Source organism: Glandiceps talaboti, chromosome 17, assembly GCF_964340395.1.
Source record: "Glandiceps talaboti chromosome 17, keGlaTala1.1, whole genome shotgun sequence".
NCBI lineage: Eukaryota > Metazoa > Hemichordata > Enteropneusta > Spengelidae > Glandiceps > Glandiceps talaboti.
In genome coordinates this window covers 14,729,447-14,801,535 of record NC_135565.1, presented here as the reverse complement: position 1 = coordinate 14,801,535, position 72,089 = coordinate 14,729,447, and the positions used below count along the sequence as shown (strand labels likewise).

The window sequence follows — 72,089 nt, the reverse complement described above, 5'->3', positions numbered from 1 at the left end:
AGTACGAGCATCAGTGATTTGGCCCTGTATATAGCGTGAACATTTCGACAAATCCCCGTACTCCTGCTGGCTATCACCGGTAGTTTTCCTTTGACTAATTTATACCACAGAGTCACGTGAACATGGACTAAAGATACACCTTTAAGTGAGGTAGCTGTGACTGTGTACTTCAGCTGAACGAAACTACGAACCAGCCTACACAACCTTAACTTTCACCATATTACTCGTTTTCACACTTCTCCTTTTGACGAAGTGTTATACTTGATTAGCCGCTGTAATCTGTTCACAGAGAAGGCCAATTTTCAGTGTGCGCAGTAACTAAGCTTTATTCCAACTCCCAAATTGATTCGGCTATTCCTGTTCATAAATACCAAGTTTGAAGTATGAAGGTCAAACCATCCTATCAGCTATTATTACTCGGACAGGGTACAGATTCAATAGAAGATGAACTCTTCAGCTGGGAAGAGGATACCAGGAAGAATCGCAGGAATGGAAAGAAGAAATTTAATATCTTCAAATATCTCATTCTATCAGTACTTGGTCCTCTCATCACCTTATATAAGGAATCTGCCTTTAGTTCTAAGCATATTTATGGGTAACGTTGCATGAGATAGGGGCTTTTGATTTAGAACAATTTTACTGTATTTGTATACATACAACTGTGATTGTAGTAGTTACAGTTTCCTACCTGGATTTCAGGATTTCATTACTCTCATTGCTGCATCGCCCGCTCCTGATTGTACAAAGACTGCTACCTTTCACAAAATCACATTTCAAGTTTACAGCCAGTGTAGTATGTTAGTGCTGGACTAGAGGAACATACAATCGCAATGATTTCATCACGATGTTGTATTGAGACTACGACATTTCATTATTAGATGTCAACCTTTCAATATTTGTTCAACCATAACTATTGTCTTTTGTAATCAATAGCAATATATATACCCTAAAAGGGATACTAATTAGTTTTTTCATAGGCAATGGAGAAATTACTATAATCTTATAGGGATAAGTTACAAGTCATAATACCTTTGTTGGGTCTATTAATATCATTATTATATTACCTAGCAACACATCGTTGAAAATCGAAATGGTGTATTCGACACATCTCAAAGATTCTCTTTCTCTCTCTCTCTCTCTCTCTCTCTCTCTCTCTCTCTCTCTCTCTCTCTCTCTCTCTCTCTCTCTCTCTCTCTCTCTCTCTCTCTCTCTCTCTCTCTCTCTCTCTCACTCTGTACTATGACAGTATTTACACTTTGAATTTGTTTATTTTACTTTGTTTCATAGTTGATTATAATAAATGTTTAGTATTCAGATTAATTATTCACTGTGAAAGTACTACAGTTTGTGAGTTTGTTAACTGTGCGTGCTTACCCACAAGATACTATGATGTGGCCTTGCCTTGTCAATTCACACATACTAATTAGTCTCAGTTACCCGGACTCTTGTCGTTGAGGGCTTCCCCCCCCCCCCAACCAAAGTAAAAGAATTTAATTTTATATCCTATATTGAATTATTCATCTCGCCCCCTTATTATATCTTTTTCGGATTTCACCAGAATTGTTGTGTCATGCACCAGTGAAACCAATTGTTTTTTTTTATACGAGTCGCTTAATAGTGGAACCGTCATTGAAAACGCTCAAGCGTTCATTAATAAGTCGCCCAAACTCCACAAGGCTGTTGTGTCAGTAAACCATAGACAATGTACAAGAAACTGGGTAAACAGATCACTGCACTATTGGAGATTTGATACTTTAACATTTGACATCTCCACTGTCTATGTTTTGACTAAGTATACAATGTTATCTATAGTATTACAATGTTGCAATGTTTGTCTCAAAAATTACTAGACTCGATAAGTTGGCGCCCTGATACTAAAGCGGCGAATTCAAAGTACTGTTGTGAACCTGACTGGGTGGGGTTTGGATAACTATAAGTATGCGAGAAGTGGCCTAAATGTCCAGTAGCTAACCCGGGTACACAATTTCGTCACAAACGTATAAACGGCTGTACGCATAACCAGTGTTCTTACCGTGTTCAGTCTCTGGGTAGACTAGATCTACCGATCTGCAATAATTTGACGTCCAGTAAAATATTACCCGTTACCAAATAGTACACCAGAACCAATTACCAGTACCAATATTCCAGTAGTTCTACTACCAGTAGTACAGTACCACTCTGGATACCAAGATAGTCTTCTGGTTCGTCCATCGGAGTTATCAATGATACAACTATAGGATAAGTCCTCCGACAGTATAAATACGTGTTCATTGTCCGCAAGCAAGAGAAAGTGTAGTCTTACTGCTAGACGTTCGGGCGCTTTCTTTCGATACTATAAGCGAACGAAATTCGCAGTGAGGGCTTGCCCGAACAGTCTAGCAAATGTCATTTTCAGACCGGACATTCCATTGAGATTAGTGGGTTGGGCCATGTATGCATATATATGCTTTAGTATATTCAATCTCTGCATGCAGGTGTTGACAAACACATTTACGTCCTTACTATGTCTTTATCAGTTTATGGTAATTGTGTTTGATGAGTGTGTAGACGTTGTCATTCACACATTTTAGTTAACGCATTGGTGGTTATTTTTACAAGCCCCTCCTTAAGATGAATATGCATGAAAATTTAGCTATTGTCCTCTGTTTGTGCTTGTTGCTAATACGGTTCTCTGATTGGCAGTTATTTATATCCTGATGACATTTGCTAGACCTTGGATGTTCCATCCTTGATAGCGATGTTCGGTCGTCTGTCGTATTCTATCGGAAGAACATCCGAGGTCTAGCAGATAGACTAGAGAAAGTGGAGTCCAGACAGCACATGGTTTGGTTTTGGTCCACGCTGGGGCCAGATTCCCTTATAAGAATACCTTCCCAAAACGAGTGTCCCAATCAAATACCAATCGTCATAGGTCATCTAACTACGTAATAGGTCATCGACTGGCCCGTTTCACAACAGTAGGATAAAAATAATTTTACGGGGGGGGGGGGGTGCCATTTTAGTTCTCGTCCTACAAAATCGATTTTACTTTTAATGGATGTTTTGTACCCCTAAAAACAAATATCTGTTTAAGGGGAGAACCATTTGATTTCTGGGGGGTATGGAGGTGGTAGGTATGGGAGCAAATTTTTTTTCCAGTCAGAGTGACAGCAATTTTTTTTTCTACTGTCAGTCCTGCATCATTTTTTTTTTCAAATGGGATAGCAGTGCAATTTTTTTTTAATTAGTCATTAAGTTTGTAATGCGTTGTTCATACTTATACCACACCACAGTGGTTCACAACTGTACCTCTAAATAACTTACTGGTGAGTTTTCTGGTAAGGTCCCAGATAGAGCTACAGTTTTCGAATCGAGGTCGAACAAGTGTTTTGTATGCTATTACGTAATACTTCGTGTGTTGAGGAAAATTCCAAAGATTCCCCTTCTAGTAGGCCTGGTTGTTTTGTTTACGGTTGACAGTTTTAGTGAATATGTCTGACCCATGAAAGGTTGCTTTACAATTCTATTCCTATTGGTAAGGATGGTGATCTACTTCATGAATAATGGTATTGTTCATGTGATGTTGGTATGGAGTGGATTTTTCTTGTCTATTAATAATAATAATAATAATAAATTCTTATCAGCGCATTACGCAACAGCCTCAATGCGCTTTACAATACTGAGAAAAAAAAAGCAAAAAAAAAGCACGAACTTGAAATTCACTAAAAAACAAAACTTATTGATTACTGCATATAAAAGTATAGTATGTTCTAAAAGTTTGTAAACAAGTATGTCTTTAGTTGGGACTTGAATGTTTCGATCGATACCGCTCTCCTAATGTGAATTGGGAGAGAGTTCCATAACTTAGGACCGGCAACAGAGAAGGCGCGATCTCCGTACGTGGTAGTTGCAACACGTGGAATGGCAAGTGTAAGATGAGTACTAGAACGTAGGGCACGCGTTGGCTTGTGTATGGGTATTAGTTCAATGATGTAGGATGGTGAGAGTTTGTTGACAGCCTTGTAGGTGACGAGCAAGATTTTGTATGCAATACGTTGACGTACAGGTAACCAATGAAGATTATGTAATACTGGTGAGACATGATCATATTTGCGTAGTTTGGCAACAAGTCTAGCAGCTGTGTTCTGCACACGTTGAAGTTTGTTGATCTCTTTGTCTGGTAATCCATAGAGGATGGAATTGCAATAATCCAGCCTAGAGGTAACAAATGCATGGATTAGTCTTTCGGTACTGGTATTGTCGAGGTACTTTCTAATTTGGCCGATCTTTCGAATGGCTAGGGATGCTGCTCTGCAGATGTTATTTACATGACAAGTCATTCTAAGTTCCGAGTCAAGTATAACCCCAAGGTGACGTGTTGTGGATGATGTGTTGACAGTGCTGTCCCCAATTGTGATACATGGTACAGGATTGGTTTTACTGAATCGAGATGAGAAGTGGATTATCTCTGTTTTACTGTCATTAAGCTTTAATTTATTCCATGCATACCAAGTTCGTATATCAGCAATGCATGCTTCAATACGCGAGACTGTGTTCATGTGTTGTGATCGTTTCATCATCTGGTAAAGTTGAGAGTCATCAGCATACATCATACTGTTTAGATTATGTCGTGAAATCAGATCCCCTAAGGGTGCGACATACATGGTAAAGAGTATGGGACCTAGAACTGATCCCTGTGGGACTCCAAAGTTTAGGCTGTTTATTGCGTGCATAATGAAAACACTGTCACATGTTACACATGTCAGCCGGGATTTGTCCCAATTGCAAAGACAATTTAAATTCTTTTTTGGTGTTTTCTTGCCAGCCGGAGTGTTGGTTTCTTTGTATACGACTGCGAGTAACCTTACTTGTGAAGTGACATATACAAGGTCATTTATGTATGTGAGAAATAATAGGGGCCGAGTACGGTCCCCCAGGGGAACACCAGAGATCAAAGACGAATTGGATAATGACTGTCCGTCGATGACGACTCTTTGCTCGCGTGAGGTTAGAAAGTGTTCAATGTATCCTTACATAACTTGATTTTAGCAAGTAGAAGTTGGTGGGGAACCATGAAGAAGGCACAGATCTATTTGTCTAGGTCGATCTAATTGTTTGGTTAGGTCTTCGGTTAGTCCTGCCAGTTGGGTTTCGCACGACTGTTCCCATCAGGCATTTCCTTTTTCTTCGTTCATCCAAGAAAAATACGAGTCACCTACTTCGCCTTGTCGGTTTTTTGCTTGTTATCATAAATAATGTAAACTTATTTATATTCTTTCCTTTCAGATAACTTATCAAAGGCATTGTAGATTTGGATATACTACACAAGCAACCCTCTCAACTTTTGGCAGACTACAAATCATCGGTTGGGTAGATATCCTGTCTACTGGATAGGAGTACTAGCATCAGTGATTTGGCCTGTATATAGCGTGAACATTTCGACAAATCCCCGTACTCCTGCTGGCTATCACCGGTAGTTTTCCTTTGACTAATTTATACCACAGAGTCACGTGAACATGGACTAAAGATACACCTTTAAGTGAGGTAGCTGTGAGTGTGTACTTCAGCTGAACGAAACTACGAACCAGCCTACACAACCTTAACTTTCACCATACTACTCGTTTTCACACTTCTCCTTTAGACGAAGTCAGTGTTATACTTGATTACCCGTTGTAATCTGTTCACAGAGAAGGCCAATTTTCAGTGTGCGCAGTAACTAAGCTTTATTCCAACTCCCAAATTGATTCGGCTATTCCTGTTCATAAATACCAAGTTTGAAGTATGAAGGTCAAACCATCCTATCAGCTGTTATTACTCGGACAGGGTACAGATTCAATAGAAGATGAACTCTTCAGCTGGGAAGAGGATACCAGGAAGAATCGCAGGAATGGAAAGAAGAAATTTAATATCTTCAAATATCTAATTCTCGCAGTACTTGGTCCTCTCATCACCTTATATAAGGAATCTGCCTTTAGTTCTAAGCATATTTATGGGTAACGTTGCATGAGATAGGGGCTTTTGTATACATACAACTGTGATTGTAGTAGTTACAGTTTCCTACCTGGATTTCAGGATTTCCTTACTCTCATTGCTGCATCGCCCGCTCCTGATTGCACAAAGGCTGTGACCTTTCATGGTATGACAATTTTTTTTCTCAAGTCATTTCAGGATCAATTTTTTTTTTCTGGTTCACCTGGAAACAATTTTTTTTTCTCAAAATCCTCCATACTCCCCCCCCCCCAGAAATCAAATGGTTCTCCCCTAAAATGTCAAATTGAGAAATGGAAGAATTTGTTAAAAGCATGACATAAAGTGTCAGCAAAAGAAGTTTTTTTACTCACAACATACTACAACAAGTAACACTGAAGTAAAGCACTTTCTCTATGTGCTACACTCCTTCACAGCATTCATATCAGTGTAAAGTATACTGTTTCAATATTAGTTTATTTACAAGCCTAGCATGTGGCCTTTCTAATGTGGTCAATTAGCAAATGAAACAGTATACTTTTACACTTGATATGGATGCTTTAAACAATTGTGGTATATACAGAAAATGCTTTACTTTGGTGTTATGGGTTGTAAATATTCATAGCACTACATACTGATTTCAAATTGTGTGGTTTGAAGCAATTTTCAATTTTGGTCAATTCAGTTAGAAGGGAGGGGGGAGTCTGAGGCCTAAGTATAAGAATTTAGTTTTATATCCTACGATGAACTCTTGATCTCACCTCCTAACTTAGCGGCGTTTTGAAGGGCACAACAGCGGTTGTTTCATATATACTGAGTGATGTTGCTATTGGTAATGAAATATACAGAGAGCTTGAGTCAAATTATGATCCTGACTGGAATCTTCATAACCAATCCAAATTTTATCAAATTAGTTAATCTTAAGTTCAAACAATCTTTACTGCCAATCCTATCTCTTCATACATAATTGACCAATCATATGAAGGTCAATACCAAATTCGCACCAATATGTATGAAATGTAGGAAAACCTATATAAACCTTTATTTCTGTGTGATCTGCAGGAGTTCTGTTAGATGTCAATAAAGTGCGAGTAGCTGTTCTTATAGTACTTGGTTGTGTATGGACATCATTCCTTTCCAGAACCTGTTTCTAAACAATCGACTTATTCCACAGTTGCTTGGGCTACACTTTCTATAAATGTACAACCCCAATCTTGCTTTTTATGATACATTATATTTTGTATGTCATCTTGGTGTCAAGTTTGATATAAAAGGCAATTGCTAATCAATGTTAGAAGTATGGCTAGAAACAGTACATGCATACTAGACAGAATCACAACTGTAAGCCACCTCCAGACTGTATTCCCTGGGGCAGAAAAAAACAGAGCAAACATACTATACAAAGAAATACAAAATTGCCATGACATTGGTTGCTGTATGTACATATTTTATTACAAGTTGCGACACGTATACATCAAGACATTTCTATGAATGGACAAAATGTTAATTCAAGTTTATTCTTGGCATCGTCATTTCACCAGTGCCTACAACAGCACAACAAAGATGAGATAAAATGGATATTCATTCCATACTGTACTGAGAGATGCCATGATCCTAATCAACTCATTCAATTGTACCATAATTGCGCAAATTTTGAATTCTAAAAAATCTTTAGACTTAGAGCTAACCAATATTTCATGAGTAAAAGTATTCGTCAAATGGAATATCAAGTCAGAAAAGCTTATGTACATCTTGTTTTTAAATTCAGGCTATTTCTATTCTATTCAAATAAAGAATTAAAAAGTTTGCAATTCAAAGTTGTAATGTGAAACTGTCAGGTGGTAGGGAAGAGCGCCACCTGTAGACCAACCTTAAATGTTCTTTTGTTTTTTATACATGATTGACAGATGTCACGCCCATTATAATAGGCAAAGTCTTTTAACTTAGTAAATACAGCTGCCTTAATACTGTTTATAAACAAAAATAAATATTGTATATTTCTCTTGTAAAATGATGGTACTTTTAAGCAGTAAATCAAAACATTGTCCTGTGGAAATGGTCAGTAAGAACGTGACCTGTGAGTGATACTATCACCGATCTGTTTTGGAAGTCTTGATGTGTGCGGTACTTCTCTTAGCATTACTGCTACTGCTACTGCTACTGACACTTGGCCTACCTAGTTTAGCCTTAATTTCAAATTTTCTCTTTTCCTGATATTTTTTAACGTAACCCTCTACAAGTCCCTTAATTTTGACTGGATTGATGACTCCACTTCTACTGTGACAGATCTGTAAGAGAAAAAACAATTCACTCAATGATCATACAAATACTGATACAGTTGATTTCTGGACATTTCGCCCCCTGTCTGTTTTGGCCCCAGCTGTTTAAGCACCACGTTGGACGTTTCGGCAGCACCACCAAGGACTTTTCGACACCATCACTAAGACAATCATACATATTTGATACCGATGAAATGTCCATGATATTGATGCCAAAAATGGCTTGGCTATCCTTACTTAAACTGGTATCGAAATGGCTTGGGTATTGGGGCAAAAACATCTTTGCTACCAGTACCAGTGCCGGAAGACTGGAGTCGAAAGAGTCAGGTGCTGAAACGACCAATTACCAGGGCTGTATAGCTGTAAATGCTATATATAAATTACATTCGATTAAAATAGACTCGGTTCCGGTTAGATTCCACAAGGTAGATCAATGCTAAATTCTCTAGTCTTGCATTTCGTATGTCTTGGTACCTTAACAAAACAAGTCTCTCTCTTTCACAGAGCAATTAATGTAATACTACACATGTACTTTCTGAAAGTCTAAATAGAGGAGGTAGAAAAAGTTCAACAAAGAGCAGCCAGGTTTGTTATAAATGACTGCAGTTGGAAGTCCAGCATCCACTTAGTATGAGCCATCAACTGAAATAGAAATCACTTGAAGAACATACAGCTATAACCAGATTAACATGCATGCAAAAAACTTCAAATCAAACAGATGCAGTCAAGAAATGTGTCCTTCCATCACCAGGCACATGCCTGTCTAGACAACTCCTGATACCAAATGTTATCAATGCATTCCGTCAATAGTAAATTCATACTAGCATTCTTTTGCGCCAAGAACAATCTCTGAATGGAACTTTGTACCCTTGAACATTAGGAAACGTATCATCTCCTACAACTTTTAAACAGTGCTTACACACTCTGGATATCATGTAAATTGTTCAACAAGCTCATTATTACTAAGTTGCTACCAGCGTCAGTATTTGCATATCTGTGTATGTGATAACCTGTTTTTGGACGTTTTACACAGTATTCTACAGATACAGATGTGGCAATGACAGCTGAGCCACTTTTTATAAGATGTCTAACGTATCTATTTTCAGTGCTGTGTATATATCACAGTACACAAGGTAAACTATAACTCACCTTGTTGACTGCTTTCCTGAGGATTTCTTTGTACTCATCTTTGTCTATCAGTTTCTTCTGATAAAATGGTTTAATTGCTAATTTCACTTCCTCCACAACTCTCTCTTGGTGATGAAGTTTCTGTAAGTACTGTCAAAATTCACACACACGGGGAGTTAAAGTCATGCATTCAATGTGTTGAAATGGAGTGACTGCATAAAGAATACCATCAGAATCCATACATGTACATGTATGATGTTAGTCATGCGTTCAAAGACCAAGAATGTTTCACAGTGGACTGAAAGTGTAAATAAACATTTATACACTCTTCAGATAGATATCTGCCAAATGTTTATTGCATAAACCCAATTACAAACTGTTGTCATATGGCAGGTGTGCATTCTCACGTGTTGCATCTTGTTTATGGAATGCACAGACATTGGAAATACGACAAATACCAACAGCTAATGTGTTCAAAACGAAATTAAAGACATACCTAGTTTCCAAAGCATTCTAACTGTATAGTGCCTCTGAACTCTACACCGTAGTGGAAACTGGTGCTTTATAAATTTACTGATTGATTGACCGGCTCCATTGGAGTAAAAAACTGTTAGGGAAATACTAGGCATAAGGGGAGACAAGTCAAAATTCCCACATAACTTGACTATGGGTTATGACGCTATTGACAGATACATGTAAAACACCAACAATTTTAGCGTGAGAGGGAATTGAATTGTAGCCGAGAGATTTCGAGGTAACAAAGTCTATATAACTGCCTATCCAGTGTCTTGCTTTGTAATTAGGTAACCATAGAGGAAAATTTACCAACTTGCATAGATTTCCATACATATCATCATCATCATCATGGCGGGGGATAAGATAAAAACTTTGATGAAAACTCAGATAGAGCTTATCCTTTCACTGCAATAGGGAACTTGCAATCCAGACTGAGCATGCTCAGATGCAAAGGACTATGGGATTATCTGTGGTTATCGTAATACCTAATCTGCAGCTACCGATAAAATAAACCTCCCATAATGATTAGGGTGATTATGAATTGCTTATTTGTGGTTAAAAACATTATTGTTTACAAAACTATTTGATTCGTATTTATTATCACATTTCCCATGATGCAACATTCAACATGGCAGGTTTGCAAGTTCCCTATTAACAAGAACACCGCTATGGTGATTAAACTTCTAAACAGTTGATTATTCAGTTGCAAGATGCATTGTATGAAATACCGCTGCTTATATTCGTACATTTAGATGTATTTTGTCCCTATTACATTTCAAATAACGTTTTCATTGTGAAATGACAGAAAGACATGTTCACCTCTTCATCAGTGATTTTTTTTATAGAACAAAGACTAAATGCTATCAATGAGAAAGAATTTAATTAACCCAGGGTTTGGTCAGGTGACAAACATCCCCGAGTAGCACGGGCAAACCCCCTGGACATGCAGAATATATTGCGATCTATGGGGAGATACACAATGCATCATTGAAATGGAAACATGTCTATGAATGTTTTTAAATTTTGTTCAGTGTTGAAAGTAGCTAAAATTTACCCGTGTTTCCCACATTTTTTACTTGGGTGTACCCACCAATATTATGGTACATGGAAATCTATGCAAAGAATCTGTACATGTACAGGCTGTCATCTTTGTTAATAATTATATTAAAGTGATTAGACATTTTATCAACTTGGCATTGACAACAAACACACTGCCTACTCTTAAGTCCTTCATGTCTTCTTCAGCTGACCTGTTACAAATATAAGGGACAATATTCCATTATGAACTAGAATTACAAACTGTAATATTGTGACTACTTACTCTATCTCGACTGCCTTTATTATATAGTTCTACAGCTGACGACTCCACATCTTCTTCAATAACAGGATTAATTTCTAACTTTCCAGTATCACTGCTCGGCGACATATCAATCTCCATGTCAACCGTTTCCATGGTTTCATCTGGTGGTGTTGCAGGTTTAGCAACTTTGGTTTCATCTTTTCTTTGATGGTTATTTTCCCTGACTCTGTTTTGCATAGACGCAGTCTTATTTTGTGAATTACTACTTGGAATATCCGGTGAAGGATTGACTCCATAGGAACTAGTACTACCTCCACTAGTGTTTCCCACATTACTCTGTTGAGTCTGATTAAACTGACCACCTGGTGGTTGCTGTGGAAACTGGTTACCAAACTGACCCTGCTGAGCTGCTAGCGCTGGTAATAAGTTCATTAACCTGACTTGACTAATCAATGGATTATTGACATTGGCAGGAAAGTTCATGATAGGTGGCATGCCAGGCTGCGGGATTGGCATTCCAGTAGGCCTGACTATATGTTGTACATTTAAAGGCACTGACACAGTAGTTGGCAGATTGGACAGTCCAGGCCTAACAACATTCATTCCTAATGTTTGTAAGTGTTGTTGTGTTGGTGGGGGTGGGGGCACAAGACCTAACGGTGGTCCGGTCCTGTTACCAAAATTTGGAGGATTTGCAGGTGGTGAAATGACAACCTCCTTGTGTGTTGGTAAATCAGGCATCTTAAATGTACTTTCATTGTTCTGATCCTGTCCGGAAGGTGGACTGGGTGTCCCAGTTGGTTCATATGGATCATATTCCTTTTTGTCTTGATTACACACACTGGGAACAGACTCATCGAGAATTGTTTTTCCTTTTTCAGATTCAGGTGAAACCACTCCACTTGTGAGATCGGCAATATTACTATTATTCACATCCGGCAGTGATGTAGCACTATTACTAATATTTTCAGAATCAAAGTCATTAGCAGTCACATGATTAGACAGCCAATCATCCACTATAGACAGTCTATCAGCCTCTTCACTTGTATGTTCATCGAGTTCAGAACTTGTAGTTCTTCTTCTCTTCTTTGTTGTACTCTTATCTCCAGAGTCTGACAGTGACCGTTTCAATTTCAACCCTTGCCTAGCCATAATTTCTTCCTCAGAAAGTTTATTTGTCTGTTTTATTTCTTTATCTAGAACACCGAGATTCAAACTTTCTTGTTGAATTGTTTCCTTGGCAATCGCATATTCCTCCTTCTCAAGTTCAGCCTTGACATACTCTTTCACAATTTCCAATTTTTCAATTTTCTCTTTACTACTTTTTGAATTCTTCTTCTTTTTGGGTTCTTTTGTTGTCGTTGAAGGTTTTTGAGTTTTAGTTATTTCACTTTTGTCATCTTTATTCCTCTTACTTTCTTCTGAACTTTCCCTTCCCTTCACCCTTTCTTTTTCCATTTTTTCTTTGCTAATTGTTTTACGTTTTTCCTCAGTTTTCCGTGAATCTTTACGCTTAGTGTCCTCCTTGACTTTATCAGAGTCTTTCCTTTTAAACAAATCAACTGGTTCCCTCTTTTCTCTTGATGTGATATCTTTAGTCTTGTACCTGCTTTCCCTAGTGTCTGTTCGCACTGCAGGTGACTCTACCCTCCTCAATCTATCCTGTACTGAATCAAATCTTAGCCTCTCTGTCTCTTTGGGTAGGATAATTTCTCTCCTACCCTCCCCCCAAGCAAGTGTTCTATCAACTCTCCACATATCACCATGTCTCACCTTGTACCTATCCCATTCCCTTTCCCTATACTTGCCCCCATCCCAATATCGAGATACATCAACAGCTTTGTCATCACTCCGCCGCCTTTCTTCACGACGACGTCTCTCCAAAGATGAGCTTCTTAGTGGTGATCTAAGACTAGGTGAGTTAGACTTAGACAAAGACATCCTATCTCTATCTCTTGTTTTATCTCGACTATGTCTATCTCCTCTCTGTCTATCTCCCCTGCGATCATCTCTCCACCTATCTGTTACCTTGTTAGAGTCATCAGCTCTCCTACGTTTCTCATCTTTTTTCTCTCGCCTGTCTGTGTTTCGTACACTTATTAAAATATCTCTTTCTGTTCTCTCCACTTTCCTGTACACATCCTCCCCATGTTCATTTTTCCATGAGACTCTTTCACCTCTATCCCTGGAAGAGTCCCTGTGTTTTTTCCCTTTTCCTCTATCTCGGCTACTTGACCGGTTTCTCCTTTCCTTTTTGTCTGTTTTCACATTTCTCTTCTCCACTGTCTTACCCCTGTCTGATTTCTCATATTTGTCTTTCTTTGTGTCTCTACTCTCCCGATCTTTCCTACTTTTAGTTTTTGAAGAAACCTTAGATGTGTGTTTGTCTTTCCCCCTCTCTTCACTCCTCTCTCTCTTCAGTTTAGGAATCCTTGGTAACTCAGATATTGGAACTCTTGGTGAACTTGACTCCCAGGATGCATAACTTGGAGAATTTCTTCCATGTGATAGTTCACTTACAATTTTCCTCCCACTATCTCTGTTAAGTTTGATGACCCTACTTCTGTTTCGTCTTGATCGTTCTTTCTCATGTCGCCGTCTTTCTGCTTTCCTTTCGATGATCTCGCCCTCTTCTGTTTCTCTTTCTTCACTATGACCTCTACTTCTATCTTGTCTCTTGGATGTCACTCTGGAATTTTCTTTATCAGTCCTGTCCTCTACATCTTCTACCATCTCGCCCTCTTCTCTTTCATCTAACTCCTCTTCAATTGCATCTTCCTCCTCACCCTCATTGAGATCTCCCTCATTGAGATCTCCTTCATGTTCATCTCCCTCCTCTCTCTCCTCCCCCTCCTCTCTGCTTTCCTCCAGTTCTTCTGTTGCTTTGATCTCAGATTCATCTTCATGATCATCAACATTACCATCATCGTCATCCCCATCAGCACCATCATCAATATCATCATCACCATCATCGTCTTTTATCTCTGACTGCACATTCTCATCAGCTTGATAATCTTCATCTCTTCCATCATCAACAATTTCATCTCCACTAAGTCTCTCCTCTTCATCCTCATCATTTGCTGAATGTTCATCTTGTACACTCTCTTCTCCATCACTGACATTTGTAATACCTTCATCATCATTAAGTCCTTCATGCCCATCTGAAGCTTGACCACTGGCCTCACTAATTGAGTCAATCACATCATTTCTATCATCATCATCACCATGACTTTCATTATCACTTGCATCAACTTCAACATCATTTTCACCTTCTTTGTTTTCTTCATCTTCTCCTACATCATCTACTTTTTCATCATTGCTGTCATCAGGAGCATTTGCCTCTTCCTCCTCACTTTGTTGTTCATCATCTTCATCACCAATCTCCTCAATGTTGTTCTCCACCTCCTCATCGTCATTGCCAAATATTTCCTTTTCGACTTCCTCTATCTCATTACCATCATCATTATCTTCAGCATCACTTCCATGAGATTCGTTCTCCTCCACATCATCATCATCATCTTCCATCTCCACATCTTCCATCTCTGCAGCTTGCTCAGGACTCATTTTCTCATCATTCTTGTCAACGTCACTCAAATCTTTATTTTCATTTTGATTCTGATCTTCGTCACTGTCAATCTTATTCTCCTCTGCATCATCTTCACTTACAACATTCTCATCATTTTCAACAGCTTCATTCTCCTTTTCACTCATCTTATCTTCATCAATTTGTAACTCCAATGGTTCTCCATCGGAACCTCTGACAAGTTCATCTTCACTACTGTCTTGGAAACCATCACCATGGTAATTATCTCCATCACTTTGTTTCTCATCTTCATCTGAATCACTATTATGTCTGTCGTTATCAAGACACTCATCTTGATTCTTCTCTTCATCATCAGTTACTGAATTTCCTTCCATCTCTTCTTCATCTCTCTCCTGCTCATTATCTTTTTCACTTTCATCACTTACATCACTGAGTACATTGACATCTTCCTTATCATCTCCTGGTTCAGCACTACCAGCAGTCATCTCTTCATTTTCATGGTAAGTGGTGTGTTGTGACTCAGGCGCAGTATTGTCTTGTTGGCTACTGGACTGTTCTCTTCTCTCACTTTCATTGGAAGCTGTTTTATCTGGACTGTTGACAGAATCACTGGGGTTTTCCTGAGACTTGTTGACCTTGTGTACATCATTTGCTTTCTCTACAGGTTGTTTGGTTGGTGATTTCAGGGTATCTACAATATAAATGATTCACAAAGAAATATAACAACCTGTTGTACAACATGGGGTCAGAAAATACAAAATCACCCCTACACCTTAGGAAAATAATAAACTGTAATATTACAAGATTTCTCAAAAACTACAGGGAATCTGACTTAAGCAAGCCTTTTTAATCAGATGAGGCATCAAGATCAGTGAGACTGGCCACATTCAATGTTAAAGTGGCCACACGGATAAGGATTGGGTAGTTATTTTGGATTATTAATTAATAAAATACTTTTATCATGGCTTCCTACATACAAAATCAATGTGAACCAACATATGCCAAGTCTGTGTTTGTGACTCAATGCATAGCAAAAAAGCTAAAAAAAAATGTGTAAAAAGTGTGTTATTGTATGCCAAGATTTTACACATGTATTAATTTTTGCAATTTATTGAGTTACCGACAAGGACTTGGCAAATGTTGATTTTCAAAGCAGGAAGTGTTTTGTGAAATAAACAATCCTCATCCATATGGCCACTTTAAGGAACACAGTAAAGTGGGCACACAATCATTGCTTACAAAGTATCTTCTCTGAATTTGGTTAATGATGTAAATAGTAGTATATATGTACACTACTACTATTAAACTAGACACATGGTAGACTAGCAGATTTGACATCTCCAAACATTCAACTGTACACTGACTGGACAATGAAACACTTTACAAGTGAGAAGAAATCTCCGCTATCTTTATTGTGTTCATCTTAACATAAAATACTGTAGTCAGTTGAACCTGATAACACATCTGATCGAAACCGCATGCTAATACTGAATCCCCTGTAAAGTCTTAAACATACCAAGAACAAAACTGTCAAACACTCAATTGAGATGTCATGAAAAACAAGAGGATTTATATCCCCGACATCTACAAAAAATTCCTTACCTGAGGAGATATTTGGTTTTAGTGAGCCGTCTCTGCTGATTGTGACGTTACTACTTGGCATGTGTAGCAAGGTCTGTCCCTGCATAATACTACCCAACAGATCTAGCACTGGTGGTGTTGGTATGGAAACCGTCTCTGTAGCTCTGTTCTCTCTGTAGCAAAAAAGAGGGACAAGATCATTTGAAGATGAAGAATAGTGATAGTTTGAATGTAATCTATGAGCTGTGTATTCTAATGTGTACTTTCAGTTTATGCCATTGAGAACAAGGTTTGACCACACACCTTATAAATGATATACAAAGGATAAACTGTACATTATGTATATAACTCAACTCAAAGAAAGTCATAGCAAGATGAAGACATGCTTTTCCCATTCTGTAATATGGAATGCAATTACACATCTTGCTTGTAGCATTTGTATCATAATTCATTCATTTAACCATATCAGATTAGGATTAAAATCTATTTGTAAAAACACGTTGTTTAGCAGAGCTATAGAATAGGTTCATTGAGAACATCAGAATGATCCAATGTAATCCTTAATATTAAGATACATTTTGTAACACCATAACCCAGGGATTGGAACGTCACCCTTTCCGTATCAAAAAATAAAGTTTTGAAGAATAACAGTTGGCTAAACTAAAGCAAGATAACCTATACAGAAGCATGTAGAGAGAGAGAGAGTTGTGTGGTTTTGCATTACACATCATGGGCATACATGATACAATCATGTTGCACTATACCAGAAGTTTAGAACAACAAAAGCATTCACACACATGACCAAACTTGATACAAAACATGAATGTCCATCAGTGATACGACTTACCTACGCCTTGCCATTGGTTTAGCTACTGGTTGATGTGAACACAGGGCAGATCTTGACAGTAATTTAACATGACGTCTAGACATTCCAGTGGTTGCTACTCCTGAAACTGTTGCATGCTGGGTACTAGCGCCAGCCTCTTCCCTGGAAGACATATTACAACCTCAGTATCTAAATTTTACATCCATATTTGACATGAAATGAATGACTTGTCATGCATACATTTGGACATGTCATCCATTGGATGTGTGATAACTGAAAGGGCTGATAGTTTAAACAAGTATCTTAAAATAGACCGGTAATCTATAAGGGTTTTCAAACAGCATGACTGAGCAATACAATACAGGACTTGGTAACAACTACATCTTGCAAAATAACATCAGTTCATTTGCTTGTTCGTGGCAGTCAAGAATGCAACAAGGTGCATGTAAATGTAAAGACATACAATATATTAAGTGTTGTAAGTTGTCAAAACATAACACATCACGCTATCCTAGATCCAAAACACCAAATAAAGGAAGTTGTGCTGGAACAAAAATCAACATGGATGCAGTTGTTGAATGTGTTTATCTCTTACAGAGTTGTTTTAATAAACAAGAACTATATGGCAGATGCCATACGTCCCTGTAACAATGTCAGACAAAACAAGAACATGCATAACATCCAACTGATAATGATTTGTAATGACGTAAATGTTTTATCACTAACAATAAAATCTCTTACCCTTGATAAAGGAAACCGTCGTCACCAGTGAGTGATAATGACGCTACACCAATTTCACTACGTCTGTAGTCTAAAGACCTGGCTGAATGACCTTTGACATCAGGTACGATACTTCCTGTCCGTGCTTTCACCAGTCCTAATTTATTAGCAATGCGACCTCGTACAGTCTTCGGAATTGGTGCTTTCACTTTACTGGTTCTTTTCTTTGTAGAAGTTTTAGTTCTTCTTCCCTTTGTTTTCCTTCTCCGTCTTCGTTTCTTTGTTTTCCTCTTGGTGCCCGTCTTGGTCTTTGAAGTTGGGGTTTTCTTTTTGCGAGTTTTTCGTTTCACACCCTTTCGCTTTGTAGTTTTCCTTTTTCTTGTGGTCTTCTTGGTTTTTGTTTTACTTGTACTACGCTTGGTTGTAGAGGTTGATCTTGCTCTTGGAGTTGTTCTTGACCTTTCTGTAGTGATAGTCGCTCTTCTTGTACTCTTTGAATTGAATAGACATAAGCAAATTCATAGCAGGTGAGAACTAATCTGACCAGTCATAGTTGCCAATTGTGTTACACCAGTTTACACTCTATTCACTTTCTACCTTAGCGTTCTGTCTGTTTGTCTCTCTGTGTCTCTGTTGGAAGCCTGTTTCTAACCCATCTAAATTGTTCTTGGGAACATAAAATGTGTACGATACACAGTCTTTTGACAACCCTTCGATATTTCTGCTGTAACTATGAACCTGACCAGCTCTTAACTAATACTCACCTCTGTCTCAGTATCTTCCCACCCAGCTCTCTCTCGTGCCCTCTCTCTAGCTCTCTGGACATTGGCTCGTACACGCTCACTGACACGTGTACGAGCTATTGCTCTCATCGGCCTCTGCCGTAATCGTGATATAGACAGATCTGGTGTTTGATCATCTAGAAGATTGAGTAGTTCATCTTCATCACTGCTGATAATCTCAGCTAATTCTGAAAAGAAAATTATTGTTCTCAAGATTCATAATTTTACCACAACATTTGGATTTACCAAAGTACTTATATTACCAAATAGTGAACAAATACACAACAATTCTAGAACAGGTAGGTATACATTCAAGTGAAAGATCCACAGACTTGCAGTCAGACAGCATGTCTAAATCCTGTCACACAGTAAGCTATGACCCCATCCCGCCGGAACCATGATATATTCTGGACAAAACCATTCCTCAATAGGGATAGGTTCAAGCAGAGCAAGTCTTACCATTCAAAGTGATAACCAAAGTCCATGACACAGTTAACTTATAAGTTATATGTACACCCCTTTTTATCTGTGGTTCGTACTGGTAAAACCATCCCTCAATGGGGATGGATTCAAAATGGAGGGGCTAAACATTCAAAATGATAACCAAAATTCATCACACAATTATACACTTACCTTCCTTGTCATCTGTGGTACATTCTGGACAAAACCATTCCTCAATGGGGATGGATTCAAGTGGAGGGTCTAAACATTCACAGTGATACCCAGAGTCACAGCCATCGCATAGTAAGAGTCTGTCTTCCCTGTCACATCGGCCACACACCTAAGGAAGTGTGAAATTTATATCTTTAGAGACTGACAATGAGCAAGCTTTGCATTCAGTGATTTCAGAATTGATAGCCAAAACACAATATTTGACTTATCTACACAGCAAAATGTTATCTGATTACAGCAACTAGCAATGCATTCCACATAAGTGATTCATGGGCTTTCATTTTAAGATTGCTGCATCCATTTGTCATGTGTGAAGCTATAACTTTTCCAAATAGTCATTTGTTTACTTTAAAGGATCTCTCTGATTGGTTAATATGTTGCTGGATAATGGCAATTTATGGCCATGTGAGGGTGTCCTCCTTACATGAAAATCAGGCAAGTGTCTTCAAGGGTTTGAAATTCTATTACCTGAAATAGAATTGTACAACCTAGGCATGTCACAAGTATAATAATCATTCAAATTCGTGGTCGACAACATGGCTTCTGCTCTACGTACTACACATGCATAGCTGACCTTCTTGTTTCATTTTGACCCTCTAGTATGAGGGTAAAATGTTATCGCATGAACTGCAAACAACGTGAACAGTAGAAGATGACTAACTATACCATACCTCACAATACGTTGGTTCATCGCCATCATCTTCATCTTCTTCCACGGTACGATCATCAACTTCTATACGTCTCACAACAGTTCCGTGATAGGAATGTCGAACCAGTATAGAACGGAAAAGTTGACGATCCACTGGACAAGTATTTACATTCTAAAGGGATACAAAATATTCATTAATGCTTCTAGTTTTTGTACAGACAAATACTGCACAACCAACAGTTAGCAAACGTTTTTGAATTTGCAACTGATAGTAATATATACTTGTTAACTTGATTAGTTTTAGTTTTCATTAAACTCTGACGAGCTGATATAAAACTAGTGTAAACAAATTCACAATATTTGGCTTATTACTGCCATTTTAGATTTTCTAAATATATTATCAATTTCCATTACAGCTTATATTGCCACTAGGTGGCGCTAAAATGTGAGGATTGCTTGTGACAGACAAAATAATGGAGATACGAAATGACATTATCAATTTCCATCACAATTTGTATTGCCACTAGATAGCGGTAAATATGTGACAGACAAAATAATGGGATCTGAACAACCATATGACTATTATTTTCACAGATACATTTGTATTTGACTCCATCAATTCATTCTCCTACCTTGGACCATTCTAGAATACATTCCAGACAAAATGTATGGTCACAGCTTTCAGGTGTCCCCACATCTTGTTCTTCAAATGGATTTAAACACACAGGACATTTCTCAGTCTCTACATCTGAACACTCATGAGTTTCATCCTCCTCATTTTCTTCATCTTCATTATCATCATCTTCTTCATCATCATCATCATCATCTTCACTGTCATCTTCGGAATCATCTTCTTAGGAACAAAAGAGAATAGTGTTTTAAACATTGTGCAAGCAAAGTTGTACGTGTTCAAACATTAAATACAGGATGTATTTTCAGGCCATTCTACATCATCACAATGTATGCCTACATTATTGGTTCCTGAGAACCTGATGTATGACAGCCACAAAATGTATTGCTACGTCATCGTGACATCCTGAGTGACAAAATATTGATATGTGAGGAGAATAGGGAACTTGCAAACCCGCCATGTTGAATGTTGCATCATGGGAAATGTGATAATAAATACTAATAAATTGGTATTGTAAACAATACTGTTACATTGTTTGTAACCACGAATGGTCAATTCATAGTTTACCCTGACCACTGTGGGAGGTTTTTTTATCGGTAACTCCAGATTAGGTATTACGATAAACACAGATAATCCCATAGTCCTTTGCATCTGAGTATGCTCAGTCTGGATTGCAAGTTCGCTACAGCCATCCTTTGATGATGTTGAATTAGAGAAATGTAAAGGCTAACTCATAAAAAAGGGTTAAAATGTAGGGATGAAAGAACAGTTGTCTGGCAGAGCTATAGAAAAAGTATGTCCAGAACAAAAGAATAATTATGTGCAATCCTTATTGTGCAACTGATGAGATGAAAGTAATGCAAGAACCTGAGGTTGACGAAATTTATCAGGATAAAGTTTATTCACATCTAACATTACTTTGTACAAATAAGTATCATATGGAATTCGCTATTTGAATACAGGGAGAGATTATATTGTGGTAAGTGTGAGTAACATCACTAAGTCTTCAGAAGAGATTACAAACTTAAAGTCTCCTTTTTTATAAAAATTAGTACATTGCTTTTCACATTGATGAGTCGCAGAATTTTGAAATTTTTGTATTAGAACATCTTTCAGAGTGGGTTATCTATGACCTGTCACTTTTTAAAAAGTGGGTCAGGCACAGAAAATGTGTGTCAAATGACACAAAATCTCTGGTGTAACACTGTTACGGTGGTGAAAAAACCAACAACATAATAGTAACTAATGAAAATTTCCATTCACAACATCAAAACTTTCTTAGAAGCAAGTCCAACATTTTCTGCTGATGTCGTCATGTCAACGTCATGAGGGATGTAGTGCAATGGACTACTGTCAGATGTCCTGGAAAAAACACTTGACACTTTAGGATTTGCTTCCAAATTTGTTTGACTGTGAGTAGAAATGCTCATTAGTTACTGGTATGTTGTTGGTTTTACACTACAGTAACAATCATACATCAAAGACATACAAATGTTAATCACATGGGATATTTCGTTGTATGTATGTTAGTATGTATGTATGTATGTATGTATGTATGTATGTATGTATGTATGTATGTACTGTATTTATGTATGTATGTATGTATGTATGTATGCATGTATGTATGTATGTATGTATGTATGTATGTATGTATGTACTGTATTTATGTATGTATGTATATGTATGTATGTATGTATGTATGTATGTATGTATGTATGTATGTATGTATGTATGTATGTATGTATGTATGTGTGTATGTATGTATGTATGTATGTATGCATGTATTTATGTATGTATGTATGTGTGCATGTGTGCATGTATTTATGTATGTATGTATGTATGTATGCATGTATTTATGTATGTATGTATGTATGTATGTATGTATGTATGTATGTATGTATGTATGTATGTATGTATGCATGTATGTATGTATGTATGTATGTATGTAAGCTTTACATTATGGGATGAAAGATAAGGGGGCAATTAATATTACCTCCTTCCTCCTCTTCATTATCATCATCAGATTCACCCTCCTCTTCCTCTGCTTGGTGTTCTCCATCATTCGCCTCATGATCACTTTCATCATCATCTTCTTCCTCATCATCATCATCATCATCATCATCTCCATCTACAGGTCATACACACAGCAAATAACAGTATATTGGATCATTTTTGGGGTTAAAATAATAGCAAGAAAAACAAGTCTTGCACCGAAAATGTTAGTGATATAAACAATGGTCTGATCAATTCTTTATGACACCATTGATATTACAGTACTAATGTGGGACAGATTCAAAATCTTTGGGTTTAAATGAAACATCAGCAAGTCAACCAGGAAACCAACATGTTTCTTAACAATGTCTCCCTCTACAGTATATACAGCTGCAGGCATCAAACCGTGGACAAACGAAACATGTTACAAACAGGGAAAGTAAACAAAAGAATTGGATTAATAACACTTGGCACAGCATGTTGGAAGTACAAAGACTTGTATTATATTCCATCATTTAATAAGAACAGTTTTATGGCCACTTTACATTCACATTCACAAACAGATTTCTAGTTTTCCTGGCATTTCATGTACACATAAAGAGGCCATAAATCTGTTCTTATCAAACCATATGGAATGTAATACAAGTCTCGGTTTTTCCAACATGCTGAGCCAAGTGTTATTAATCCAATTAATTTGTTTATTTTCCTTGTTTGTAACAAGTTCTGTTTGTCCACGGTCTGATGTCTGCAGTTGTAACACTGTATAGCAATTACAAATAAATGGGTACAAAATGTACAGCCTCCCAATCTTTTCATGCATTTACAAATTTAAATGAGACTATGATAATGAGGATATTAGTCTATGCAGTAAATGGGTACACAAAAATGGCAAGATTTGCTACTACACACGCCTCCAAGGACTCAAAATTCAGTTTTTGTATTTTAACTCGGGTAGTCAGATTTAGCAATAGGAACTGTTCCAGCATTAGTTTTCTATTGATTTCCACTGGTCTAACAGACTACAATCTCATATTTAAATTTGGGAATGAATTGTTTCACCATACAGTTGTCTACTGATTTCAATTGGTCAAACATGCACAGACTACTAGTACTACAATATACATTGGATAATCTATAAGCAGTGTTTAGTGGTCTATGTATCATTGACAACTAGTCTCAAAATTTTGAGTTGTTTTCACAAAAAAGACATTAGTCTCAGACATTCTTGAAAGACCCTCCAGGGCTCGAAATTAACAGTAGTGCCGTGTCCACAGACAACCAATTCTTGTCATGGGACTACCATAATTTGCAGCTTGTAGTCCACTCAGGCTACAACTGATTATGTAATCATTTAAGTTAATGGAAGATTTACTGACTTTAAAAAATATATTAATAACACTCATATTTCCAATAGAAGAGCTCTGTTTTTGGTTCAGGAATTTAGGACTATAGGTCAACATCCTTGGGCCAGCACTTTCTGAAATTGGTAGCCCACTAAGAATACCAAAGAAAAAAATTAATTTCGAGCCCTGCCCTATACAGAGTAAAAATAATAATTTTTTCTTGGATCTTGAGATGTGATTACCTTCATCATCATCATCCTCCTCACTTTCATCTTTATCATTATCCTCATCATCAAATTTCTGTTTTTTATTTTCTGATCCAACATTGCCATCTTTGTGGTCGTCATCACCCGATGACTCTGATTCACTGTCTGTGTCAAAAGGTGAGCCTTCTTCTATTTTTCTCTTTCTGCCGTGTGGTGGACCAGTTAATAGATCCCCAGATTGTAAAATGAATGGTAGATCATCAACAGCGTCTTCTCTGTCTGCCATCTTTGCACTGGTTAAAAGTGATAACTTACATGTACACTGTAACATATAAATAGTATACAAAGTGTTAAACACCTTTTTTTTACATGCACACTGCAATGTAAGTGTTAAATCTACAATTCTTGTATTGGTAACCCTGGGTTACAATGACATAACTTACATGTACACTGTAACATATAAATAGTATACAAAGTGTTGAACACCTTTTTTTTACATGCACACTGCTACAATTCTTGTATTGGTAACCCTGGGTTATAGTGATAACTTATAAGTATACTGTAACACACAAATACAAACATACGTATCAATTTTCTTAATATATATATATATATATATATATATATATATATATATATATATATATATATATATATATATATATATATATATATATATATATATATATTAATATCTTAATGCAATTGGTAGAAATTTAAAGCCCACTTTGGAGTAAGATCAAAATTCTGTCAGAGCTAAGAAAAAGTTGGTTCTCAATAAAATAATAGCCGTACACAATCCTTTGGCCAAAAAAAAATTGTTTGGTTCCACCTAGTTTTTCACTCTGATCCTAAAATTTTTTTTACGTATTCAAGAGAAAAATATAATAAAATGATGAAAATTGTGAAGTCTCGCAAGAAATAGTGGATGCCAAAACTGACATCATCTTAAAAAGACAATATAAAACTGTTCTTCCAATCTGTAATGGCTGTACATCCGATGAGGAGAAACCAATAACACAGAGACCATATGGAAAACAATGGAAAACATAACTGAACGAGGCAGTCACATATGAAAAACAGTGTTTTTGCTAAGGTTTGGGAACCCCGGTAACAGAAAGGGGGAAAGAGGTAAAACTGGTAGTGCTTCCCATGCAATGTATCATAGTTTAGGTGGGGAACCCCGGTAAAATGATGTGGGAACCCCGGTAGATTTTACCTACTTACCGCCCTTAAATAAAACACTGAAAAAAAATATATATATAATAAAATAAAAAATCTACCTACCCCACCTATTCTAAAATTGAGCGTAATCAGAACCACACAATTTTTTCTTAGGCCTTACGACTCAACACTTATGCGAGAATCTGGGATCAGGTCTTTACAACAAGTTCCTGCTTATATGATATACATATGGGTCACTACTTCAGTGACTGTACAAACCAATGAATGACAGAACATCCCTTTGTTTAGATGTAAATGTCATGACTTTGCTATTTGCATATCTGGCAGTCAGCAAGATCTCAGAATGAGATGTAAAGTAGCCTACAGTCTGGTTTCAGAACAAAAGTGTCTAGTTTATGGATGGTTTCGACAGTGGCGACACCAGTGATTTGTTTGTTTGGTTATATTCAGATGGTACTAGCATTCTCTGACTCTGGGAATAAACAAATTGTGATACCAGCATTGTTTAAAATTACAAACATCCCATAAAATATTTTTTTTTAAATATCTCATACATCTAGCTTCCGCAACTACTCGGAATAAAAAAACAACACATGATATGTACGCTGTGTCTGGCCATTCTATAATGCAATGACTGCCACTTGACCTTTTGTGTACGCATTCACAACACTGCGAATGACAGTCTTTGCTTCTGAAGTAAGATGTCTGTCAATGCGCCCTACTTGCACCCATCAACATGCATATAAAACGTAGAAATAGGTAGTAAACTGACCACGACTTTGATGACAACAATTTTAGTAAACGGGTGTTTCCACTGCACTGGGTGACAATGTCAAAGACTGCGTACCTCGCCTGGGTTTTTACGACGCCGACGAAGTGTTATGGTCGCTGGTTTTTTCCCAAAGATTGTGCAGATTTAGCGCTGTATTTCATCTCTCAGAACAAACGAACATGACAATTACATTTAAATGCAGGTCGTAATGACACAGTTAACAGTATTTTCACGTCCTTCCCAGATTTGCTTGGCAAGCGAAAACGTTTCACATTCATCGAGTTTTACTACATGTAATAACGCTTCGGTCAGCGGATACAACGCCGCTCAGTATAAACTTTCCCCTCGTGTTAGTGAGAAAAATGTTCCATAAATTTCAAAAAGATCTTGGTAAAATGGTGAAACAAAATCAATTTCGTCATAATTTGGTGAGACCGTACGCATATTTTACTGTATTAAAGATGAATTTCGAAAAAAAATTCTCACCTCAATTACGAGTCAGCCCGGACAGAAACATCCGCCATTTTGTGTCTGAGTGATCCCACAATGCATCCGGAGAAGACATTCCAAAGATACCGGAAGTAGCTAGTGAGTGATGTGCTCTCGAAATCGAAGTGATATTGTCGAAAATGTAACCAATTATGTGCTGAAATAAGGAGAAATATCCCCATTAACGATATCTGTTTTCTGACTCAATGTCCATACAACGCTTCAGCAATAGCAGGGTTATAGGAAGAAACCATTTCAATCACGGAAGGGCGGTGGCGCGTACTGTCGCAGTCGTAGAAATCAGTGAATCGGACACGCAAGAGTACGCCCCCCCCCCCCTTCACACACACGCACGCCTACCTGTAGACCGTCCAAATTTAATCAGCATAATAATAATAATAACGACAGAGAAAATAACACAATTCTGCAAACGGCCAGAATATTTTTAAAGTTGAGTGGAATTTCCAGATACAACAACGGAACGTTATATTCGTTGTGTCACTTTATAATTGAACAGCCTGTAAAAGTGGTTGGTGGATGGTCAAGGAAAACCTCGTACTATATTTTCATTGGGCATACTTTTCGCTATATCCTGGCAAAAAATAATGTATTTTCCTGGGCGCTAGGCATGTTCTACGCGACGACCAACCAATGAACGCGCGGCCGCGGCAGGCCAAGTCGAACGTCCCAGTTTTCCGGCACCAGTGAGTCTCAACGTGCGTTCGCTCACTTGGGTGTAACATTCTCCTGAGAACATGCTTTCAACGGATAGCACGTTCCATTTGTCTACGAACTGAGTCGTGCGTAGATAAATGAATTGTCAGTGGTGAATATCATGATCAAGTAATTGAATAGGTAAGTCAAACATTTGATAGGCAACTTTCACCAATGTCCAAAATGTATATTGAAGAAATTATGATTAATAACCAGTTTGATTACGTCTACATACAAAACTTGAACTTGAGTGTAGAATATTTTGTGCATGTGTACTTGACCGCCCAACGTTTCAGAATTCTGTAATTCTGTGAATACGAGTCCTCACAATTTGAACGTAAAACACTCAAGGGTTGTAGATGTATACTGTTTAATAATATCTGTGATCCTTGCTGTAATGATATAATCACCCTTACTTAGCACAGTCACCTTTTAAAAAGTTAATAAGATCAATAAATTTGTCGACAATTCACTTCGATCCGTCTTTATTAGTTTTAATTCATCACTTTTAGATAAAGTGTCATTTTAAAGTTGAACAATTTGGTGCATTGAGACTTATCAAACGTCAGATATAACTTAGAATACAGTATATAGTATATTTTATTTGACATCATGTAATAAAAAAAATACATTATCAGGGGTAGGATATAGACGGGAGTCAAATATTGCAACAATTATATCACATACTAAAACCGGGATCATCTCCTAAAAACTCGTAAGTCACACACATCTGTTTTCTCTGATTCACCATGTGGAGGCGCAATCGAAGGGAGTGGCTTTACTTGTGAGTGTTATTTTTCTTTTGAAAATAGCATTCAATTTTAGATTTGATGTCTTAAACGTATCCTATCCAATGTCAAAATACTTGGAGAGTGTCCATAGCAAACCGTCATTGCTAGATTCAAGCTTATTTTGAAGAAAGACGAATTCTACAAAAAAAACGTAGGTACTGGAGTGTACGTACTGGAGTGTACGTGTAAGCATACACTTGTAGGAATGCCTGGCCTTGTTGATCTTTCCTCTCTATCCCACCCCTGCAGGCCTGATTATCTAGCGTCAAAAACAACATACAAAAAAGTAGTATAAAAAACCCACTAGTATACATATAAACATACATAAACATATTTCATCACTTTCAATATTGGTACCACGTCTCTCAGCACACACTCATTGAATATTGTAATATGTGAGCATAGGCATGTGTGTACTCTAGGTAGTGCTTCTAGTATGAAAGTCTAATACTTGTCGGCCCAACTCCCACGATGCTCTACTTAGAGCGCCCTCAACGATGAATATTTCACTCTCTCGTGTCGTATTCTTATATCTTTCGTAGGAAAAGCTATTCAACGCAGTATGCGGTATCCCGGAATGATAATATGAGAAAGAAGCAGTATCCTCATCGTAGAATCAATAATGCCTCAACTAACACGACTTTCCACGGTGTGAAACGATCCCAGACAACGAACAAAAATAAAAATACTTCCGACGATCACCGACAAAAACCAAGAATACAAGAGTCTAAATATCATAATCCTGTGAAGGGAATAAAATCAGAAGATCTTTCACTTTATTTGCAAGGTACGGCAAAAATCCCTGAAAACAAAGAAATGCTGTCCAAGGGAGAGGTCGTCAGCGACAAGAATCTAGGTCCGGCAGGTGACGCGAATTGTCAATCATGTTCAAATTATGCATCGGTGATGAAGAATTTAACTATTGGGAACACAAAAGGCGAGGACATAGACAAGGGTGTAATTCATCCAGAAGACAAAACATATATTTCACATGATCAAAAAACAACCAGAAATGGTATCATTGAACAAAAAGAAAAAGATGATGGTTTAGATTCTTTCAATGATTTGAAATCCTTGCAACGGACAACAACGGGTGTGAATGCAATAACAGAGTCGCTCTCAAATGACACGAACAATGAAAGGAGCAAACATGGTAGTACTGCGAAAATTGAGGAGAAAGTTTGCCATGAAGAACCACTTCAAGATGATGGTGCTTATCCTGGTGAGGAGGTATTCAGTGGCTTGGAAATGTCGCCATCGAAAGAAAAGGGCGCACAAACGAACTTGAAAAATTCCACTTCTGTCAGAACCGAGCTCGAGAAATGTACAAGTGAGGGCACGTCTGGAACCGCGTGTCAAACAATAAACAGCAATATTGGCGAAACCAAGTTTATACAAAGCGTAGATATCAACACCAGTACTACTATATCTAATAAAAGAACAAACTGTTTAACCACCGAAAGCAAACACGGATGTGAACGAACAGAAGGTGCGATCTCAGACTCTGGCCAATCATTACAAACTGACAGTAATAAGATAACCACAAACCAGACAACAAAATTAATGGATGACGTCATTAGAATTAATCAGAAGAACACCACCATTCCTGTATCGTCATCGAATGACATCATCGCGACCAAACAAGGAAATAAAACGGTGACGTTCAAACACTTGCAGGATCCGGACAAGGAAATACCGACAACAGCAATAAGGTGTGAAAATTCATATAGTAGCACACCACAATCAGCAGCATCAAAGGTTGCTAAGCAACAATCAAATCAGAGTTCTTCATCTGCAAGGATAATCTTAAATACACAGAGTAGTACTGGAGACAGAATGAAAGACGTGTGTAAGAAGCCGATAATTGGTCAGACTCTCACACCACCACTGGCTATCACAGGAGGCCCAATCTACACCAAAACACCCAGGAAACTAACATCGATAACATCATCGCCATCTTTACCTATATCACCTGGTACACAGCCAAAACACTGTCCAATCAGACTATCTGTACCAAACGTTAACGTCCATACAAATACGGGAGCACACCTTGGAGGTGGTCTCAACCAGGTGTACCAATATACATTCCTCCAATCGAACACACCTTCAGTTTTGCCGTCACGTAGTCAATACACTCCGAACACGACACGTGTATATACTCAACTACCGCAAGTCAAACCTCTAAAACTGGACGTGTTTGGTTCGCCAATTGTAGACAATAAATTGGTAGAAGGTCAGAGAGAAAACCAACAAAGTGACCAACAACATTATGTTGTGATTCAAAAGATACCAAACTTAGTTAACATGACAACAGTGAGTCCGTTGACAAAACAAAACAACGATAACGAGAAGATCCATCCACGAACGAGCTCCATCAAGACACATGTGAGTTCTAGTCAGAATACAGGGAGAAACATCCCAGCATTGGCACGAATAACTTCCAGATCAGCCCATGTTCATAATCCAATGCAGATAACTGGAACAACAATACAAATGACGAACAAAGTAATGAATCCACGACAAGTATATAGAGAACATGGAAAGCCAGGTGACGTTCAGAAAACTGAACAAAACAAGTACAGTGTTCCAAAAATGATAAAAATTCCACAAATGATGGATATTGCATCAACTAAATTTGTTGCTTCACCGGGATACAAAGTCAAAGCCAATGCAACCAAATCTATGGGTCTAAATAGTCCTGTCAAGGTCAAACATGAACATCAAAGGAACAACACACCGGTCTCACCAGCGCATCATCGGAACCGTATTGATTCATTGCGAAAAGACCCGTCTTTAACTTGTAACAGCACGGTTACTATTTCTCCATGGAGTTCGGGACAAACTAAAGACGAGTCTGGATTTACAGACGGGATGAAGTATATAGGTGGACATTTTGAAGCGGAGAACGAGCCTGACAGTAGTGAAACTGATGACGCATCTGAGGGGGACTGGGACGAGGATGAAGTCGGCGATGATTGGAATGAAAGTTTTGAAGATAACGGCACAGTTGAGATTGACTCTGATCTGCGCAGTCTTAGTTGGTTGTCCTCTCTACGCATCGAATCCACGCTCCCTAAAATAGGGAAAAAGAATAAGAGTAAAATAGTTCAAGGTAAGAAAGGGGTTCTAAAGTTTTGTTCATTGTAAAGCACTGTTCTGTAATTCCCTTGTGTATAGGTTGTCTCATGGCACGAGTCACCTTATGGTCGTTTTGTGTCTTGGTGTAAAATGTACCTTCTCCTTTTTTCAGAAAGATCAACGTTTAGGTGTATCTGTCAATACTCTGGGCTTCTATTAGCATGGATATACATATGTACCACGGTACGGTTTTAGTCCCTCCCCTTTATAAAGACTCATGTAGTTCCAATTATGCTCGTTTTACTTGTTTGTTCAATGGCACATCAGTTTTATTTAAGCTGTACATGTTTAAATCATTTTTTCTCAAAATTTGACAGGTCAGGGAGTCACTCAACAATCTCCTGAATCAACAAATGAAAGTGGTAGTGACGAGAAACCATCAAGTACCCAAGACTGTAGTGCAGCGACACTAGGCAATAACGACTCAACGGAAAACATACAGGTCCCAACATTCTCTCTACTTACTGGCAGCGAAACTAAAACAAACGAAAAAGCCCACCTAAACAACAAAATCAGAAATAGAGAAGCCAATACGTTATTCCCGGGTATTATCCCAGACACATTACAGAAAATCGAACCAAGGAAAGTCCATGGAAAGCACTATAAGTCAACGTCAAGACCAAACAGAAGTTTCTCTGAGATGATCTATGGAGCTCTGAAGGATGAAGGACCGATGAACGTATCTGAGATATATGATTATTTACAGTGAGTTATTTGAACGCTTTGTCAATTCGTATTCAGCAACCGTTGAAATTTTCCAAATAGTAAAAGAAAATATTCATGTTTAGTGATTTTAAATGACTTTTATGAAGTGTTGTGTTGTGTTGTGTACATGTTGTGTTGTGTTGTGCTGCGCTGCGCTAGGTTGAGTTGGGTTGGGCTGGGGTGCATTGCGTTATGTTTGGTTGTGTTGCGTTGGGCTGGGCTGGGCTGGAATGTGTTATGTTCTGCTGTGTTGGGTAGTGTAATAATCTCGTGCTGTACTGTACTGTGCTGTGCTGTGCTGTGCTGTGCTTGCCTTGCTAATTTTGTTGCGTTGGCTAGGGCTTGGTTGGGTTGGACTGGACTGGACTGGGCTGGGCTGGGCTGGGCTGAACTGGGCTGGGCCGGGCCGGGCCGGGTACGGTTCGGCTGGGCTCGGCTAGCTGTGTTGCTGCGCGCTGCGCTGTGCTGTGATATGTTGTGTTGTGTTATATTGTTTCATACTTACTTTTAATAATTTATCACATTTAAAGTTTACTTTATGTCTCTTTGCATTTAGCCATATGATACATGCTTTTACATTTTCATTAGATATTTTCAACAAACTTTTGCCATGTCAGACTCTGAGTTAACAATTACTTTTTGCTCTTTTGTTAAGACGGATATATCCATACTTCAGGACCAAAAGTAGTGGAAACTGGAAGGTAGGATCCTCTAATATGTGTTTAATTGTCACTGAAGAATGATGCAACGTTCCTTATTACATTTTAAATATTCCACATTCCTTTTCGTTTTTGTAAAGTGTTCCATTACCAATACGGAACGAAAGTATCTCCCAGTTGTAAAAGTCTCTCTCTCTCTCTCTCTCTCTCTCTCTCTCTCTCTCTCTCTCTCTCTCTCTCTCTCTCTCTCTCTCTCTCTCTCTCTCTCTCTCTCCCTCCCTCCCTCCCTCCCTCCCTCCCTCCCTCCCTCCCTCCCTCCCTCCCTCTCTCTCTCTCTCTCTCTCTCTCTCGTAACGAAACGGTTTTTAAAACACCCACATAATTTTACTTTATCCACAGAATTCCATCAGACATAACTTGTCTCTAAATGGTGGGTTTAAGAAAGGTAGTAAAGGATATGGCAAAGGTCATCTTTGGGAAATTGACCCGGATGTAGAACCAGTGTTCTTGAGAGAACGTGTTAAACCACCGAAGCAGACAATTCAAAAGGTGATGTAAGCAACATCTCACAATTGAAATTGAAAAGCCCATTGCAAGTTATAGTTCATCTGCTGTTTGATACAACCATTCAGATCCAGTAAGAAACTGCATAATCATGTGAACGGTAACTTGAAATGGGTTGTATATAGAGTTTCAATAACGGCACTAATACTAGAATAACTCCACCCTATGGTCAGGTCTTGAACAAAAATTACTGTGACAAAATATGTTTCCCCCCTTAATGAAAGTATGGCACGTGCAGTTAAAAACCACATTTTTTACCCAAATCACGGTGGTAAGATCGTTGTGATTTGAAAAGTTTCCAAACCAAACACCCAAGGTAATATACCAGCCAAATATTATCTGTCCAGTGAAGACAGACAGACAGACAGACAGACAGTTTCCCATGCCTATAGCACTACTGAACCTAAGAAGTTCAGTTGTGCTAAATTGATTTATAGTTGCCGCAAGTACTGTGTTGATTTGCTTACAGAGTCCAGTAAATTTCAACAATAGGAAGATCTCAGTTGTAAGCTCACAGAATCGAAGGACTGTCTTCACACGTCAACAGCTGGAGGATATTTCTGCCAAACTTGCTGAACAGTATACCAAAGATGATCTATTGTATGGGCCAAAAGAAATTGTGTTGCGTGGTGAGTGCGCCCTTTATAACATTGCTTGATCTGTTTCCACTTCTCATGGCGCCAAAGTTCGTATACATATACTTTACAAAATCTGTCTTGACACCCAACGATTAATCACGACACTTTCTGCAGTGCAAGGTTTGCTTATCCCTTTTAACCCCTTCACACTATAGTCTACTCATTTTATGCAAAACAGGCCTAGAGGTTAACCTACCACTAATTGCAACATTTGTTTACTTTTTACATCTCAGAAATGTCTACAGAATAACACATCAAAACCAAAATCCAAGTGGTGGGACGATCCCTAATTTGCATAAATCCAATATGGCCACTACTATATTTGTAGTTCGCTACTTTTGACCATATTTGTCTTTCTGTTCAGTCTATTTCAGTGTTTAAAAAAGTAATATAGCACAACTAAATTTCTCAAGATATTCATTGATACACTATACAGTAAACTAATACCTCAACATTTTTTTATTTTGAAAGATCTATTATGTTGACAAATTGATGATATTTTTGCAATTTTGGGAGGGGAGTGTGTTGGGGGGGGGGGGGTGTTAAATACTCACATTATCAACACTTTTGATAGAAATGATATATCCATGTTCCATTCTCACAAACCAGACCTGTTATTTCTTCCGCGACACTGCGAAATAACATGTTGACGGCGAGTTTTGGACGGTGCCGTAAAAGAGGCTGTGGTTTGCGATGATGCCATGTTCAATTACATACATACAGAATTAAATGGATTACAATCATTCCTATGTTTGATCACATTTAATGCAACAGACTACATTACTTCATAAATTATTTTCCTCTTTTTTCCCCCAGATGTTCTTTGTAGTGCATGGTCTCTTGAAGACATCCTGGAAGAACTTGAAATAGAGCCACTTGATAACTTTGACAGCATAGACCCAACAAAGTCCATGTGTACATTTTCACCACTTAAGCCAGCATCTTACAAACAGACATTCAACGATCTTTGGAAGGTTATCTCTGAACCTAATGCAAACCGAAAATGTCTTTCCATACCCCAAAATGGAATTATTGGATTTCCTGCTTTCTGATTAAGGACCTGCACTATTCATCTTAATTCTCACACATTAGCCCATCTACAGTGCTGGATCTCTGACCATACTAGTGCCCGTTCTACTACAAGCTTGTTATAGTAGCCATTAAAACTAGATACATGTAAGTCACAACCCAAAACTGTTATCAGAAGTCTAAATTAACATAACATTAGCATTATATGTAAATGATTATTTTTGTGAATTGTGCACTGTGTTCATCCCAGTTATATGTGTTCATTTACATAATGACTTAATTTGAATAATCAAAGTCTGACATAGTGCATTACTGTAATCACTCCCCAATGTGACCAATCAGCTGACAGGGATATTTTAAAATTGCAATGCTGCCCAGTTGATATAGGATTCTGTATCAAACTGGTAGCAGAACAAGCATTAGTCTGGTCAAATTTTAGATCCAATGGTGTAGGCAAACGACATATTCATAACCATATCTTGTGAAATGTAAGTCAACCAACATTAGACACCACATACTGTTCTCATTGAATCTATTGCATTGCTTGGCTGTACATCAAACAAGACAGTTGGATTTTGAACACTTAGTATTATTATATATTATTAAACACTTAGCAAAAACAGAACATCAACAAAACCCTCTGGCGAATAGGTTTGACTTGGCATTACTATCTTTAGCATCTCTCCAAACCAAGCCAGGGCAGATGCAAGTTGAAGCATAGGACTATTTTGAAGTTGGAATTGCTATCAACACCTCTGCTAAAATCTAAGTAGATCTTATATTGATTTAGGCACTTGGAACTAAATTGGCCTTCATAACTACATCATAGGTTTACATACAAGCTCCACTTTGATTTACTTTAGCAGAGCAATCAGTTTAAAATTCAAAACACATTCCTGTGTTTCTAAGTGCATCTGCCTTGGTTTAGTGTGGAGAAGACAAGTCTCTTCACTAGTAATTATCTGACTGTTTGCATTTTAATCCATGGGTCACCATCTTCATCTGTCTGAAAACCCCAAAATACATCCACTCCATCTAATTAAAGATGATTGAAGTGGTTTATACCAGTAAGCTGTGGTTTATTTATCAAAGCATCAAATGTATGTCAACATATCTTTACTGCATTGATAACAATTGATTTTATTTCAGAAACATCCCTTCTGAGAATAAACTTTTAACAAATAAATTGTCTGAAGTCGAAATATTGAAGTTCTTGAACTTAAATGAAGGTATGCTAGTTTGGTAGTCAACATACTCTCAACATTTAACTAAAAATAATCTAACTACAATGTACGTTTTTCTTATTTTTTCTTATCTAAACTTACAACCAGTTTCACTTTACTGTTCAGTGGCTCTGTTGATATAACGATGCAGAAACCAGTAAGAAACTACACATACCACACATTAAGGTGGCAAGATTGATCCCCACAACATTTTCTCTCAATGAGATTAACTGACATGCCACCATGCAGACATCAAGCGCTAACATTAAAATGTTGGCGCCTGCATTTGCATATAGTTGCAGTGCGTTAAAATATCATAATGGACAAAATGTAGCAAGAAATTGCAATCTTGCTATACATGTATCTTAGTTTAGATTCTAAAAGAACATGAGGTTTCATGCTGGTTTCTGTGTGATTGTATCAAGCAGACCTGCTGAACGATAACTGTATACAATCTAATGCCCTACTTTAAAGTACAAGTACAGTCTTTCTAGAAACAAGTACTTACAGTACTACTCCCACCTTATATCACAAAAGCAAGGAATTCTATTTGGGTGTAGAAAGCCTAAGGAATAGTTCACCCAGTACACAACACCAGTCAGCTAAACTTCCATTGCCTAGTAAAATAGAAATGTCTGGATAAACAATTAACATGGTGCGAGATATTTTGACATTATGCTTCTTTTAGATGTTGCTCTATAATGCATGTACATATACATGTATATTAAGTAATGTAAACACTACTTGAGAACACTCTTCCTACAATGTGGTGTACTGGTCTGTGAATGAATGCAGTTTACATTCCTTGTACAAGACATGTACAAGCAATCTTGTGCATCTGTCAAATGGAACCTACAGCTAAAATGATGTAGACTTGGTGTATCAATCAGGTGACATGAAATTTAGTACACACCCTTAGATAACTTCTAATACAATTACATAGGTGCCGTGCACAGTGGGGATGTAGAAATAGTGAAGTTTAAAATTCGATTATCAGTTAGAAAATAAACATTTGCACTACAGCCATTAAAATCATAAAGTCCAGGTGTAATGTTTTCATTAGAAGCCTGTTTTTACTACACTGTGAAAGAATAGCAATGCTTATCATTGTTCAATGAGAAGGGAAAAGATCCTGCTGTGTTTATTGTGTCTCTGTGTTATCTTTAGTCTACAGTTGAAATATGTCTAGCTCTGTGTCAAAAAAGTGAGATGAGTGAAACACCAAGCCTACATGATCTGATCATCATTTCAGCTTTAAGGTCCCATGAGTGAAACACTAAACCAACATTATTTTAGCTGTAAATGTCCCATGAGTGAAACACTAAACCAAGTCTATTTTAGCTGTAATGTCCAATTAGTGAAACGCCAAGCCTACATCCTTTTAGCTGTAATGCCCCATATGAGTGAAACATCAAGCTTACATCATTTTAGTTATATTCTGTGTTTGCGTGCATGCTAGTCTGTTACTGTTCTATGAGTGGAACATACATCCTAGACCATGAAGAAATATCTGTAGATTTATGTAATATTTGCTACAATGTCACCTGCTGTTATCTATAACATGTTCACTTAGTTCAGTTCAACATTTGGAATGTGTTCAGAAGTGGCCAAGGAGACATCATGTAAAGTGAAGGTCTTCCTTATATCCAAATATCTTCAACAATCCAAATTAGGTTCAAGATAGTACTAGAAGTGTCTTTAGTTGAAGGTAAAGCAATGTCACTTTGTCCTCATATGCATCCTGCAGGGTCTCCTTTGCAAATACATATCACTAAACTCAGCTGAGCTCCAACATATTTTTTTAGATTATGGATAGATATCATGTGAAGTGCAGAATCTTTGAATCCTTATCAGAATATCTTCAACAATCCCAGTCCAAATACGTGTGAGATACTTAGTGTGTTGAAGGTAAAGCAATATCACTCGCCATGTAAGGTCTCCTTGTCAAAAACATATTCACCAAGTCCAGTTCCAACACGTTTGAGATTGGCAATGTGGTCAGCTATCTCTTTCATTCTCTTAACTTGTCCATCTAAGAATTCATTTTGTAGGAAGTGACACATCTGAAATGAAACAAAAGAAACCAGTTAGATTGGCAGTGTTATGAGGAATTCCTTATGATTGCCACATATTAAGCTATGGTCTTAGTGAAGTCACGACAGTCAAATGGTTAGGAGTAGCTGACATGTAAACTTGTAGGTTGACAGTTCGCTGCTGCACTTTGTTTCTGTATGACTTTATATTAATCCTTGGACAAGATTTGAACCACAAATGTGCCCCTAGCACAAAGCTAAACCTATACCAAGTCCCCAAACAAATAACTATGTGAAAACAAACTCTCAGGCTGCCGTGTAATGTATTCTTTGTATTATGCAGAATGAATCTAGTATTCCACATACCAGTTACCAAGTCAAGTGCCTGGATATGCAAGTCACTGACTCTGCTACACTTGTTCACATATTTCTGCATGTCATATTAACGGTTTGAATTTTTTTTTTTTTTTTTTTTAAAACATTTTTCATATTTTTTTGTGTGCTGGAAATTGCTCCCAGCGATTTGTAAGTTTGGCAACCATCCACAGACAATTAAGGATTCACTGATTGGTCACTAACATCTAGAGAATATATAACTTGTATTTTACCTGAGAATCACCATTGGTTGATGCTACTTTGTGGAGGTCTAGTAGGCCTTGGTTGACCTGTTTCTCCACAGCCAGGATGTTCTCCATAGCAACTAATGCTGTTCCATCTGTCCAATCTGGCTTGACAACTTCCTGTAGGACAATTCGTCCACCTCGAAGATTCTGATACTCCATTAGTTTCTCTGCACAGCTACGCTTTTCTTTTGATGATTTCATCAAGTACTTGTGAACACCAGGCAAAGCAATATCATCACGGTCAAAATAAAAGGCCTGAAAGTTATAGAAACAAAGTATGAAACATCATCAGATTCATAGACGAAAAAAATATGTCTGTCCACAGTGACTGTGGTTTGTCATATTTTACAACTTATTTGCATATAGAGCTGATAAGATCATCTTGCCTGGTAATGTACCCAGTCCCACAGAATATGTGAGATTGTAATTTGCCAAAGACTTTACTCTGTTTTACTCTTTTGAACAAAACCATATTTTCACTCATATATATATATATATATATATATATATATATATATATATATATATATATATATATGTATATATATATCAATAATGGGATTATCTTGTATTCTTATGTTTAATCACATCCTAAGGAACATTCTGACCTAATATTAGCCAAATCTATTGAAAAAGTTTGGGTTTAAATCATTTTATCAAAATTCACTTTTTAGGCCTTATTATCATATCACTAATTCAATAACATTTCACCGAACAAGAATTTCCCGCCGAGGCATCAAAATTAAATCCTTACCAAATAAATATCAACATAATTTTTTACTTTAAGTTGTTTATTATTTGTATACATGTAGTACAGCTCACGCAGCAGCCGCAAAGCAGTTCAATGACTAGTGCACAAATCCAATAGAGGAAATCTGTTTTCAGTTCAGACATATGGGACTACAGGTCACAATACTGGGCTACCAATTTCTGATATTGGTAGCCCACTAGGACCCCGGATTCGGACTACCAAAGAAAAAAGTTAATTTCAAGCCCAGATTCATTGATGTCTAAATATTCTTGTATTTCTACTTCAAATATGTAATTGAGATTGGACAAGGTCATTGACTTTGCATAAAGCTGAAGTGTACAAGTGTAGGGTCTATGGTTTAACTTTGAGCTTGTTGTTGTAAACTACTCAAGGTCCAGTCATTGGTTGGCCTGTGGGTGTATTATACTTCCATGGTTGGCATTTATGTAACCACTCCCTACACAAGAATGTATTACATAAGTTGACTGGCTCTAAATAGTGTATTATATTCTAAAACATATCATCTCGTGGAAACAAGTGCATATCTGTGTAAGTATACGATATACGCGTACTTTCATATCTTATTTATAGCGAAGATAGTTTGGGTCTACATCTCCAGTATTTACCGAAAAACGCGATGTGTCGAATGGTTCAAGGCCAGGTTAATTAACAGTGAAGTACTCACCATACACTGGTAGACATACGATGCGTACAACTCCATGTTCACATGTTTATTAATCCCTGCTTCACATTCCGCCTGGAAGTTATGCCGACACTGAGAAGTCATTTTCACAACAATTTTGAGTTAGAAGAAAAGGTGGGTGATGTGCAGACTGGTATAAAGGGGCTGAAATTGTGGATATACTTGCCGCTGTACCACTGTACAAAGATGTCGCCACTGTACTACATACAACACTCACGTGACTACCCTGGCGAAACATGTGCTGCTGCTGTGAGTCAGCTGTTAAATCCTGCATTCACCCCCCCCCCCTTCGTATTCAGTTGCACATTTTATTTCTCCTTTCAAGACCAGAAATTTATGGAAGTAGTTACCATTGTAATCCGACTTTTCCCACTTTGAACGATTATTACGTTTTATTTAAAATTCTTATTCCGAAACAAATTATGTATTTGCTACATTCAACAGATGACCTCCATGAATTACGTAATAAGATTATTGTCGCTGTTCCGTTTACCGAGCGTCCACCTACATGTACGTTCGTAAACACAGAAATGTACCATCTCTCTCTCTCTCTCTCTCTCTCTCTCTCTCTCTCTCTCTCTCTCTCTCTCTCTCTCCCTCTTGCCGTATGGTGTTGTACGATTCACAAAACGCATTGGACATACGTATCTGACGATCATTGAACTCTCAATATAAACAATGAATCTTTAATTACAGGAATAATTCAATTAATATTAATAATGCGACGTAGTTTCCCTCATTAGGCCTAAGACAATTGTGCGCTCCGATTTCGCTCAATTTGAGAATAAGTGGGGTAGGTAAAAAAATGTCGATTTTTTTTTTCATGTGGAAGTGTCTTTTTAGGTAGTTATGTTTTTCCCTTGTTTTCCATATGGTCTCTGTGTTACATATATATGGTCTCTGTGTATTGGTCTCGCTCAGATTGGAAGAACAGTTTTATATTGTCTTTTCAAGTTGATGTCAGTTTCCGCATCCACTACTCAGTCTGTCGAGACTTCAGAAGTTTTGCGATTTTTTTTCTAGAATACGTAAAAAAAATACGTTTATGGTGACGCCATTTGTTTTATTCTTATCATGTACGTTGTAAATCTGGTCATTTTTGATACATCATGGTCACTTTTTGATAAATCATGGTCACCTTTTGATAAATCTAGTCATTTTTCATGAACATGGTCACTTCTCTGATAAATATGTTCATTTTTTCTCTCTAGATTATAATTTTTAAATAAGGTTTTGGCTGTTCTAATTTATGTTGTCATGGAAAGTTACACAAATTCCATAACAATTGTTCGAAAATATGTGGCAGGATAATACGGTTTACGCTTGAACTTCTTTCTTTTTGGGCTTAATGATCAGATAATCGGGCATCGCCATTGACCATCGTCCGTCCGTTACAATGGAAGGTACACAGTGCCCTACCAATGCAAGTATGCGTGCCCCTGTTCCCACAGGATAGCGAGTTTGTGGAGTCACTGAGAGAAGTGCTTTGGCTACAGTTCTTGGTATCGGTGTAATGTCTGTTGATACCATACTTTGAAAGACTTCGTCATTCTCCAACACCTTTGTAAATTCAGTCTTGAACTGTTCGATATCATAATCTTCTTTGACGTCTGGACTCACATTCTGCATCATATGATGAAAAGCTGCCTCTTGTCTTGCCTTTGAAAGGATTTCTGTTGAAAGAAAGAGGTGATGAAAAAATGATGACAATGTTAGCGTAGTGCAAGTAACTGTCCTGAAATTTAATGGTATAGAATAGAAAAAATAGCATTCTGAATTCTTGTGGCCATTATTATGGTTGCTGTGGATTTGCGATTGGAATAAAACTGTACATCTTCTGAAAATTACACTAAATTGTATTTATCAAGACAGCGAGATTAATGTATTCGTGACAATCAGCACCGGTGGTCTTCCTATAAACTCTAGCAGGAAATACCAAAGAAAAAAGGCCAAATACGTGCAGCAGGGCTTTACAATATTTCAAATTTGAGTAAGTTACTGAATTTACTATTTTATAATATAAACCATTTGTAATTTAGTAACAGTAATTAAATTGAAAAGACTCTAGTGACTTACGCGTTTGAAATCCTGCAGGCTGTATAACAGATACCTTGACATCCCAGTCAAGCATTTCTTGTCGTAATACATCAGAAAACATCTCTACACCTGCCTTAGATATACAGTATGCTGAACATGGTGAGACTGGAATTGATCCTGTGAAGAAATAATAGACTAAGTGTAGGTGTTCGTAGCACAACATCCTCTATAGGACCAGTCAACTAATGAATAACAATAATATGCATCATCATCATCATCATCATCATCATCATCATCATCCATCACCATCATCATCATCATCATCATCATCATCATCATCATCATCATCTAGAAAGTCGTTTGAAACATTTGACAACTGAAAATTGCAATAGAAGTCGTCGCCGCCGATGACGACGACTAAACTTGCTACTTACACCGTTTAGGACCTTCGTCCACAACTCAAAATGCTGCTTCATCATCACCATCGTCATCACAAACACTTGTCATTTTATTTCGAAGTTGCAGTGTGGACAACCACAGTGTAGAAAGTCGACGACGCAAAAATGGACTCAAACATACGCATCCCACACCGTTCCTTACCTAATGTACTGGAGATGTTCACAATTCTTCCTTTGGCCCTCCTGACCAATGACAGGAACGCCTTCGTCACTCTTATAGTACCCAGCAAGTTGACTTGGTAGATTTTATCAAACGTTTCCATTGGTAATAGTTCTATGGCACCGAGTGACGTCACCCCGGCATTATTTACCAATCCCCATAAACCTGTAGAGTATTCATAGAGGACGGTGACAAAACCGTGGATAACATTAAAGAGAAATGATACCTTGTGAAGTATTTAACGTCTATGAATGTTCTCAATAATCCAGGTATGAAGTTAATAACGGAGAAATTATTATATATAATAATCTATCCTACTGGACTTGCTTCTTCTTTGTTTTCAAAAGCAACCGGTTGCCATTTTAAAATAACAACAAGTCCAGTAGGATAGAGTGTAGTTACTTCTTTATTAACTTGTGAAGTAACGTATTTCAATAATAAATTTGATGTTAAACGAGATCAAATGTGTTCGTTTTGTTCATTTTCAATAACAGTAAGGAGTTGCATCAATCCGACTCAGGCGGAAGTGACGCACAGGCCTAGCTAAGCAACGCTCGTCAACATGCAAAAACGAGATTAGCAACTTGGACACAAACAAACAAAATGTGAGGAGAAAAACATTACATGATATCTTTCAAATCAGACTATATAGTTCTATACAGAGTTTGTGTTTACATTGCACACTGTCGACTTTGAACAGTACAATAATATCGTTTCTTTTTTGTCGACTTGGTGATTTTGATTTCCCTCGAAAATATATTTATTAAGGAGAGCTAATTGTCTTAAAACCACTAACCTCTTTATGGCGGTGCTTCTAAACTGAGGTACCGGTGAAATTGTGTCAGCAGAAAGATTGTACTCTGCCTTGTGAGATTGGGAGAGTTGCAAGCACGGACTTGGGCTAGGTTGTTCACCTTACCCTTTTTAAGTAAAAAGGCATGCTTGCTCAATCCAAAATGAATGCCCGTTTTTATCCATTGGTCCACTGTAAAGTGCTTACTACTTACCGTTCTCCCCTACACTGGACCTCACCAGTTGTACGGCGTTCTCAACTTGTTCATCACTCGTGATATCTAACTGTAAAGTTGTCACTCTTTCAGAACATATAGCCTGAAGATTCCTTTCACCAGTCCCACCTTTCTCCAGACAACCAGCAAATACTCTCAATCCTAGCTTGTCCAGATACTTGACAGTTTCATATCCAAACCCAGTGTCACAACCTAGAATCAAAGTAGTTCAAATATTACACAGTGTATTAAAATCGTCTCATTTTGTTTTGTTTTGCCTGTAATACCATACGCCAGAAAAAATAAATATTACTAGTTGATAGCCCAGATCCCAGAGATATAGTTTCAAGGCTATCTGTTGCTTTACACCAGAAGATCTGCTTCTCTCCTTCTTCTATCTCTTGTTGTGGAGAAGGAGATCTTCAGATTCAAAACGACGAGTATAGCCTTTATACACTACGTTGAACTTGGCCCGGCTATGACGTCATTCGCGCAAAAGCCATATCATGTGCCAGATAAACATGTCTCGGGGGAAGGGGGGGGCTCTACTAGTAGACGGCTTTGTCAATTCTGACTTCTACATTATTGCTACAGACAAAGAAAAGATAAATGTCTGTGTAACAATATATAATTACACATACAGATATTACTATTATAGACTTGTTTACACGTGCCCAGATTTTGCTCGACAGAATTTACAACTCTTGCCTGTGAAGATAAATCCTGTCTAAATGCTACAACTACGTTCAAGCATTGAAACCGTGGCCCAATTTCACTGTTCAAAAACAACTAGTGAAATTGCTATATTACAGAGATCTACATCAGTCAGTGAGACCGTCAGACACTTTATTATACGAAGTAACTTTGCTTAGCTGTTAATCATACAAGCCTTGCAACAGTCATTTTAATCAACCTGTATATAAAAATTATCATTTATAATTATTATTATTATTAATAATAATAAATAATAGTTTCATTGAATTTGTTTTATACATTTTTTTATGTGTCTGTGGCACAGGCACTCGAACCAATCTCTTATTCACTATAAAAAAAATCATACACATCGATTCCGAGTCGAGTGCCTGTGGTCTGTGGCCTGTGCAAAGGGTCATGGCAGAAAATTCACCCTACCACACCGTGACGCTAAGGAGCTTTTAATCAATAACTAATTTTACTGTGCATGTACAAAGCCTCTATTATACATATATTTGTATTGAGTGCCTGCTATCTTTATCAGGTGTTTATAAATATGGCGACTAGTCTTGTTATCACTTTGAAGCATGTCTGTACCTGTATAAAACTGTTGTTATTAGTACGTTCTGGGGTTGCTTAGTATAACGTTTCAGTGTCTATAAGTATGGTGGTTGTTGGTTGATCGACAGAACGTAAACGATTCTGCAAGTTATCTTGTTTACAAGAATTTTACATGTATTTTACATGCTTGATCAAAACACTTGATATTTGTTAGCTACTAGAGATAAATGTAATCGGTACAGGATTAGTAGATAACTCAACATATTATTTGATTATGCTGTTGTTAGCTCCTGTCTGTGAGTAAGTAGTATAAATGTGAATTTTACGTTAATTTAGGTAAAACATGCCAAAATTCCGAATATGATATATTTCTGGATCGTAACACTATCACGGAAGGTAATGGGACTGTACATGAATATGGCGACTAGTCAATCGTCTTGGTATCACTTTGAAGCATGTATGTAGCTGTGTAAAACTCCTGCTATCATGGAAGGTATACGTAATAGATTATGTTAGAGCATAGACCAACAGTGATAGACCCTACACGTGTTGGGTCTGTGGTAGGGTCATAGGAGTATAGCCCACTTCCATGGTTAGAGGGACTGCACAGTGGTTATAACTTATACATGCATGGAGAATCTACCTGCCACCTGTAATTTTCTCGTCACTGCATGGATGCCTTGAAGACATCCACCGATCCCCATATGTGACCAAATTATTGTCTAGATTTTTTTTTAAAAAACCTACCTGTTATTAAAACTGTTCTCTGGTTCACCTCTAGTTCATCGGTCAGTGGACTAGATAAGAAACTGTGATACGTGACAATACATAGTACTGCGAACAAAAGAGCTCCAATGAAACCACCGATAATGTCCTGACATAGTGGAAGTCCCAGTAAAATCGACCCGACCAACGTTGAGGGTGACACCTTCAGTTGCTTCTCAAAATGTTGGTAGGCAACAAAACCAAGGAAAGTACTCACTTCCACCAAAAACAGGAGTTCATAATTTCCATATTTGAACATACTGGCACATACAGTCACAACGATCACGCCGATAACTATTCTCGAGGACGTGGTGAAATGAACTATGACCTTTGGCCGACATCGCGTCAGCCAGCAGTAGTTTGGATGTCAGCTGTGGTAACCCTCAGACGTGGTCTGAGGGTAAACACAGTCTGGTCAAGTCCCTTCGATCAGCACAGAAAGTTGCTCATCTAATCAGTCCTGAGCCCCAGCTGCTATAGTGACGTAATCAGTGTATATATAGCATCCTGAGCTGACAAATATACCATATTTGAACATTACATAAACTGCCCCAATAAACACTAACTTTAAATTATTGGTGAGAATTTGTGATTGATTAACAAGTGACTGTGGGTGGATGGATGTGGATGAATTTTAAACTGCATCTCAGGACTTCTAGCGCAACAACTTTGACTACACTACATACTGTGAGTGAAGGTATAAATCATAACGATACCGTATACGGAACTAGACTAGTCAGATAGGGGTGTCGGATGTATCTGTACTCCTCTTGGGTAACTTAGCCACGCACGCATAACACGGACGTATACCACAGAGCTATAGAAACATTTTTTTCCTACACAAAAGGATAATCTTATGTAATCCACGGGGCCCCATTGATATACTAATGTAAGAACTTGTGAATGAAACCCTGGCCTTTTAAGAATTCCCTTTTCCGTGTACTGTTGATATTCCAGAGCCATGAGCGCCCTCTCCAGCACAAACTATGTCACACTGGATGTTGAACTGCACTGACACATATATGTGATGCGTTTTGGTCTGTTTCAACTGTTTTCCTGGTCATACCGAGTGCTTCGGATATCATGGGTATCTTTGTTCAGCTTGAGATTAATAGTCCTTTGTGTCTGAGCATGCTCAGTCTGGACTGCAAGTTCCCTATTTGGGCCATTTTCCTTCCCAAATTCCTGAAATTGAGCAGTTCCTATTTGTGTTCGTTATTCCGAGTCCGCGAATTCTAAATATACAAACACCATATTTGGGTTATTTGAAATCTTCACATTTATTCACAATTTATTGACTTTATTAAAACTTTACAACTTCAAAATATGGATGTGTTTTTATTGAAAAAAAACAAATGTAGGTACAGAATAAGGATATTTGTGTGATTAGACCAAATAAAAAAATGTGGGTTTCCGATCACCCGACCGACCCTAATTTCTTTAAAAAGTGATGTGTTCAGTTTCTGAACACTTAATTGTAACAGATTTTGAACGCAGTATATGTGTTCAATATAAATACTAGAACGCGTGTGTTCAGATTTAGAACACAGTGTTTTTATTTTGAACGCATAACATATGTTCAAAATCTTATAAACCAGAACACTGTTGACGCGTCCGAAGCGTCAAAATCTTTAGAGTGATAAACATTTTGTTTAACATTTAAAACAAAAAGATAAGAAATTATATGTCTTCTTGATCTTCACGTGTGTCTGTTTTCTTTCCCCAGTGATTTCTGTACATATTCATCAAACTCGAACACTGAGAAGGGATACTCTGACAGACATTTTGTTTGCCTTTTGGCAAAAATAAAAACAATAAAAAATATAAAATAATATGCCATTTTATCTGAAACACATTTTTTTCTTATGTGGACTTTACCTTGAGATGTATTTCATGAGATTTTCCAATATGTGTTTTCATCTGAGTAAAACGCTTAGACCAAATAAAAAAAAATAGTGTGTTTCTGATAACCCTCTGATAATCGCCGACCCATAAACATTTTGTACATGCAAAAAGGTAAAATTGTGACGATTTACTTCTATTTCCCTGTAGATTTTCTTGCCTAAGTATCTTTGGTTTACGTTTTTAAATATCACATTCCAGAGAGAAACGATGCTTGTCTACTTCTGAATCACATACATGTAGTTCTTTTACACCTTTATCAACTGTTATGGAAGTACTATATGACAAACAAATTACCCTGTCTTTGGGTCTAAGTAATGAAAAAAAAATTAAAATATAGAATAAAAATAAAATCACGACCTACCTACCCTATTTTCTAAAGAGTCACGTTATTGGAAACAAACATTTTTCAAATTTGGCCAGTTTAGTTAGAAGGGGAGGGGGTCTGAGGCCTAAGTAAAAGAATTTATGTTTTTTTTATCAGTACATTGAACTATTGATCACCCTGAACATATTATCAGTATGGACAATTGTCAGTTGGAGCAGTGCAAAATTTGTTGAAATCATAGCCATTCGACTTCGCCGCTTGCCCAACCTTCTTGAGAACATTTTCTGATACCTTGGTTTTTCGTGAATACAGGAGGACCCCTTCGTAGTGATAGGCGTTTGCTTGTCCGCAGTAGTAAATCAGAGCATATGCATCTTTGTCGTCGAAGGCCAGAACTCGCCATTCTTCGTTGTGTATTATACCGGTGTCCGTGTAGTTGAAGAATAGAATGCCAGGATTCTGCGGATTAGGTTGTGAGACAAATTGGTGTACAGTTCTTGGACGGACATCCCCCGTTAGAGTCGTTACAAGATAGTCTACTTGCGCCACGTATGTCCCACTCTCGTCTGGATTTGTGTTCGGTGTAAACTGACAGTACTGACAAGCATAACAATCGTAAACAGGGTTCAAACCTCTAACGATGTACCAGTTTCCTTGTAGCTGTGATAGATTAAATCGGGCCTCTGTATTATCGGGTTTGGTGCACGTGAACGGTGGGCTTGGTGGTTGTATGACAACACACTTGCGCTCAGTAATGACACACATTGCAAATTGATCGAAGACGTCATTAGCGTATGTATCTAGACAACTTATTGTGCAGACCTGATCGGAACCGCATCTTGTCAAGCACATCAATGCGCCCCGACAATTCGAGTCCGTTATACATTGGATTGATTCACTAGAGCAGTGCTGCATCATACACATGATGTTGGCCTTCGGCTGGTCGATGGAGAAAGCATAACTTGCAACCCAAAGCCCCAATAATACAGCGCCGATCCCCGCGAAAACTTGTCCCACCGTTAACATGTTTAGCTTGTTGATTTGCCGCATGTATGTGGGGTTGGTTGTCGCTGTAGTTATCTGCTGCAGATATAAGGGACAACTTTAACCCCAGACTTTAACTCCTCAACCCAGACGATGGACACCGATAAGCCATTCATTGTGTTTCTTGAATTAAAACTATTTTAGTGCGTTCCTACTCTGGTACCAAACACGTACGTTCACTAAAAAAAAAAGTCTAATATACAAAGGCTGATCCGTGGCTCACTGAGAGGGCGCTCTCTATCGCCACTAGATTAATAGTGTGTTTATTGTACATGTATATATGCACTCGTCACACCAACATTAACTAACATTTCCCAAAAATGTTATAATCATGAGAAAAATATATTTGTTGTCATGTTTCATGCACGGATAATGAACCCTCAAGTCACACTAAAAATCCAGGCTTCAAACGGCTTCGTATCTTTTGAAAACCTTTATACATTTTTTCTGGTTATCTGAATTAAAATAACACTGGGCCCAGTGAGCAAGAGAAAGTGGGAGTTTTTTATATGGGGGGGGGGGGGGGGGTGTGAGCAGGTAGCCCGGTGGTGGGAGTCCCTGACGAAACGGGTACGCATGCTTGTTTCACGGAAAGGGGTGTTTTTCGTCGGCCATCTTACGGTCCGTGGATCCGACAGCAAAAACCCTAACATTAGGTGCAAACAGTGTACGTACAGTGTGTGGTTAGGTGTCTTCGAAGTTAAAACCTCCCAGATTTCGGAAAGACTTATTTTTTGTAGTGATTTTCTCCCACATTCACTAAAAAGGGGGAGGGGTCATTGAAATATTCTGGGAAAAGGGGTACATTTGAAATTTCGCTAACAAGCATGGGTACCCACGCATCCAGGGCCTGCCTGCCATCGCTGGGGCAGGTAGCTCGCGATCAAAATTTATACTCTGCCTTGAGTTATACAACTCATTCCACACTATGTGTTCACTGATGGCGTGTGAGTTATAATTACATACAGCTAGTTCCGCACTGTGTTCACTGATGACGTGTGAGTTATATACAGCTCGTTCCGCACTATGTGTTCACCGACGTGTACAAAGTGTAGCATGTCCAGTTTCTTATTGCTTTCTGCGTGGTTGTATCAAACAGATCTAGAAAAGCTGAACGTATTGTGAAATTCGCTGTTGCAAGGTTAAACTTATAATTAAGCCAAACATCCGATCCGTTATATTAATAGTCCATGATATATTCCAATTAATTTTTTTTTCAGCACTATGTGTTTTTCTCCCACTTAAGCCGTAATTTGATAACATCACAAATGACATCCACTTATTAAAATTAAAATTGACAACCATGTTTTCATAGTCCGGTAAATGAATATTGCTATAACAATATTAAATTGAAAGTATAGAACAATCAAATAAAAATATCTCAATTTTGGATTATATTATTTGATATACAAATATCATTAATAATTACTTTCTTTTCAATTCGCAGACATTGTTTGTTTAGACAATAGTTTAATAATATAATTTGCATATTTGATCTATCATTTTGAATCACATTTTGTCGGGTGACGTCACACATCAGAACGTACACTCAATGCCAATAACAATCACTGCACTAGCAGTAACTTTAACATATTTTTGAAAATACTTTGTAAGATATAATGAGAGCCTAACAAAAAAATTGTGTGGTTCCGGTTACACTCACTTTTAGAATAGGTGGGGTAGGTAGATATTTTATTTATCTAATCTTTATTTATTTATTTTTTTCACATGTGAGTTATGTTTTCCGTAGTTTTCCGTATGGTCTCTGTGTTATTGGTTTCTTCTCATCAGATGTACAGCGATTATAGATTGGAAGAGTTTTCTATTGTCTTTTTAAGTTGATATCAGTTTCCGCAGCCACTATTTCTTGCAAAACTTCACGATTATATTATTTTTTCTCTGGAATACGTAAAAAAAATTAGGGTCGGCGTGAAAAACTAGGTGGGGGTGGGAAACTGGAACAAAAAAATGTTTAGGCCTAATATCATAGCATGTATAACATTGAATCACCTGCTGGTAAACATATTTGTGTATGTAGATGTATACATGATATATTACAAGAAACCAAATCACTTTTAAAGGCAATTAGGGTGCCTTTTTGCTGAAACACACCTAATTGAGGTCGTTTAAATTCCTGCCTGTCAGCGGCACGTAGTGTTGGTGACGGACGGCCACCTAATCGAAAATGGGATCTCAGTTACAGACTGTGGCGTTTTAAAGTCAAGAATTTTTTTCCATATTCTGACGTGTTTCCACTCTATGTGATTTAGTATTGTCAATAAGATGAATAGATCATAACACGCACAGTTTTAAACTTGCGTTCATAATCGACCAAACATCTACGCCGACGAAGAATTCATCTCTTGTCAACTCACAAACTGACAGCAACTCATCGCAATATATAAACAAAACAATTTTCAACTAATTCGAAGAATAGTGGTATTGAACATTGAACATCCGCCCTTCTACTCTGGCTGCGAAAATGGAAAGTCAAAATCAAATACCTCACCGTAGTCTCAGATGCACGCTACGGTACTTGTTAATGACTTTGATGATGGTCTCGTCACTCTCTAGTAGTACCAATGTGTCTTACAACTTTAGGTCTACAAAAACAGACACGTACACACAAACGCAATGGCTTTGCTTGATCAATGTCAATCTGATTAAAATCTGATGTAGTGAATGCGTCTTGATGTCTTTATTTTCCTCTACGTCGTTTATTTATTGTCATTTTTTCGATTTTGTTCTTTTGTGAGTAAACGTTTTCACTCACGCGACAAAAAAAGAACGGACGACAAACGTTGGAAACAGATAAATAAAGAAATCGCTCCATATAACAATACCAAAAATAGCGAAGGGGCCAACACAGCTGCCAGGGCAAAGCAAAGCAAATACTTTGGCAAATTTAAAAAGGCACGGAAATCAAATTTCCACTGAAAGAACATTTAAGGAACATATAGCCCCCAACAAACAAACAAACAAACAAACAAACAAACAAACAAGCAAACAAAACACACACACAAACAAACACACACACACACACACACACACAAACAAACAAACAAACAAACAAACAAACAAACAAAAACATCTAACTTTTAATTCGTAGGAATAAATTCTGGAAATATGTACTCAAATACAATGCTAACTGAAAAAAATCAAGTATTCACTAAAAATATGACTGTGAAACGAAACGAAACGGACAGCTAAGCTAAACTTATTAGAACTGGGATTCCGGGAAGAAAGAAAAAGTATCAAACTGCATGCTAGGTAAGAAAAAATGAAACGGGAATTTTAGAGCATTGAAAGTTACTGCACACCGGCGGTAACAACATCAGTGTTGTACTGGCCACAGTTGTTCCGACATATACTTATCTACACTAGTGTAAGTTTAACAACGGTGCTATACCGGTCACGTGTGAACAGTTAGGCTATTAAACTTATGAATAATAGAAAGCTTTTTGACGACATTACTTGCAAACAACACAGACAATTTCATGAGATATATTTGTGTAATATTAAATTACATTTTTTCTAATGTGGTATATCAATTTTATGGTTGCAAGTGATAACATCTCTGAGTATAATAGTGTAGATATTGAAGTTACAACAATGTTTTAACCATTATTATGCTATTTTAAGAGATATAAAATACAAAAAAAAATGTAATTTGGAAAAGTTTAAGAGTGCAATAAAAAGAAGTTATTAAACATTTCTGGTTCATTATTATCTGTGGAACATGGCTTCATGACATGTATTGTATTCACCGTAATAGCTTTGTTATATTAACATGTATGACGCTTTTGATGTGTATTTCAATGTCCCAATCGTCCGTACTCTTTGGATTTACTCCAAAACACAAAAGTTTAAAATGTGAGAGAGAAAATATTTCAAAAGCTTGTAACCATGAAAATAATATAATTCTAATTACAAAAAATTAAAATTGGTATTAGTTAATATATAATACAATAGAAACAAACATTTGCAATAAAATAATAAAAGCATGCCTTCCATGGGGTTTCTAATTAGCTTTGACGTACGTCTAGCCACTGTGGTCTAGCGTCCTTGCCTTATTATCCACACAACAATACCTCATTTCACATTACAAATGTATGTCATTTGCATAATGTTTGCATATAGATTGTCCATAACTGTATAAAAAGTTGGCGCGTTACCTATTGCATAGTTTGCCAAGTGTCGTCTGTGGACGAAGTTTGTGGTCAAACTATGGGTGCGTTATTTCTTTTCATTTTAGTCGGTATTTTTAGCTTAATATCTGTCGTTCAATCACAATGTCCTCATCTGGAAGCAGGACTCATGCGATGGAGTAACGAAACGACATGGGGAGGGTCGTCGTTTAGGGTGCCAAAATCGGGGAAGACTATCGTCATCGACCAACCAGTCCTGTTAGACGTATCACCACCCGCTATTCCATCACTCCTTATCTCCGCAACGGGAAAACTGGTATGGGATGATGAAGATGACCACGAACTTATAGTTGGAAGTCTAAAAGTGGAGGGTGAAATGCATATTGGAAGTCATGACTGTAAATTCGAACACAAGGCCACCATTACTTTGATAGGTAAGTAGAAAACATAAATATCACTTCTGTAAAACGGGAACAATTGTATAAATAAAATGATAATTCATACTAGAAGTCACTTAAAATGAAACCGATCGTCGTCAGACTCTACAAAGACTTTAGAGGCAAAGATTAGAAACCGTTCTGTTTTTCTGATAACATGACTTATAAAAAAAGGTAGGTCGGAGTTTTATTTTATTTTATTTTCAGTTTTTGTTGTTGTTGGGAAATTGCTGTGAAAGTGTGAAAGAAGTAGATGAAGACAATTATATGTGAAGTAAACGAATACAATATACAGAATGTATTGTATGAATTCAACTATCACTTTTGAAAAAAAAAACTCAATTTCTCAGGAATGGGATTTTTTTAAAAAAGTATTGAAACATTTACACGGAAATAGAAGTAAATTCTCTCCATTTATACTGTAATAAAATGTTTAGGGTCGGCGAGTTGGCCTTACTAATATTGCTACATTTTGTCGACCAGCTCGTTAAAAAATATCCAAATATATTATTACATTTCTGGCGTGACAAAAGTCTTACTAAGACTGCGCTAAATTTTCTTTATATAATGTGGGATAATGTGGGAAAGAAAACACGTATAAGAAGGTCAAGGAAATAAAAACTTGATCATCTTTTTGTTTTAAATGTTTAAAAAATGGTTAGAGTCGACGGCTTAAACTGTAAGGTCGGTCGGGTTATCAATTGTTTTTAAAATATTTTGCCTAAGTTAATAAATTAATCAAACTAGTTATACGTGGTAACGTGTCAATATACGGGAAAGCAGAAGGTGCGTGTAAAGACTGGACATGTGGTAGCTAAGTTATTTTATTCATTACGAAACTAAATAAATGCTAATCTATCATCCATTGGCCACTTTATAAGTTAAAAGTGTCGACTTCTGGACATCCTTGTCGGCCTTATTAAATCTATTACTTTCACTAATTATAACAAATTGAATTTTATAATTTCAATATTTTATTGAATATTTTATTGTATCATTTTGATGAATAGAAATAATAAAACTCATCTAACGATAATACCATAATATTAATTACTATGTGTCGGTGGTGATGGTGATTGATGGCCAGCGGCTATCAGCGGTTGTAGTGAAAAGCAAAAACAGAATTCGGCCTATGTTAAAGTGAGGAATATAAAATCTAACTGTGTCACGAAAACTGATTTTTTTTAATGACGTACAGGATGAAGCAGGGGCCATTTGGAATGCAGAAATAGGAAAAGAACATACACTGAACCAGTTGAACGGGGTTTTTTTTTGCAAATGCTTCAATATAACATACTAGTACAATTGTGGCATATCAGCAATTCCCATCTAAGGAATAAAAAATGGTAATTGTATCCATGTATTGCTTCCCATGTGGACCACTGGTTTACTAAGTAGTAGCTGAGGCAAGAAATTAAATGTATACGTCAGGAATTTAAAGAAATGTACTGATAGAATTTAAATACGAATAAAAACTTGCCTACTAACTTGTGTGTGCAATAGTCCAGTCACGCGTCTGGAGGTAAATACTTGAACAAGTGTCAGAACCAAATACGTAGTCTCGTTGCAGTATACAGTAAATTATCATCACGTGATTGTAGCGAATATGACAAATATAACCAAATAGATCTATTATTTTATGAAAACAACAATAATTGAAAAAAGATAATTGTGTTATTACGTTATTAATTAGTGGAAACATTAACATTCTGGCTGGAGGGAAAATGACCAAATAATATTTGTTAGTATGGTATTGCTTCATTAAATTAATAGAAACATTAACGCTTTGACTGGAGGGCAAAACTCTTCTTAGTATGGTATAATGATATTAATTAGCAGAGACATTTATAGGAGAAAGTGAAAAATGACCAAACGCTATTAAGTCTTGAAATGAAGTGTGAATATTTTGTAACTGAATGAGGTGTCCTTGCATTTTTTTTTTCAATTAGCTATCATTAATTGGTCATCGTGAAACTTTTCAAATTTATTGAAAGCAAGTGTAGTGCCAACTTTTGGCGAACAAAAGATTATGATTTGATAACATCATACAGTGACAAAGGATTTGGTATTATAGTGGACAGCGACATGTCATGTATATGCAAATCATTGAAATAGGGATGCTGACGACAAGTATGTAAATTGATATTAGGTCAAATAAAAAAGTTACCCGACCCCACCTAGTTTTTCACGTCGACCCTAAATATTTTACCTATTCGAGAAAAATAATAATAAAATGGCGAAAATCGTGAAGTCTCCAAGAAACAGTGGATGCGGAAACTGACATCAACTTAAAAAGACAATATAAAACTAATCTTCCAATCTGTAATGGCTGTACATCTGATAGGGAGAAATTAACAACACGGAGACCATTTGGAAACAATACAATGGAAAACCTGAACTAGACACTCACACATGAAAAAAAATATAATAAAATAAAATAAAATACAAATCTACCTACACCATCTATTTTAAAAATTGAATGTAATTGGAACCACGCAAATTTTTGTTTACGCCAAAAAAAGGTTACAAGCCTGTTTCGTTACTTTTTATCGTCCCTCTAGGACTGGTGTATTTTATATTTCCAGACAGCAGAGGACAAACATCCTCTTGACGAATGTTTTTTTATTTAAACCGTCCTAAATCAGTCTGCTATTACGGCTGTATTCACACATTTTCTGTATGTTGTTTTTGTATGATTTAACATGCTTGTCCCTTGCTTAGCTTCATTGGCGTTTTTTGTGCAATAAAGATTGATTATTGATGAGTTATTTGACAAAGTCTTTTCCCTTTTTCACTAAGGTAAATCAAACGATTCCCTTTACGTAGAAGATGAAGAATTTGGTCGAAAGTTCATTGCTGTTGCATCTGGAGGGGTTCTAGAGTTACATGGACAGGATAAACTGTCTTGGACTAAACTCGACAAAAGTGTTGACAAGCTGACAGTCAACAGTGGTCTTCTTTATGATCACGAGGTAAAGGAATGGAGCTGCTGAAAATATTCACAATACCACCACAACCCAAACCACGAACACACCAACGACAACAACAAAAACATCACCATCAACAACAACAACAACAACAACAACAACAATAACTAATGACAATGACAAGAAATCTTTGTCATAATTTACACCATTTTAACCACATGTAATTCTGTTAACAGTTAGGATTAGATAATGCAAGTTGTGACGTAAAGAATGAATATATGAAACTCAGGAGCAAGTATTTGATTGAATACTTCCCGGGATTTTTGGATTCCAAATAAAATATGCGCGATGTTGAATTAACTCTCTCTCTCTCTCTCTCTCTCTCTCTCTCTCTCTCTCTCTCTCTCTCTCTCTCTCTCTCTCTCTCTCTCTCTCTCTCTCTCTCTCTCTCTCTCTCCTCCCTCCCTCCCTCCCTCCCTCCCTCCCTCCCTCCCTCCCTCTCTCCCTCCCTCCCTCCCTCCCTCCCTCCCTCTCTCTCTCTCTCTCTCTCTCTCTCTCTCTCTCTCTCTCTCTCTCTCTCTCTCTCTCTCTCTCTCTCTCTCTCTCTCTCCTATTCGTGTGTGACTCAATTTCATTTTTACTTGAAATTATTACACTTTTGATAACTGTATCCCTACGCATTTCTTTCCAGTACACGGTTAACTCTGCCAGTCGTACTATAGGTTTGTACGTAACTGTTTGGAATCCGAATGGTACACTTTATGCATTCGATGCTTTCCGTACAACAGAATCTAAAGTCTTCGGGCGGGAATTAGACAGATACTTGACGTTCATGCAAGGTAACGTAGACGAAAACATTTAATCAAATGCAAATCAACTTTAAAGCTCCCCGAAAAAAACCCCCAAAAAACTTTTCTTTGTTCAAAAACAGACAGACAGACAGACAGACAGACAGACAGACAGAAAGACAGACAGATAGACAGACAGACAGACAGACAGACAGACAGACAGACAGACAGACAGACAGACAGACAGACAGACAGACAGACAGACAGACAGACAGACAAAAACTTAAAGCAAATCTTGATTAAAAACAAGAGAAAATAGGAGTCACCTTACACATTTCTGAGACACATGGGTCGTAAAGAAGATCAAAATTACAATTTTAGAATTCAATATGGCCGCCGAATACTATGTCAATTCTTTTCGAAAACATTCCGGTGACAAAGTTGCTATGATATTCGTGGATATTGATAACGAAGGCGGAAATGTACCTTTTAAGTTGTACTTTGATGATCTTTGCTATTATAAATGTGATTATTTTCTAAACATATAGATACATTCCTTCTCATCAGGTATTCCCACTGGTAGCATAGTTGGCATTGCCGTTCGGAAATCATTTGCCAGAATCCCGGATGTAGACTACGAGCCCATCTACAATGCTGTCGAACAATTGGCAACTTTAGCAAGTGGTACTTCCAAATTAAGGAATGTCGGTGATAGTGATGCATACGCCCTTCTAGCTGTGAAAGGTTGGTACCTCTGTGTTTAGGGACTGGACTAGAGTTTTACAAAGTGTGTGCGAACCATATAGATATATGGATTTATATGCTGCTCAATATTATGTTACTTTCAGAAATCACTTCAACATAAGATATACGCCAATACACCATTTAGCATTCTACCTATACTTAATTGTTGATGCTGTGTACATTTTCTTTTGATGATATATTTCCCTTAAACGAGGAAATAGTGAACAGCCATTTCAAAACTGTAAGCGAAATTATTGTGAAAAATGTTTGTGACCTGCTGAGCGTTTGGCCACTACTCTAGTTATCAGTTTCTAATATTTTTACAAATGTTTTTTTTTTCTTTTTTCCCCTGTTTGTTTGTTTGTTTGTTTGTTTGTTTGTTTGTTTGTTTGTTTGTTTGTTTTTGTTTGCTTGCTTGCTTACTTGCTTTCTCAGGTGCCAATGAATACACTTTAGAAAGTGTCGATGTCAGCGACGAAACAAAACTGTCAACAGACTGTGGGTTCATAGGTCGTGTAGTTGGTGACATCAAGTTCAGTGTCAGAAGTGTTCTTGGTGAGGATGAACATGTTGATTTCACTGCAGTCGATGAGGATGCTGCCTTCCCAAAGGTCGTTACTATTGATGACGTCACAAGTTGGAATGCCGGTACGATTGTTGTATTGTCCAATAGATTCTGGGGGTGAAATGTTTGATTTGTCCAGTTGCACGCAGGAAGGACGAAACAAAAGACGGATGCTACAAAGCGTCTTATGAAATGGAATAAAATCAGCATGAAGATATATGCACAAAAAAGTAAATGATATAATAAAAACTAGTTAAGGAAAACTTATTTCTGCCTTTAGCAAACTCTATTTATTACTACTATCAACTTATTATCATTTTGGTTAGCAAGACATCACCTTTGTAACTTACTCAACTTTGAAATCTTGTAGAAATATGTTGAGTCAGACATCTTTTTACCACAATCTTTTTGTCTTGACCATATAAAGAATGCCAAGACAAAAAGATTGGGACAAACTTAGATGGTGTCACCGGTTTTCCGATAAACCCCTGCAGGCAATCTCTTAGATTAAATGCCGAATATATGGCACGTGTAACACGGCATTCTTTAAAAAGTGCTATTTTATCACCAAAATCATGTGAGTTGATAGCAATAATCAATTCAAGACTCAATCAATTCAAGTAAGAAAGGCAGAAATAAATCTGAATTTCTTCTTCAATCAGCGGATTATAGAACACAAAGTGAAAATCTTGGCTGTTTCACGACATAAGTGCGTGACCAGAGTTGCCAAATTTCTCCAACTTATGTTGACCCCTGAAATTTCCCCCTCGTTTCATTTTCATGCAAAAAGGTGATACTGTCGTCTTCGCGTCGACTGACTATGACATGAATCAAGCCGAGGAACGAACCGTGTATCCATGCCCTGACTGTGCAAACAATGAGTTCCGAGTACATGGTAAGATAGTCATAATGTATAAGATTAATATGTCGATGTTACTACTGTCGCAGTCACTGTACAGTTATGTATATGGAAGTACAGCTCATTTCATGGTTCTGTTCACAGCTGATTCTGTTTGATCCAACCATGCAGAAGCCAATCAGGAACTGTACATGCTACACTTGAAGATGGCTAGATCACATTTCTTGCTACATTTAGTCGAAAAAATAAACGTGCTGCAACTCGGACACATGCACACACACAGGCACCAATCTGTTGATGTCTGCAATGATCTGCAATTGATGTCTGCATGGTGGTATTATAGTTCATTTTTTTAGACAGAATGTAGCAAGAAAGTCATATATTAGCATGTGCAGTTGCTTATTTGTTTCAATGTGGTTGTATCAAGCTGGGCCAGTGCGTATTAATCTGCAATGCACTGTATTATGTTATTCAACAATAAACTAGTTGGCAATGTCATTAGTGCGACATTTTCAGTCTCTTATGTGTCTAGAGTCGTAATTTACTGATGCGTCGATGCATCTGCCCCATTATTTTCAAGTAGTACGCAGAATATTTTGTTTCTTCAACTACTTTGTAATATCAAATGATGACACAAGTGCTGTTTCCAAACCGAGGCTATTTACCGGGTAGTCAAGCAATGAGCAAACGAATTGTCAGAGGCGTTATGACGTCATAAACCCCGTGTCTAATTTAATCCATCCATTACTATTTCAGAGCCGTTTGATTTCCTCCATTTCGGACAAATGACTGGCGGTATTGATGAAAGGGGTGAAGTGGCGTTGTTGACCAGAAATATTGTCATACGAGGTCGGACCGAGGACCATTGCTATGGTAACAACAAGTGTAATATCTTTGACTACGATACTTTTGGTGGCCATTTAATTGTAAGTTAGATTTATTAATTCACAATTTCTTTATGACACATGTATGTGACTGGCCACAAATTGCAGGGAGGTGGGGGTGGGGGATGGTGTTTTTCGAGGGGGGTCATCATATTTCTTGTGTTTGGGGAGGGTCATTAGTTTTGTGCAATGATATTCTTGACCGCATACAGATATTCCAACAGCTAGCATCATGTCACTGATTGAAAGATGGCGACCCAACCACCGTATGATTATATGAAATGAAAGTATCACCAATTTGTACCCATACGCTTACTTTTTCTCCCATTTCAAAAATTTTAAATCGATAGATTCATTATTTAAGTTGTTATAATGAGAAACGAATACCGCCCTCAATTTATAATCGACACGTTCATGTTTCGTGATTCCACAAGATCAAAAACCTTTTAAATCATAAATTTTCACTTTGGTAAAAAAAAAAAAATGACTGACTGCGACGGGCAATTTATTTATGTGTGCAGACTGGTACCTCAGGTGATCAGAAGGATTGCATTCTCCACAGGAAGTTGAGGAATTATAAAGGGCTGTACATGTTGTGCCGCTATAGATCCGTGCCAGGAATAATAATTTTGAGCGCCTAGAGAACGAACAGACACATTATAAATACACTTTATACTAGTAATTTAGTATTATTATTTGCCGGTTTCAAATACTGTTTAGGTGTGTTATTAACTGTAACAGTTTACGACAAATGTAGCCGAAAGTCGTAACTATTTGATGTTCAACTAATGCATAATTAGTCGTGACAGTGCGCACATAATGTCGTCGTAAGAGGGCGTCATTTAATAGTGCAAGTTGTACGTATGTAGTTGTCTTTTTTCGCAGATTGGTGAGGAATACTCAACGGCCAATATAGAGGGCGTAGAATTCGATAGTATGGGACAGCAATCTGAAGACGGTGAGTCAAAAATGAAAGTCAACATTTAGAGAGTAACAAACAGTCATGCATTGATATTTCGTTTATAATTTGGAGAAAAAAATTCGCAACAAATCTCGTGATCGGGAAAGTAAAGGTTACGTGATGGCATGCTATGTTTGTCCATCTGTCTGTCTGTCTGTGTCTGTCCATTTGTCTGTCTGTCTGTCTGTCTGTCTGTCTGTCTGTCTGTCTGTTGTGAGTGTTTATGGTACTCTGAGACAGGTGACACAATACAACACACAGTGTGGGAATTTACTATTTTACCTCTATTCCTTATTTAAGGTCGTAATCCAATCCATTTCTACATGTCCGGTCCAGTGGATAACAGAGCTTTCGTCAAAAAGAACAGCATTCACCATTCTTTTTCACGATGTGTCAATATTCAGGGAACTTTTGGTCTTCTTGTAAGTATCCTCACTCCCACCATTTATAAATTAGATTTATGACACATCTGTTTGCAAATGCAAAGTCCCACGTGCCACTATATGCGGACATCATGCATCACAGGCAGACATCAAAACACAGGCGCCCGCATGTTTAGTCTGTGTCTACATGTCTTGAATGAAATGAAGCAATGTAGTACTATATGCGGACATCACAGGCAGACATTCGAAAACATTGGCGCCCGCTTGTCTAGTCTGTGTCTACTTGCAGTATGTTTGAATATTTCATTCAGACTAAATGTAGCAAAAAGTTGCGATCTCGATATCCGAAAGTCTAGTATGCGCAGTTTGCTTTCTACATGTGTATTAAGGCCTAACACTGTAACAGAAAAGGTGTGGGTTGTCCGATTTCGCTCAATTTTAGAATAGGTGGGATGGGTAGATTTTTTCTTTTATTTTTGATATTTTTTTCATATATGAGTGTCTATATCTAGTTCAGGTAATTATGATTTCCGTTGTTTTCCATATGGTCTCTGTGTTATTGGCTTCTTCTCATCAGATGTACAGCTATTGCAGATGGGAAGAACAGTTCTAAATTGTCTTTTTAAGTTGACGTCAGTTTCCGCATCCACAACTTCTTGCGAGACATCCCAATTTCACGATTTTAAGATTCAAATGTAAATAAATGTCTAGGGCCACTCTTTATAATGAGGAATCTTAGAAATGGTCGATGTACCCATTGTAGGTGGAAGATAACGTTGCTTATGACATACTGGGACATTGTTACTTTCTGAGTGATGGCGCTGAAACTGGTAATGTATTTGATGGTAATATCGGTATGAACACCAAGTATAGCACCCTACTGCCAACTGAACGGTCATGTGCTCTGCATCGTCAAATAGAGCCAAAGGATGGGAATAATAGACCATCAGGTTGTGGACCAACCGAGTAAGTAGTTTTTAATTATTTTTATCAACTGACAATGATTAAATATGACAGACAGACAGACTAACAGACGGACGGACAGACAGACAGTCAGGCAGAGACACAGACAGACAGACAGACAGACTGGGTGGGTGGGTGGGTGAGAGTGAGTGAGTGAGTGACTGATTGACTGACTGACTGACTGATAGAGACAGGAGGCAGACTGTAAAACGTTAGCTAGAGAGGTAGAAAGTAATGTATGATTATAGACCTTGACAGTTATACACCGTGGCTGTACACATCAATGCTATATTGTATAGCCCAATAACTCTACTTCTATTGTCTTGATCCACAGCGGTGTATCAGTTTTCTGGATCAGTAATCCCACAAACGTAGTCCGAAATAATGTAGCAGCCGGCTCTATAGTAAGTAACACAATAAATATAACATTTTACTATTAACATGTAAGAAATTAGTCTATTTCACATGAAATGTCAACAAGGTTAGTTTATTTAATTCCTACATGGCAAGACTGATTCCTTGAGTAGAATTTATCAAAACAATATATTATGCTCCGAAAATGAAAGGGAAAGATACAAGTGTTAGAGTTGAACGTCACTTTTAGGAAATGCAAGTTTGTACTTTTTGCATGTTCAGTTCGACATATTTTGTCAAACTGTCTGTTTCCTGACTTTACCTGTAGTACATGTGCTGCTTGGTGGATAACGATTTTTAAAAATATTTTTTTTGGCTTAGTGGATAACTAATTTATTTTTTTGATCTTTTCATCTTTTTTTAATTTAGAAAGCTGGGTTCTGGTATCCTCTGTTCAAGGAAGCAGCTGGTCCAAGTAAATCAAGATTTTACTTCTCTCCAATGTCAACATTTCATACACCAATTTTTGAATTCAGTAACAACGTTGCCCATTCGTCAGAGGTAAGTTTTTACAAGTACATACCAAAATACTGAAATTGAAAACAAAAGACTGCAATATGTGTGTGGATTTCACAGGACAACATAACGTCAATGGGTAATGCTATGGTTGACAGACATATTACTTTACTTTCTGCAACTCATGGTTCAGTAACCTTCATTGATCGTCAAAAAATTAGTAAATAAATGCATTAATTAGTCCCGGATCGTTCAACAGAAGAAAATGTTTTACTACCGAACCAAAGAGATTATAGCGTTTCATATAGGCTGCACGACATTTCTACAGCTTACACAAGGGTTTTTGTTTCGAATTTACACACACACAAATAAAACATTCATTGTGCACACAAATAAAGCATGAAGTATTACATTTTATCTGACAGTGGACAGAAATAAACAGTTTTGTGTTTGAATCTTCCTTGTTTCATCCCACAATGATGTTGATTTGTTGAGATAAAAAGTGTCATTTTGTATCCTTGCGCTATCAGTGTCTATTTGTTTTATGTAATTTGTAACAAAACACGTAAGGCGTAAAATATTGTGCTGCCCCCCCCCCCTCGGGGGGGGGGGGTGACTCGAGTGGGTAAAGGGTACATGGTGCACAAAAATTTCAACCACAAACTCTACAAAAATTCAAAAAGTAGGGGTCAAAAATCTACATTTTAGCCAGAAACAGTGGTCAAATGATACACTTTCACGTGACATGTGCATTCTTCAGTCATCGCTAGTTCATTTGCTGCCCGGGGTGGGGGGGGGGGGGGGAGAGGGGCGCCTACTTCCGATAAGGATGACTGAAAACAGCCCTTGGAAACAACCTTGTTCAAAATACGGGGTTAAAAGTCGTACGTGCATTCAAAGAGTCAAAAAAGGGGGTTCAAAACCACGGTACATACGTATATACCCTTTCTATGGGAGTAACACCCCCCCCCCAACGGTGTTCTGCCCAATTGAATCTGACAGTGTAGTCACACAGGTTTGGCAGTACCTAGAAGAGATTGTGGCAAACCGAATCTAGTTAGAATTGCAACGTACTAGATGACTTGAAACTGTATACTCTAATGATCATCATTATCTCTGCAACATAAGCATTAAAAAATTTTCTCTCTCCTCAATTTTTATCTTAATATAATCTAACTTTCAGGAATAATAAAAAGCCAATATTCCACTTAATTGAAATTCATATACAATTATTTTAGTTATTTTAAGGTCGTAATTTCATGAAAGTGACATTATATGCGTTTAGTATCAATTTCATTTTGTTTCATATTTTCATGTAATTAGAGTTTTATCGTTTCTAAATCAAGAAACAAATATTAGTTGATGAATAATAAATAGCAAACTTTTAAAATTGTCACGCCAGTGTTGTTAAGTTCTTTGCCAGTGAGCTCTGATGGATCAACGCGTACTCTGTGCCCTGATGTAGGGTTCTCCTTATGTCGACCAGCACTGGTCAGTACCAGCTGACACTTTAGACTATTTATTTTAACACTAATATCTTTCAAATCAGTAGATTTTTTCTTTCCACTTTGGACGTTATAATAACGTACAATTGGTATCTTTCATGTTAATTGATCTAACGAATATAAATGATTATGCAAATTAATGATCTCACCATGGCGATGTCGTCCAGAACGCTTGCAGACTTAGGATATGTTGAGTCTTTTTACACAGACATTTGATATCAGGATTATAGGAATATACAATGTCTTTTTTTTATTAATTGGTATAATTAAAAGTTTGCATTCAGTTTGTTTTCCTCTGTCTGTTTTCGACAGTTTTCTTCTAAATCACCATACTATTGTCTCCTATAACGGATTAATATTTTGCCGACAGCTTGGATTAGTACGAGACAAGACCATCAAAACGACTCAACCATCAATTGACAAACCACAGGCATACCTAGGATTCTTAGGTGATGATAAGTACGAACCGTGGAAGGACCCGGATGATCCTACGTCAGGACGAATTAAAAGCGTTTTTAAGAGGTAATTTAGGATGTCACCCAAAAATATATTTTACTGACGATATTGATATATTACTTTGACCTTTACCCTTTGGCCATATCTCTCAATCTATTGTCGATAAAGTATGCCATATTATTGATAGTTTTGTTAATTCTCATGTTTCCTTGGGTTACAGCCGTGGGAGTAAACAAAGTTCCTTATAAAGGTCAAAATAGACAATTGCAGAAATTAAGTGACATGATCTGATGTGGTGTGGTGTGGTGTGGTGTGGTGTGATGTGATGTGGTATGGTGTGATGTGATGTGATATGATGTGGTGTGATGTGATGTGCTGCGATATGCTGTGCTGTGGTGTGGTGTGATGTAATGTGATGTGATGTGATGTGTTGTGTTGTGTTGTGAAAAGGACACTAGTCTGTTTTTGCTATATTTAAAAAAATATATTTGTACAATGGTAAATTATTTTGTATGTGCCGTGTAAATATCAGAGACAGTAACCTCAATTGATAGTTTAAATCAACATATTGCAGTAATAGTTGTATAGTTTATTTCGTTGTTACCTTGCCAATAACTGATCTAATCTTGCTGTATTACAATCTATTGACAGACTGACCGCATACAAAAACTGGGGTCAGAATGCCCTTGTTGTAGGTGGTGACGTCACCTTGACATTTTCATCGTAAGTACAATCACCTTTATGTCAATGAATAAGACCAGTCATGGAATGAAAGTCTTAGAATATGAAACGTACATTTACAGCAAACAGTTACAATCTTCATGATGCTATGTTTTCGCTAGCTATTGTGTCTAAACTTGTTTACCTTGCCTCATCCCTGATGGCTCACTTCAATCTCTAGCGAGAATCCGGCGCATTGCAAATGTCATTTGTGTAAGGAAAACATGGCTGTTGTCAATTTCTGAGACAGCCGCTGATTGAACGGAAATGATTCTGAATTTTCATTTTTATCAACTCTGTCTGTATTTTAAAGAAATCATGGGATGCTGTTTATGAATAATTGCCTTTCTTAGGATATTAACCAAAATACTCGCAGCAAATTAGAGTTACTACCAAGTGATTTTACTACACAGGTCATGTTGTGGGTCATCCTCTCCTCGCATCCATCTTGTACCAATGCAATTACTCACATTATTGTGATGCCCCAGATCTAGACTCTCTGGTGGGGTGGAGACTATGGTGTACCTAGCTAGTGTTCGAAAAATAAAATAAGAATCGGTTGGTGGTTGGTTGGTTTTGTAATCATAGAAAGTTTGTTGATTCGTTGGTTGAGGCAAAGTAGATTGGGAATGACAGCTCGTGTATGGTTTAAATCATAGACCACATAATTGAAACATTTATTCTGTTACTTGACAGGTTTGGAGACTCCCCAGTTGGTGTCAGGTTTACCATGGCTGGGAAAGGAACGCGTGAAGTGACGAATTCTGTCTTTATTGGTCAGTCTGGGAATCAAGGGTTGCCATGTTCATTTACCGAGAGAGTTGACGGACAGTCCTTCCAAGTTACATTCAATCGATCTCTCCCAAAATGTGGCAAAGACACGTAAGTGGATATTTGGCTACATAAACACTGGTTAGAAGTACACAGGGACATTGATGGACCTCATCAACAACCTAAAGTGGGGGGGGGGGGGCATCTTGAATCATCAAGGCGTTTCAAATTCATTGTTCAGCTGCCCTTTGAAGTTGAAACTATCAAAGCTATATATGTTGGCACCTCCAAACTTCAAGCTATTATCATTCGGCAACAAATAGACCAATCATAGCATTCCTTTAATACTATTATTGTCAACAATTATTTTCCACCATGACTGCCCAAAATACAAAAATTGACTAGATGTTGTTAAAAGGTCCTATCTGTCTTGATTTGACCTTTAAGAAATTCCTCGATTAATGTTTAAATTAATGAATAAACGACTCAAACCGTGGATGGTTTGCACATTTGTGTTCATCTATGTTATATGCTATGACATCGCCAATCGAATCGGACCAATGTTTTTACAAAAAAAGAAATATTTCATTTAAAATGTACAGAAACACTTTTCATTCATGTTCATCAAACAAAGTATTATTATTTAAAGGAGTTTAAATATTAGCTTCCAGGTACTTTGCTTATCAGTCTTGAGAAAGAAAAGGAATTTGCAGGTTATTAATGTTATATTTTTCTATTTTCAGAAATATGCCATTCAAAGGTTTCCTTTTAAGTGGAGGTCCACACTCGATTAATAATAATTTCTTTGATGGGTATAAGAATGAAGAATGGGAATATGCTAGTACTTCCAATGTGATTCCAGCCGGGGCAGTCGGTTTTCTTGAAAGAAACACAGACCAACCCGGCAACACTCTCCTGTCTGGCCTTACGTTTGGCTTCGCCGATAAGGTGAATATAACAATTTTATCGTAATGACGAATCAGTCACTTCAAAATGTGTATGATTAATGTAAACGACCATATGAAGATCATACTTTGTATTAGTGACATTTAAATGGAGACTTTCGAAGTAATCGGTTATATAGTAAAAGAGGTAACTAATTATAACCATCATCATCATCATCATCGTCGTCGTCGTCATCATCATCATCATCATCATTACCATCATCATTACCATCATCACCAACACCGCCGCCATCATCATCATCATCATCATCATCATCATCATCATCATCATCATCATCATCCCAAATACAACAACAACAACAACAACAACAACAACAACAACATTCTATTGAATATAAACAAAATCCATGATATTATGCTGAAATGTCTATGATTTACTTTCTAGGCTGGCGGCAACCGCGTGTATAAAGAAGCTGGGGTAGATGAGGTTGGTGGTGAACAACTAGCTAATGTTTATGATCTCGATGGAACAACGAGTGGATACACAGACACACAGATCGTTGGAAATCATCCGTTCTTGACGTCACCCCGTTGTTATTACCATGACAACTGGGGAATGAGTGTCTGTCCGTACCATTACTCCACTGTAAGTACACTCTGTTTGTATACCTAACATCAGAAAGTGTACATGTCAGGACAGGCTTATGTCATTGTATTAATAACTCGGTTTCGATTATTCCAACAATATATTCACTGCAAATGGTTTATGTCTGTACATGATAGTGTGCATTAAGTATCCGTCTTACCCATACAAAGCGTGTAAACATGATAGCATAATTATGATAAATAGTAGCAAAGCCACACTTACTTGAATGCTTGTGTGCCATAATTTTAGACATCCTTTAAGAAATAAAGTTGATTGTAAACAAGTCGTTTTTCGAACTTCCCTCTTTCCTGTTATTTGATGCAATGTTTATTTTACCGTTTACCCGAATCACTGCCTTTCCCTACGAATGACATGAACACAAGTACCTTGAACGATATTACTTACATATTATGGGCTGTATGACTGTAAGCTGAATGTAGGGCGGTGAGAAGCCTGATTGAAACCAATCCCTGCAGACGAACAATACTTCAGCACTGACAATATTTAACAGTTTTGACCTGCAATAACTTCTTGACTTCCAGATGAAGGTTAACGTTGAAGGGGAAGGAAAAGTCATGATGGTCAGAGACGATGCATACGAAAGCAACTTCACACTTAACGGTATGTATTTGAATAGACCTTGGAGAAAATTGACACCGATTGCCCATTTTGTGTAACTGTGTTGAACACAGAGGTACAATTACTTAAGCAACCGTCATAGATACCACAGCAATAACATTAGGTTCCATATCAAACATCATAAATACCGTCACCCATAGGCGAAACGGAAAATGTCGCAAATATGAACGAAAAGAGGACAGTCGATCAAATTAAAGTGGCCAGCATTGTTGCAGTAATTCAGTGAACTTTGATCTAAATCCTTTAAACCATTTCATGCATGTTCACCATCCTGTATGTTCTTGATAAACCTTGACTATTATCCATTCCTAGAAGAAGAAGCTGTTACTTTTTTTTTACTTCGGGCTTATATATTGGAATTGCGTGTAGCATTGACATATTGTAACCGCCTTCTATGGACGTGAAAGTATGTTGTTCGAATGAACGTTATGTGCAGCTTGTAAGAGTATGCAACCAACAGTAACAACAGTATAATAGAATTCGTTAATAAAATCCATGGACAAAATAGTAACATATCTATTTAAATAGATACACGTGTATGCAACAGAGGATTTAAAACATAGTTTGATTAGAATACGTCCAACTGACGTCATATGTGTATAACTATCACTGCGATTGGACACTATCACTTAAATTGTATTATGATGACATTTTTCAGGTGTAGCTTGGAACGACTTTCTTCTTATGAATGACAAATCGTACACTATGTATTTTAATGACGAGGTCCCGGATTCACTCTATCTTTCATTTACCTTTAATTTCGGACACAGGTAAGTTAAACTCTCGCTATAACCCCCTTGATGGTGCATGTACATACTTAGTAAATATAGCGAGGAAGGGGAAATCGAAATTATTCGCCGTTTCTAATTTTACAAATGACAAAATATGAAAGGTTGCAATCATAGGGGGCGCTGTACTTATCTTGAATATGTAGAATTTTTCAACAAACATGTCTGGACACAATCTGTGCCAAAATAGTCATATTCGTAGATACACGGTATCAGTTCAGCAGAGTTCATTCACCTAAGAGCAATCAGAAAAAAACCACGACACGATCTCTTGACTTTATGAATATAATGGTAAGAGATGAATATTTTAATTTTTACTATCATGACAGAGACATTTGAATAATATATATCTGTTTGTGTTTTTACTTGTGAACAGTGGTGATTTCATCAGACTTGGTATTTGCTATCCCAAAGATGTTGAAGGATTTCAGATTGGCAGTAGAATACCTGTAGAAAGTGTGGAGGAGGTAGATGCTGATGACAGTACATATTACTGGGATAATTCAACGGGGTAGGAAGAATTCCATTATTGTCGTCGTCGTCGTCGTCGTCGTCGTCGTTGTTGTTGTTGTTGTTGTTGTTGTTGTTGTTGTTGTGGGAGTGGTTGTTCTTGTTTATGCTGCTTCTGTTGTTGTTGTTGTTGTTGTTGTTGTTGTTGAATAGAAATCGTTTGGATCAGAGAGTCTTTTTATCAGTTAACAAATATTAAAGCTATATTTGAAGGTACCAGAGAATCTTCTCCTTTATCAAATGCATGTAAACTCTCTTAAGTATACACTTGACCTCAACACAGTGTAAGAGACAATCTGTAATTTAAAAAAATAAAAGTTAGATCTAGCCATCTATTAAACAATATAGACTTTAATACTGCGTTTAATGTGTGTGTATATATATATATGTTACATCTTGCTATGAGCTATATCCGTGAGTGAACCTATGTACTTATATGATTAATTTACAATTTTCTTAAGACTGGTCATTGTTTTCATGCGATTGCTTAGATGTCTCCTCCAAATGCAGAAAACTTACTTTTTTTAGGAAGAGTACCGTGCATGTGTGAACAGATATCTATAGCCCTATGAATCAGACCAATATTGATGCACGTGCTGTAGGGATTTAGATGATATTTGAAAGCTAGTTTCAGCATGTGGCCGCCATTACTCATTAAACTAATATCATTCCAAAAATAACATAGAAATACATGCAGAGTATAGAAGTGCACACTGACATTAATCACGTTTTTCCACAGATTACTATTTATCAAAGTGGTCACTAACTCACAACCAGATGGAGACTTTTTCAAATGCAAACAAGGTACAACACAGTGTCCTAATATTCATATTAAACGATTAGGAGGAAGTGACGAAATTGCCGATTGTTATGAAGATGCTTATGGACCATACATAAAAGACCCGGATGTAAGTAGAAACATATTCTTCGACTTGTCCCACCTACTGATGCTACCTGTATCATCATCGTATCTATCATTTCTGTTTTGTATTCGTTATACCATGACATACTATATTGTCATTCTGTTACACAGTTCATGCAGTTTAATTCTGTAATCTCTGTTATCCAAGATATTGCTGTATATGGAAATTCGTTCATATCCGTACTTTCACATCAAAGCTGTACACCTACCTACATAGGATTGAAATTTATAATTGGCCAAAATGACATATGCTTGTCACCGTGGAGTAAATATTACTGTGTAAACAGTGGTTTCAGAAGCTCAAAATGTTACCAATGATTATTAGGGTTGGATATATACTGGCATAGAAAGATTGACATTCAAAAATGGAGTATATTTCCCCCTCGTAAAATGTTCATCTTATTCAGACTGAAGACCCTCTCGAAGAACTGCTACTGGATAAAGTGCCTAGAAAAGCGGTAGGTTTAAGTACATAGCTTTTCCTGTACATATCACCATCAGACAGACAGACAGACAGACAGACAGACAGACAAATAAATTAGGGTGACAGACAAGAAGATATATATGATTAATTAGCACTTGAGACACTTAATGTGTAATATAATATTCAG

General features: G+C 37.3%; 4 protein-coding genes and 1 pseudogene across 5 annotated transcripts; all 5 read right to left on the bottom strand.

Moving 5' to 3' along the window:
- Window positions 1-3,508: 3,508 nt before the first annotated feature.
- LOC144448108 (uncharacterized) lies at window positions 3,509-4,592 on the bottom strand. The gene is made up of 2 exons (XM_078138261.1): window positions 3,880-4,592; window positions 3,509-3,587 (listed from the first exon to the last, which is right to left on the bottom strand). The coding sequence occupies exons 1-2, from the start codon at window positions 4,590-4,592 to the stop codon at window positions 3,509-3,511; spliced, it is 792 nt and encodes a 263-aa protein (XP_077994387.1).
- Window positions 4,593-7,411: 2,819 nt separating this feature from the next.
- Window positions 7,412-26,590, bottom strand: LOC144448107 (uncharacterized). The gene is made up of 13 exons (XM_078138260.1): window positions 26,559-26,590; window positions 24,152-24,437; window positions 22,568-22,702; window positions 20,576-20,796; window positions 19,966-20,115; window positions 19,256-19,403; window positions 18,627-18,810; window positions 17,862-18,329; window positions 17,142-17,282; window positions 16,316-16,467; window positions 11,191-15,404; window positions 9,375-9,503; window positions 7,412-8,234 (listed from the first exon to the last, which is right to left on the bottom strand). Exons 2-13 carry the CDS (start codon window positions 24,399-24,401, stop codon window positions 8,037-8,039), a joined length of 6,390 nt encoding a protein of 2,129 aa, XP_077994386.1. The 5' UTR covers window positions 24,402-24,437; window positions 26,559-26,590; the 3' UTR covers window positions 7,412-8,036.
- Window positions 26,591-37,941: 11,351 nt separating this feature from the next.
- On the bottom strand, window positions 37,942-40,315 carry LOC144448106 (soma ferritin pseudogene; annotated as a pseudogene). Its single transcript, XR_013482080.1, has 3 exons — window positions 40,115-40,315; window positions 38,664-38,933; window positions 37,942-38,085 (listed from the first exon to the last, which is right to left on the bottom strand). The product of XR_013482080.1 is annotated as a soma ferritin pseudogene (transcript).
- A 930-nt stretch (window positions 40,316-41,245) lies between these two features.
- On the bottom strand, window positions 41,246-46,072 carry LOC144448105 (D-beta-hydroxybutyrate dehydrogenase, mitochondrial-like). Its single transcript, XM_078138259.1, has 5 exons — window positions 45,796-46,072; window positions 43,795-44,007; window positions 42,770-42,952; window positions 42,209-42,346; window positions 41,246-41,805 (listed from the first exon to the last, which is right to left on the bottom strand). Exons 1-5 carry the CDS (start codon window positions 46,070-46,072, stop codon window positions 41,450-41,452), a joined length of 1,167 nt encoding a protein of 388 aa, XP_077994385.1. The 3' UTR covers window positions 41,246-41,449.
- A 2,160-nt stretch (window positions 46,073-48,232) lies between these two features.
- LOC144448104 (uncharacterized) lies at window positions 48,233-48,808 on the bottom strand. The gene has a single exon (XM_078138258.1). It carries the CDS (start codon window positions 48,806-48,808, stop codon window positions 48,233-48,235), a length of 576 nt encoding a protein of 191 aa, XP_077994384.1.
- Window positions 48,809-72,089: the final 23,281 nt, after the last annotated feature.

Coding starts and splice junctions, on each gene's coding strand:
- LOC144448108 (XM_078138261.1), bottom strand. CDS start 4,592: ATGATGTATGCTGATGACTCTCAACTTTACCAGATGATGAAACGATCA. Junction 3,588..3,879: donor CCACGTGTTGCAACTACCAC/GTACGGAGATCG, acceptor TATTATTAATAG/ACAAGAAAAATCCACTCCAT.
- LOC144448107 (XM_078138260.1), bottom strand. CDS start 24,401: ATGGCAGACAGAGAAGACGCTGTTGATGATCTACCATTCATTTTACAA. Junction 20,116..20,575: donor GTATTCTAGAATGGTCCAAG/GTAGGAGAATGA, acceptor GTATCCCTTTAG/AATGTAAATACTTGTCCAGT. Junction 18,811..19,255: donor TACCACAGATGACAAGGAAG/GTAAGTGTATAA, acceptor TTTTCTTTTCAG/AATTAGCTGAGATTATCAGC.
- LOC144448105 (XM_078138259.1), bottom strand. CDS start 46,072: ATGTTCAAATATGGAAATTATGAACTCCTGTTTTTGGTGGAAGTGAGT. Junction 42,347..42,769: donor GAACATCTCCAGTACATTAG/GTAAGGAACGGT, acceptor ATTTCTTCACAG/GATCAATTCCAGTCTCACCA. Junction 41,806..42,208: donor GCCTGCAGGATTTCAAACGC/GTAAGTCACTAG, acceptor TTCTTTCAACAG/AAATCCTTTCAAAGGCAAGA.
- LOC144448104 (XM_078138258.1), bottom strand. CDS start 48,808: ATGTGTGTCATTACTGAGCGCAAGTGTGTTGTCATACAACCACCAAGC.